This window comes from Humulus lupulus, chromosome 1, assembly GCF_963169125.1.
Source record: "Humulus lupulus chromosome 1, drHumLupu1.1, whole genome shotgun sequence".
Taxonomy (NCBI): domain Eukaryota; kingdom Viridiplantae; phylum Streptophyta; class Magnoliopsida; order Rosales; family Cannabaceae; genus Humulus; species Humulus lupulus.
The window spans coordinates 298,835,554-298,907,642 of record NC_084793.1 but is presented as its reverse complement, the minus strand read 5'-3'; the positions used below and the strand labels follow the sequence as shown (position 1 = coordinate 298,907,642).

The window sequence follows — 72,089 nt, the reverse complement described above, 5'->3', positions numbered from 1 at the left end:
TTTAATTCACAAAGATCACTATGGATTAAATCTAGTAAATTAGATGATCGTTCTACACTAGGAAATGGTTTCTTAATCATTTTCGCCTTAACACATGTTTCACATTTACCATAGTTTTTAATATTGCATGCAATCATACCACATTTTACTACTTTTTTCATGGTAGAAAAACCTATATGCGATAGTCTAAGATGCCACAAAAATAAAGAATCATACTCAACAATATAGGCGGAATTAGCATTTTTATTGATAACATTGAAAGTTACATCATTGGTGCACAATGTAACCATACCCTCACAAGAGTACCCCTTTCCCAAAAATACATTTGATTTGGTATGTATAAGTTTACCGGACTCAAAAACGGCTTTAATGCCAGGCTTGCAAAGCAAATCACCACTTACCAAGTTTCTACTCATTTCGGGAACATAAAGTACATTCACTAATGTAACTTTCTTGCCGGAGGTAAAGTTGACTTCAATAGTACCTTTGCCAAGTACCTTAGATTTGCCCTCATTGCCCATTTGAATCTCATGGTTGCCCTTTGACTCTTCAAAGGTCTTGAACAATGATTTGTCATAGGTGACATGGACGGTGGCACAAGTATCATACCACCACCCTTTCACCTTGCATTGGACCGCATTCGCCTCCCTAAGGGTAGCAACTATGTTTTTCTCTTGAGTTGCGTTCACCTTAGGTCCTTGTTGGTCTTTCTATGTCTACACTCTCTAGCAGAGTGACCTTTTTTCCCACACACAAAGCTAGGACCTTTCTCACCCTTAAACTTGTTTGGGTTGGTTTTTGGACCCAAAGGTTTCTTATTACCCTTTTTCCCTTTGTTTTTGGGATGTTTTGGTTGTGACACCACATTTGCTTTGGAAGTCTCTCCATTAGACCCCTCCACAAGTTTATCTCTACATATCGATTCCTCTTCGATTCGAATATGCTTTTGGATCTCCTCCAAAGAATAATCCTCATTTTTATGAAGGATTCTTTTCCTATAGTTTTTCCAAGTTGGTGGTAATTTAGCCACTATAGCACCAACTTGAAAGGCCTCGGGAAGCTCAATCTTTAACACTTTCAATTTATTAACAATAATTTGCAATTCATGAATTTGAGGAAGAATAAGTTTATCACCAAAAAATTTGAAATCGAAATATTGAGATATCAAAAACTTTTTGGTACCTTCCTCTTCCGCCTTAAACTTTTCTCAAGTGCATCCCATATCTCCTTGGCCGATTTGGTCTCGGTGTAGAGGTCATAGAGCCTATCGGATAGGGCGTTGAGGATATGACCCCTACAAAGAAGGTTGTCCTCCTCCCTCTTCCTTCTTTTCTCCACCTCCTCGGGAGTGTCTTTGTCGGATGGCTCGACTAGAGGTGCCAAGGAAGACTCAAGGATGTAGGCGATTTTGAGAGTGGTTAGAAGAAACCTCACCTTGTCTTGCCACCTAGTAAAGTTGGATCCATCAAACCTATCCAATCTTACTAGGTCTTGGTTCATGATCTTGATTGTCTCCCCTTCCATTGAAACAAAAAGGGATAAGTTTTTTAATGTTAGGAAAAAATGTTTTGCCTCAATGGAAATTGATAATAATATTACAACTCTATGCAAAATATTACAATAGACAAGGATTGATTAAATAAAGTGTTACAACTCTATAACTGAAAATACAAATAAAATAGAGAAAGAAGAAGAAGAGGATTGAAAATAGAAAATACAACTCTTGACAAAAAGATACAAATAAACTTGAGGTAGTAAAAGGAAAGATGTAGATGAGATTACTACTCTTAAGCAAAGATACAAGTAAATATAACAAGAATGATATGAAGAAAAAACAATAGAAGAAAATAAGAACAAGAACAAAATAATAAGATACTCTCACTCACACAACCAAAGTGAAGAGTGTTGGGGATCACCAACTTGAACAAGGTTTGAAACCTTTGTCCAAAATCTTATTTCCCCCTAACTCAAGCACTAAGGGATCTCTCTCAGATATTGGAAAAGCTTTCTGGAATTATCAAGCCTCAAGGTGTTTCTAGCCAAGTGCTCTAATGGATAGAAATGTTGTGTCTTACAAGTGAGCTATAGGCTCCTATTTATAGAGTTTAGAGACACCCTTTGAATTTCAAATTCCACCAACCCCCATGGCTGTTACCAATGTTTAATTGGATTAATATGGAATTAAAAAAGAGATTTGGGAGTTATTTGGGTTTTTTGAGTCGTTCAACAAAGATTGAAAAAACTGAAAATTTGGTCAGTTTTGGCCTGTGGCCGCGGCCAGAGACATTAGTGGTCGCGGCCACTGGTCTCTGACCCATAGGCTGCGGCCACTAAATGTTGGTGGCCACGGCCGCTGACCAAATTCAGCACAAAAAATGTGTTGTTTTTCCAAACGGTTCCAAACCCTCCCAAATGATTTTGTAACCCCCAAAACATATTATTGGGGTTAAAATCATATCTCTAACAGCCATATCACATATGGCTTTATGGAATTCATCTCTATATTGTGTAACAACAATTTACACAATAAAGGGTAATATTTGGAAGTTACAAATTTGTAACACCAAATATGTTACATTATTTGGATATATCTCATATATCTAAATATTGTAACTCTCTATTATATGTTACAATATGTGACACACTTTGTCACATTTATTTAATCTAAAACATTATATTATAATATAATATAATTTTACATTATATTATAAAATAATATAACAACCATAGGGTTACGCAAGGGCGTGTCGTACTTCCTTTCAATGGTTGCACTCCCAGGGTGGCCCGGCCATGGTGGCCTGCACTCCACGTGCATAATGCCAATCTCAGCTTATAAACTGAGCCTTTAAGTCCTTGACTTATAAGTCAAGCCTCACATGCCTCCGACTTGTAAGTCGAAGCCTAAGGGCCCTTGACTAATAAGTCAATCCCCATTTAACATCCTAATAACCCTCTGGTTTATAACCCGAGCTTCCCAGTCACAACAGACAGTCACATATCTCATATAGCACACATATCAACAATTACAATGCATAATAACACATTCAAACAACAGTCATAGGTGTATTCATAATTAAGTGCACCCCAGTGTACCTAATCAGATATTCTCAACATAATGATAATCATGTTCATTAACAGGGCCAAAGCCTTAATCATATCTATATTAAGCATTGACTAAGTTCTAACCACACATTCACGTTCTGGGTGCAGTTTTCTTATCTGTGACCCAAGTTATCCGCGCACCACGATCACGAGCACAATCCTTTAACCCGAGCCTTGGAGAAATCCTAGTCACAACGCATGAATAATAATCAACCACCACATTCTAATCCATTAAATAACTTCGAGATAAAATTCTAACCTCCGGGACCTTGGTTTATATTAAACCGGGTAGTAGAAACCTTCCTGAGCCTTAACGTTCAAGTTCCTGAGCTAAAAACCCATATTTTGCCAAAAATCCAGATTTGGGCCACGGCCCAGCCTCCCTTAAGCACCGCGGCACGCCCCAAAATAGAGGCAAACTTACCTCGCTTCTGCCAGCCTAGGGCCGCAGCGCCCAAACCTTGCCCTGCTGCGCCTGGGAAATTTCCTGACGCCCCACTAGCCTATAAACTCAAGCAGGCTGCGGCGCCTAAGAACAGGGCCGTGGCTCAACCCCGAAACCCAGAAATTCCATGCAACTTTTACAAGCTAACTTCCCTGAAAATCATTTCAAACACACCCCAACACCAGAATTGAGTCCCATAACCAGTCTAATATACTTTAAGCAACTCTAGAACCCCAGGAACTATTCCACAACTTCATCAAACTCAAAATCAAAACTTAAGCTTGAACCTAGAAGAAAACTCTTAAAACATGGCAAGAACTCATTAAAACTAGAGCAAAGAACCTTACCTCAAGAATGGTTTCGACCCTCAACTGTCTATAATCCTGCTCCTAGCTTTGATTCCCCAACTCTCAACCTTAACTTCAAAGCTTTCTCCTCAAAAATTCCCAAAACCTTCCAAGCCTCAAGAGAGTGTGAGAGAGAGAGAGTTTTTGTTTTTTTTTCCTTTCCAATCACTTAATTTCTAGTGACTTCCTTAGACCCCTCAGCCTACCTAAACCAAGTATATCCTCACCAAAAGACCCAATTGCCCCTTAAGCTTATCCTAACCTCTTGGGTACCCAAGGGCAATTTAGTCATTTTCCATACCCTGTTAAGTCCTCGAGTAGTCTTATAAATCCCCATTAATCCCGACTTGTCCAATTCCTTACCAAACTACTACCCGTTACTCCATAAATTCGAACTCATTTTACATTCCCGAAATACCCCTAGGCTCCTCCAGAGCCGAGTATCTGACCCTGTTGTGACTTTCTAGCTAATTGGCTCCCTAGGACCGTCTTGGATCACGCATCACAAATATATCACCAATATAATACAAATATCACATATATTGCATTTATACCCCGAACGGATCAAATTACTAAAATACCCCTCTTATAAGAAACGGGCCCGTATACACATATTAATATCTCTAACATGCAAGTATAATTATATTATAATATAATTCACATAATAACTCAATTATTGCCTCCCGACCCCCTAATCCAGGCACTAAGCCACATTAGGAAATTTGGGATGTTATAATTGTGACATTGATTAGATTCGATAACAACGATATTTATTTATCTATCAATAATCAATATCGGTCCTAGTCTAATGTACCCATATACATTTGATCTTATCTACTTGGTCAATGCATTGGATAAGACATCACACTCTGAATGTGTAAGTAGATCATATCGTAGATTACCATATTAGTAAAAATCCAATGCACTGACTTAATCTTAGGACTCATTCTTTTGAACATATAATTACAATCATAATCCACTGTGACCTAGTCACTATAATTGTAACTACTTATATGTTTGGGATTTTATAAATGTTTGTATTATTATAATAAGCATTTAATAAACAAGCAAGCAACACAGATGTCAAACTAAATGATTTCTACTACTTTTACTGACAATATAAAAGTGTGTTACATGTCCGACATTGTTTTATAAGGGCATAGAACCCAACAATTTAAACACTCATGACTCAATTGAACCATTTATTACTTTTCAACTAACAAATAATTAGCTAACATTGCAAGAAATTACTAATTCGTAGTTAGATTAACAACGTTACACACAAATCATAACACTTTAAGTACTAATTGTTAATAAGAAAAGTTATAAATATTAGAGAATATGTATCCAGAAACACTAGACGTACAATCAAACCGTTGATTAGTTCTAAACTAACACTTAATTATCAAAGGTTACTAAAAACTATGATCTCATCGTGAAATTGACACCAATCAAACCGATTTAACTACAAATAGTTAAGAAAACACTATTATTAAGTTTATATGTTAATCTTGGAACATTCCGGAAGAAATCAAACCGTTGATTACATTTTCGATACTCAAAACATAAAAAATGATGCAAGTGAACCAAAAATAATTACTACATGCTTTTTTTTTTAAAAAAATCATTATTTCAAACTAAAAATCTTTTTCCGTCGCAAAACATTACTTTTCCCAGCAAGGATCTGACATACTACAAGAAAAAATTCTTTTAGCTAATAAAAGATTGGTAGCCAATAACATATTTTTGGTAGCAAATAGACCTTTGGCTACCAAATTTTTTTGTAGCTAGTCCGTAACTATTACCACGTCACTAATAGCAAATAATTTTATTTGCTATTAAATATTTAGTAGCAAAATGATTAGTTTTTGTATCTACTAATTTATTTTTTCTACCATAATTTGGTAGTAGATTGTTTTGTTTTATAAATAGAATAATTAATAATGCTATTTTGTTTGTAAAACCTACTAAAATCATAGTTACTTCTTCTTCCTTTTTTAATGAAGTGTTCTTCCTATTTTTCCTCCAAATTTGATGTTTTTTTTTCATATTTAATATGAGTAACCCGTCACCCTCTTATGGTAACTGGTTACCCCTCTTATGACAGAAAGTTACTGGTCTTAGGATAACTGATTACCCCTCCTGGACCATGTTATTTAACCTAACTCTAAGATTTTTTTTTACATAACTGTCAAAGATCAATCAAGTAACTGGTTATCTTACCCAGTATTTGAAAAAAGAAACATAAAATCTAAAAAAAAAAAAATGAAAAAAATTGTTTATAATAAATAAAATTGTTTTTATACACAATTCATATTAAAAAAAATTGCAAAACAACCAACGAAAAATTTAATATAAAATTAGTAATATAAAAAAACAAATAAGCTAAAAAAAATAATCAAATTATAAACATACCCTTCCAAAATAATAAAACTTGATTAAGAGTAAAACTATGACATAAACCAACTTTTATACAAAAATATGGGAAACCTATAAAAGTGAAAATTCTTAAAAATAAAAAAAGCCATAGATTAACTTCTTTTTTTTTTTTTTTTAAAAACTATATTTTTACACTCTATTAAAAATCTCATATAAAATGTAATTTTCACTTTAAACTATAATCAAGACAATCTATAAAGAGCACTAATAAATATAAAGTTGTGAGGATTAATATTTTATACAGAAAAAAAGGGAGGGAAGAGGACATGATATGATTGGCAATTTGTTAGGTGTTGATTGGGTTGTTTTTCGAAAATAATTTTATCATTTAAAAAATATTGAACAAAACATAATTGATTGGTTAAGTATTTTTTTAAAAATTAATCAAAATTCATATATAAGGTTTAAATTTAAAATTTGAAAACAATATTTTTCACATTTTTTAGCACAGCTAGAATTTTTTTCAATTATGGCTAATTAATAGATATAGAATAGTGCTCATTAATGGAATATTAGGGGTATTAATTTAGAATTAATGATCCCCTTACGAGTGGGTTGAATATGTTAAATCATACTCATTAATAATATTAAATTCGTGATATTCTTTAATCAAATAGCATGCAATATATAGGAGGCCCAAATTAGGAATCTAATTAGAATACACGCTTGAATCTTAAATTAAATAAAACCTTAATTTACTAATATTTTTAAAAAAAAAGTTTCTTATAGGAGTTGGTTTTTTGTGATACTGATTCTTTATTAACTTTTCAGGTAGAAGCACTTGCACTTTTAGTAGGATTAAGATGGGCTCAAGATATTGGTCTATCAGTGAAAATATTCTTCTCTGATTCTGTCATTGGTCTCCGCTTTGGATAGCAATATAGTGTACCAAAATAAGTTAGGGGTTATTTTTTCTGACATAAAAGCTTTATTGTCTAGGCATCTATTGTCTTCCCTTTCCATTCATCTTCTTCTTTCTCTTCTCATAAGTGTAGCTACAACAAATTGAGAAATGCTTGCGAAAAACAGGGTTGTTTCAAAATCATCAATCATTGCATACTTAAGGATATCATGTTGTTGTTGAAGACCATAGTCTGATCTTTACTCAATTTTTTGTCGGAGATCAAAACCAGAAACACCAATGTCTTCACCAAAATTGATTGCATCTTCTTCCCCAACGAAAATTCTACTACAAAAATTAGTATTTATATCGAGAACACTTCTACCGAGAACAACGAAAATTGTTCTCAGTAAAAGTATTTTCAGAACTGCACCAAGACTTTGTGGATTTTTTTCGTTTAAGTTGCTATACTGAGAACATGGGGACTTCTACCAAAAGCATTTGTTCTCGGCAGAAGTCCTTTATATGAGTCGCCTTCACCAAACTGAGCTCATTTCCTCTGAAACGAAAAAACCCCAAACTCATATTTCTCTATGCCCCTTTTCTGTATTCCATGGATTTCCGCACCCCAAATATAGTTTTTTGAGAAATCTTCGCCTCCAAAGAAGATTTAGTCATCAATAGGGTCTATCAAGGTATGTATTTCTATATATTTTATTTTATTTTGTATTTAACCTTCTCTAAATGGTTTTTTTTTTTTTTTGCACTTTCTACTCCGATTGTGGAGTTTTTTTTTCCATAATTTGAAGGTATATTGTTGAATCACAAAAGCCCTCACAGGTAACAACGAATCTAAGTTTTTTTTTTGTATTTTTTAAAAATAATTTTGGGTTTTTTTTTGTTTGTAAAATTGGCATAAATACAGATTGTCTAATCCCTCAAACTCAACTCTCTTTCTCTCTCTAAGATATGAATTTAGGTTTTGATCTTTTGATTTATAATTTTTGTAATTTTTTTCGATTTTTTTGGTGAAAATGAAAAAAAAAAAACTTGTTGTTACATATTTTTAATATGTTGTTATCTGCTATTTTATATATATAATATTTGATTTTGTATTTATAATAGGTAATATTTATAATTAGAAATAAAAATTAGGTAAAAGTTTAGTTATATGCAATTTTTAGAATATATGCAATATATTAGGAATTTCCCCCGAACTATTACCAATTCAAATTGTTCCCCCCCAGATTTTTCAACCTGTTAAAAATTCCCCTTGAATTATTCACGTTACTAAAATGTGGGACTTCCGTCCAATTTTGCTGATGGAATGGTGATGTGGCAGTTTGGGCATCGATGTGGTATTGCCACGTCAATGCCTCGTTTATAATTTAAAGAATAATTAGGATTTTTGCCCCCGAACTATTACCATTACCAAATCGTGCCCCCCGAATTTTAAAATTTTGAAACTAAACAATCTTTTGAATATTAAAAAAAAGGAAAAAAAACCATTCAACTAAAATCAATTATGAAGCGCCTCGAAATTTTACTTAGTTAGATAGTATTAGCTTACGTTGTAGTATTTTTTTTTTTAATTTTCGTGGATATTAGTTCAAAGCTGGGAATTTTTTGGAAACTCGTAGAGATAGTTATGGATTTTATAAAGTTTAGCCTATAGTTTAGAAATATTAATTTTATCATAAGGTTTGATTAATGTAGATGGTTCTAGAAATATTATTTATTATAACCTAAGGTTTAGATAGAATAATTAAGAATGTGACATTTGTCACATGTATGTTTATTAAAGGATTTAAGGATTTTAGATGAATAAAATAATCAAGGATAAACCTAGGAAATCTAGAACCTTCCTTTAGATGCTAGTATCTCGTATTTCTCAGTCAAAGTGGTTTAAACAACTTTAAGTGTGCTTAAAATGTGCAAAAATGTAGTTTAGTACATCAGCGTAAGCCGATATATTGCAGCAATATGGGTCGATATATCGCCTATGCTTTTACGGAAAAACACGTTGAATTTGCATGAACGAAACCACGGACCCTCGGGAATATAGTACACGCGATATATCGGCTCCTGTGGTCATTTTTGAAACTCCATGGAATTCGAAGCTAGAAACAACCCTCAACAACTTGGACTTGTTCTTGAACGATTTTGACCTAGTTTTGGGCATTTTTATTATTAGAACATCCCCTTTTTATTCATTTATTTATTCAATTTAATTGAAGTTAGTTTCACTCCTTGAACTCCATAAATAGGACATTTCACTCAGCCATTTTCATCATCTTTCAAACACTTTTCAGAGCTTCCAAGCTGCTATTTTTGTTCTAGAGAGAAACACTAGGGTTTTGGGGTTAAAGCTTTCAAATCTAAGCTTTTATAAAAAATTGGGAAGTAAGCTATTGTGTGATTTTGGTGTTTGAGGTAAAGATCGAAACTCTTAATCTTTAGGTTTAGTCCATTTCCATTCTTCTTATTCCTTTCTTTTAGTTCAATCCTAACTCGTTATAATGACTTTCAGTTAGGTGCTTGATTTCTTTGAAACTTAAGGTTTTTGGTAAGTCTTTATTTTGATGGTTTAGATCTAATCTTCATCTTCTTTTCTTTAGAAAATTTATGGTTTTTAATGTTTGGTTTTAGGAGTTCCCGATCCCGCACTTGTCTCCAATATCCCGAATTTGGTAAGGAAAATTAGGTAGTTTAGTTTATGACCTAGCTTATGTTTTATATGACCTAACATTTCGGGTCAATAAAGGGGTAAGTGTGGCTGGACCTAAGGTGTCCAATGGTGTATGACGGACTTATGTCCGGTAGGCTCTGTTGCCAAAATTTTATGACAGACCTAAGTTGATGTTCAGTGTATGACGCGCTTATGTCCGCAACTTAATTGTCGCCCCTGTATAAGCACTTATGTTTTTATTATATATCTCTTGTTATTATGAACTATGATCTATTATTATGACTTATGACTTATGGCCTATGACCTATTAATAGGACCTATGAACTATGATTTTGTTACACCCAGATTTTGAGGATGGAAATCTTGATCTCGAAATTCAGGTTCGTAAGGTGTGAGCTCGTAATAAGCATAGTCATCATGTGATCCTCCAGTCAGACATTTTTGCTCTAAATGACGACCTCGTAAGCTAGAAAAGTATATAGCCTCGAAGATGCTCCTAGCTTATAAAATAGGCTTGCAACTCATGATATTAAGGGCTCAATACTTGTATAAACTTCTTGATGCATCTCTTGCTTTCAGACAAGATGCTTCGAGCTTGAGGGTTGTAAGCTCGAAGGTGATGGCTTTGTCAATAGTTACCTGGTGGGAACATAGGCAAAGCAAGATGACAAGTTCGTGATAAGCAAATAGTCTTGAAGGCATACAGGTCTGGTGTCTAAGCTCGTCGATTCTATGTGAATGTATTTATTGTTATAAATTTCCTATGTTTAAGGGATCTGAGGTAATTTGTTACTCAATCCCACATTTTATGGGATGTTACCGCGTACGTAGTAACTAATGCATTTATTGGCATTATATTATTTGATTAACATAATATCTTCTCGAAATATGTGAGAAGCAATTCTGAAACCCTCTCTATAAATAGAGATGGATAATTCATTGGTAGAGGACCGAATGATTGATATTTGGAGAGAAACCTCTGGGAAATTATTCTCTGAAAGTTTCCAGAAAACTTTAAAGAGTATAGACTCATGGACTAGGTAGATTTTAACTGCTGAACCACGTAAAAAGATCGTGTTGTCATTCTTTTTTTATTTACTTCCTCTGTTATATTTTTGTTTAATTTCTCTTATTTCTTAAGTTGACGAAAAACGGTGTCAACAGTTTGGTGCTTTCATTGAGAGCTATTAAATGGAGACGTGAGCCTGTTTAGTCAGAGAGCCTCATGGATCAGCAATGGTCGCGACAAGCAACCCCAATATACTTGAGGAAGAAATTCCTCATGATGAGGAGTACCCACGACGACCTGGAAAACAGCCTACGGTGGATCTCGATCCCGATGAAAGGAGTGACTCATCCAACTCTCAGGGACCACTTGACCCCAGGGCCGACGAGGACATGTATTATAATCCCGAAAGATATGTTCCAATTGTGGAACTTGAGAATCGCCAACTGCGCAAATAATTGGCAGAAGCTACAAAACGCAATGAAGAGCTAGCCAGACTAGCTGTTGAAACATAGGGGCCTCCTCAAGACGCTCATGCCTCACCTCATAGGCCTAGGGGATGCCCTCGTAAGAATACAGCCGCTAGGAGGGCGGAACAAGCACCACCACCAATGTCCCATCCTATTCAGTCGAGATCCCGGAGAGGAAATCGGGTTGAGGCTACTGCCAACCTGACTGCAGAAGCACAAATAGGAATGGGGAATAACCGAGCCCCCTTAATGACTCGGACCCTGAATCCTAGTGCTGCGCAGAGCATCCCGAAACTTGACCGGGCGAATTCGGGACCGTCTAGGCCCCACAATAGGAGGCAGCTACCATCTCCTATAAGACACCCACCATCACGAATAAGGCATCCCTCGCCAGTCCAGGGGGTTCCGCAACATGTCCACCAAGATAGGGTTTGACGGGCTGAGCGTGGACAAGGAAATGGAGGAGAAGCTGCCCGAGATCGCAGGGCTCCTCATCCTACAAGAAGCCAAATGTCACGATCACAAACTGCTGAGATAAGGAGGCCAGCAGGAAACCCTTCTCATTATAACTGAGCAACAAGATATGGAAGTGAAAGATCGGATTACACTAGGTCTGTGAGCATATACAGCACAAAACCAAGGAATGCCGGGAATCAAGGAGATCACCCTGATCTACGGGAACACTTAAACCATAATCGGGGATGTGATAATCCCCCAAACCCAGATCTGCGAGATCATCTAAATGGCTGCAAGCGACCAATTTACAATCCTGCACCAAGATAGGGATCTGGAGTTGTTATCAACGATAACCAATCCCCTCAGGTCCAGGTCAGCCCTCCCATAGATCCAGTCCAAGAAAGGATTGAACAGTTGGAGAGAGCATTCAGGCTCTTGCAGAGCGAGCGTAGCCGGGAGAGGGATGAAGAGTTCGATGAAGAACTCGAGCTATTTTCCCCACATATCTCCAACACTCCTTTTCCTCAAGGGTTTAGGATTCCCCATGTCCCGCCATTTGACAGAAATTCAGAACCCTATAGCCATCTAAGCACGTTCAACACGATTATGCGAGCCAACACTACAACATTTTTTACCAAATATTATGGCAAAATATTACATAATTTTAGAAGTGTTATTAATATATGCAAATAAAAATACACTGACACTGAAGATATAGCGCCAAATGAAAACTAATAGGCGCCAAATGAAATTTCACTTAACAAATAAAAAAAAGCAAAATAAAAAATGAAGAAGGGTTTTCTCTTTTCTCTCTATTCTCTCATTCTCACCATTTGAATCTCTAATCTCTCTCAATCTCTTCCCTCTCTCCCTTAGGTTGAGACCCTTCATCTTTGAGCTTCCAACCCATTCCCCTTCATCTTGTTCTATTCGAATAGCTGAGCCCAAACATCATTCATCTATGTTCTTGAAACCCAAAGCTTGTTCTGTGAGCTTGAACTCAGATGGCTCCATCTCTGTTCGTGAACCTTAACATCTCATCTCTGAGCTTGAATCCAAACACCTTCAAGCAGATTGGGCATGTAACAAAATCTGGAGAAATAACTGGACCTCGTGTTTTGGAGCATATTGTAGATGTTGTTCTATATTTGGAAGTTGGTACCTTTTTCCATATATTTTACTAGAAAATTGATAACATCTTTAAATAATCGGTAGCTTTTTTTTTCTTCTTCATTTACCACACCTCTGGATCATATGTTTTTTGCACACATTGTAATAAAGTTTGTAAGGTGAATAGATTCTAAATTGTATGTTTCCATTGCCGACCTTGATAAATGTTATATACCTTATTAGGGGGAGGAGTGTTCATCTCATCGTTTACTTCGATCTGTGAAGAATCGTTTTGGATCCATTGACGAGGTATGTATTTCTTATGATGTTCTATCAAATATTAACTATTCTACCGATACAATTTGGTGATACCTATGTAAAGCTTTTCCACTTGCAATATTTTATGTTATCATTTTTAATTACCTTCTCCATTTTCTGTTTGCACTTTGTAGCATTGTTAATTTTATCTTGATTTTTAGACTATCTTTTCTTATATTCTCTTTTCTATAACTTATTTATGTCTAATATTTTTTTTTTCATTAATCTACCTTGGGTGAGGTTAATGATGATTGGAAGTCATTACTATGAAGCAAACTTGTTTCTGAGACTTAAGACTTATGTGTTGTTATACATTTGCAATACCCTTCCTTTAAACAACTTTTTGTCTTTTTCATTTAGATTTTAAATAATAGAAACTGTTTTGTATTGCTACTTGTTGGACTTAGAAGTTATTTGTGAGTTTCAACTTTCAAGACTCGCACTCTTCAAAAATTCCATATTCTTTTCCATTTTTGTGAAGGTAGAAAATTATTGTTTGGACAACTTACATTAATTTAGTTTCTGTGCTGCCAGCTTGGAGTATTTGAAATGTCACAATTAGGATTGCAAGCAGTTTTAAATCCCAGTGAGATTTTTTTAAGTGAGGAGTATTCAGGCTCAGATGTTTTAGCGGGTTTGGCTGTTGCTGTTACTATGGATGGATCTCGAAGTTTTCTTGTAGAGATTCAGGTAGCATTTCTGTAGTTTGATGACATTATTTTTCCATGTTGGAGATTCTGATTTACATTTTGAAATGACAATGTCAATCTGGGAGCTTTTTTCATTTTCATTTATATTTTATATTCTCCCGCTTCCTTTGTAATCAGACAGTGATGAGGTTATTACACCTGAAAATTTTACCCTTTATTTATTTTCCTTGTTTAAATAAAGTAATACGACAATAATAATCTCCACTTGTGAAAGTGAATTTATGTCTTGTCTGTTAAGAGTGCTGCTGGGGAACTTCTTAAAGAGAAATAAGATACTTGTTCTTGATAGAAAAACAGAAGCAAGCACTCTCAGAGTGGTAACAGAAGTTAGCTGATAACTTAGGCTCCGTTTGGTTGGGGATAATGGAATGCAATCAAGAGAGGCCATTGTTCGACCACAACAGCCTGTGCAACTGGAGTCTTCCTCTCTTCTCCGGTGACTGGTTTCTTTCTTATTACTAGGCACAAAAAAATCTCAAAAACAACACCTCAGGCACACTACATATTCCCCAGGTATGGAGCTCATCCCTTTCTCATATATGTTCATATCTCACGCCAGACTTGGAGGTTTTGGGTGTTGTGTATATATGTGAAATGAGATTCTTCAAGTAAGAGTTTGGATAGTTACTCATCATTTAATATTAAGTTTTTTGTTTAGAATTCCAAAAATTGGCTTTGGTCTCTTTCTCATGTAATAAAATCATTGCTCAAGGAAGTTATATCAATAGTTTCTTAGAGAGAAAATTAGAATCAACAACAGTATATTACCTGTTTATATTACAGTCATATTTTTTCTCTTCAAAAACAAAAAATTGACGTTCTTTTGCAAACTTTTCAAACTAAATATTAATATATAGCTTAGCCTCTTAAGCTATATAGTTGTAGGCATTTCCACCATGCATAACAACCTAGTTGACAATACATAACTCAAGTTATTCCCACTTGGCAGATGTTGAATATTTCAGTGCCATTAATCACACTAGAAGGTTCTATACGATTACAATTTTTCATGGCCAAAAAAGCTTAACCATGGAATAATAATATGGGTTGACTTTTCACATCTTAAACTGAAACAAGTGGTCCTTTTGATCAACATTGTTTTAGCTTTGGTATGCTCTAGTAAACTTCATCCGAAAAAAGTGTTTGTTTGATGAGAAAATGAGATTTTGTCATTGTTATCTGACGAATATGTTGCTAGATTTTGAAGCATGTATTAATCTTGCCACAATAACCCATTAACCTTTTTGTTGTATGAGAGATTAGCTAGCTTCCTATTTTTTAGTGTATACATTATATATATAATAATACTTAGGTTATAATCGGTTTTATGATTTTTTTTCCTAATTCAAATTCTGTTTTTACTTGGTGTATATTCTGGGTTGTGTATAATTTTGATTGTATATTGATGGCAAAGGCCCCGATTCAGTATTTGGTCAGTCTCCATGGATATGGTGTCGTCGATGGCCTCTTAACTACGTTTATGTTTGGAGAGCTTGTATATTCTCTCCCTGGCTGAATTGACCACGGAGCTGGACAGGGAGCCTTCGGGCTGAGTGCGGTGTGTTCGGCTGGTAGGCGCTGGAGGAGTGGGATGCTGATCGACCGGTGCTGGAGGAGTGGAATACTGGTCGGCCGGAGGCATTGAGGCCGGTTGCTTGAGTGGGGATGGAGGTGGCATGTTTTCCTTCGAAGGAACAGTGGTTGAAGGATCCTTAGTTCAGGCCTTCTTTGAGGCGGTTTTACTGCTCTCTCCCCGAGTCATTTTGCTCTCTTTCTTCCTGCTTGAGGAAGCAGCAGCAGCCTTCTAATGTTCGAACACGTCTTCAGACGACATATCTGCACAAAAGGAAACAATACGAGTAGTGAGATAAGATATATAGATGGAACTAAAAAAGAAAGTAAGGAGATTGTAAGTAAAGTACCCGTGCTACAACTATTGGTCGCTACATTACTTACTGAACTATTTACTGCCTGGAAGAAATCTAAATTTAAGTTTGGAGTATACTTAAAGTTGTCGTCCCCGTCAAATAAGTGACAGGGAATTGGCAAACTATCTAAGAATGAGAAAACAGTATTGTTCTCATCCGAGGACTCGTCGATGGGAGCGGAAAGGTCGGTGGCTTTCTTTTTTCCCTTTCCCAGTGGGGCAGGGGGAGCGGAAGCTCGCGGGGTGCTGGAAGGTTCCCTGATTGTCACTCCAGTCGTCCTCCTCCTTTAAGGTTGTGACACGTCTGGGTGCTGCTTGGGAGTCTCATTGCTAGTGGCACTTCCCGCTGTTGACTCCCTCACATCCTAGTGAGGTGCCAAAAGCCCAACCAGCCTAAGGTTAGCCTCTGTGACCAGATGCTTAACGCTCTTCTCTACGTCAGTCATGCTGGCCAAGAGGGCTGATCGGACTTCCATGTCTGGTGTGGGAGTCGGTCGCAGCCATGGGCCTGAAAGGCACTAAAAATCTAAGGGAAATGTAGGAAGATTTTAAAAAAAATAAACGACCAGGGGAGTAAAAGTATTACCTCCTTGAGTGAAGGCAGGTTGTTGGCAACCATGTCTGTAGTCAGAAAGTACTCTAGGTGGTACTTCCCCACATTGGAAATAAAGGTTGTATCACTCAGGAAAGCACGGGACGTTTCCTGGTGACAGAAGTGGAAGAACCCCGTGTTTTCTTAGTTGGGGTTGGATTTTAGGTCGAATAGATAGTTGACCTCGTGTGGTGTGGGGATGGGCCATTTCTTATGCCTATAAAGGATATAGAGTGCAGAAAGCATTCTATATCCGTTAGGGATTATTTTAAAGGGAGCGACCCCGAAATAGTTGGCCACTCCTTGGAAGAAAGGATGGAGAGGCAGGATCGCTCCTGCCTCGATGTGATACCTCGACCAGGCACTGAAGGCGCCTCCAGGCAAATTCGCCTGTTGGTGTCTGATGGGTTGGACTAGGGTCACCCCAGGAAGTCCGTATTTTTTAATGTAATTTGCAATCATCCTAACCGTTACTCGGCTAGGAGGGGCAACGTACCATTCAACATTTGGTTGAACGACGTTTCGAAGTTGGGCTTGAATTTGGATGCCAGGGTCGGGGATATTTCTTTCTCAACCGCTGATCGAGGGAATTTCAGCCTGAGGAGCAGGCTGATTTGAAGGATTGGAAGGTTTCTTTTTCTGGGCTTTAGATTTTACCCGACCCATATTTTAGAGAAGGGTCGATGGAGCGTTTGAGGTGACGCGAGAAAAGGGAATTTCAGGTATTAACAGCAACGGTTGCTCCTCAATCTCAAGCAATTGGGCTAGCAAGTCGTCGTCGATAGGTTTCTCACCTCCCTATGGATCTTGCATGAAAATCTGCTAACAGAAAAGGGGAGATGAGAGCTTGGAACCTAAAAATCTTGTGTTGAAAGTAGGAATAACGTTGCTCGCGTATAGAAGTTAAGCTTTTATACGGTCAGCAGCATTCTAGCAAAAACACTAAGTTTCTTACGAGCAGTTTGAGAAACGGATTAAAAAGCGGAAGTAAAAAGTTTTTTAGAGAAAACTTTTTCGACTCCGAGAGGGCGGGAAAAACCCAGTTTTTCAACTAGCTTAAAAATTAAATTTTTACTTCGATTTTATGCCATAAATCTACAAACTCAACTACCAAACTGACTCCTAACTCCTATGAAACATTATTTCATTACCCTATCAAACATCTATCAAAATGCCCATTTACCCCAAGGCGGTTTCGACCAAGAACAGTCAAGAACTCAGATACGAAACAAATAAAAAACGATTTTGCATGGCAACTCAAACGACTAAAAGGTTCGGAAAGCTTACTTGGAAGAAAGGTGGAGCATGAACACGAACGTTTTGAGTGTCTGAACTGAGGTTCCTTAGATCAGTGGCGGGAGCTTCTGGGATTTTCTTGGCTCCGATGGTCGAAGTTCTTCAGAGATTTTGAAGAAGAGAAGGCGAGTGAAAAGTAAAAAGTAAAAATGTGATCTTGAGGTATTATTTATAGTGATTGTGACACCATAAAGGAGGTAATCATGAAATTACTTTTTTCAAAGTATGGGGAAGTGTAATAGCCGTCAGACAAGTTTTTGGGAAACCAAAAAGACTTGATTGGACATGATTGGTTACTTTTTTTGAGAAGGCATGGGTGGCTCTGACAGATTTGGTGGGGTAAGCGAAGGTTCAGTTTCCTAAGTTTACTTTATGCTGGTCGCAGTAAAATAAACTTGGGGGGCAAATGTTTACCCAAAAACAGCTGCTGATTACGTGGCAAGGATTTCTCACACGTGTTTGACACGTGGCAGAGTCGAAATAAGGCGGTGATGTTCGATTATCGACCAGCTACACATTGCTTCGTCAAGCCTGATGATTAAATACGACCAGGCTGGTCGTATGATTTGGTTTATTTCCTTAAAAGATTGTAATCTTGTAATAACTACGTTGATTATTTCCTCTTTATTGCCTTTATACGCACATATTAAGGATAGTTAAGGTCCATTGGCCCATGTAACCCCCCTTGAGCCTATAAATATGCATGAAATAGCTCAAGGAGGGGGACTTTTGGCTTTTGAATCTTTTTCCTGAATACTGAGAGAGAGAACATACAGTGTGATTATCCATCATCTTGTTGTAATTCTCCCAAGGTTTGTGAAACTCAAGAACCATAGTTTTTTGATCACGGCATTGAGATTCAATATTAATAATAGCACTAAGTGGACGTAGGTCATTACCATTTATTGGGCACTACAACAATTTAGAGTATATATTACAGTAAAAAATAGCACTTATTAAAAAACGTTATTAATACACGTTTAATTTTTTTTCACAGCCAATTTAGGCGCCAATTAAAAAAGAAAGAAGCGCCTAATGAAAATTTTGTCTAACCCATTTGCCTCCTCTGCCCCTCTCTTTCAGACTCCACTATCTTTCCTTCTCTCACTCTCTCTCACACTATGTCTCTAATCCATTCAGCCGCTGGATCACCACGATCTGTACGATTCTTGATGCTCCTTCTCCTTCACGCGATTTTTGCTGCTCAGTCTCCCCCTTCTCCCTCATGCAAGTCTTGCTGCTCCTTCTCCTTCACGGCATTTCTCCTGCTGGAAGCAAAAACCCAGGCAAGAGCACTCTAACCTCGTTTGTCTATGTGAGGTATTTTTTTAATTTAAGATTGCAATTTAATATCAGATAATCACTGATTCGAAAGCTCGCTTGTAATGACGCTATCGAAATCGGACCTCCCAGCGATATACTCGTTCTTGACCGATTCATTGAGTGGCGACGAAATCGTCCGCAAGCCAGCAGAGGAGGCTCTCTCTCAGTGCGAGGCTAGGCCCAACTTTTGCTCTTGTCTCATGGTGAGTACTCTCTCTCTTTTCTTTTTAATCCAAGAAGGGACTAAAACATCTTGCTTGGCCATCACTGAACAACCTCTTTCGTCCAGTGTGGTATTGCTGCCAACGGTCAAAAACCAAAAACCCTAACTCGGTGTTGGTGATTGCGTTTTGAGCCACGAACGAGGGGAGGTACTATACAGTGGATTGCAGAAACCCTATTATTTGAGGGAACCGAAGCTTTTCGAATTGAAGTTTTACGCAATGTAAGTTTCAAGCTTGATTCTTTCTATCGTTCATATTTTGGTTAAATTTTCTTCTGTAATTCAGTTACATTTATAAAGAGAGAATGCAATTTTTTTATTGGAATTCATAGTTTGATTATCATCTAGGAATAGAGATACGAATTTGACACTTTTCTTTTTGACTGAAAATTATGATTTTTAAATCGTATAAGCAAATGGCTGTTGATATCATGGGTTGTTTCTGATCTGTGGGATCAATTTGGATTTGTTTAGGGGAGCTGTTAAGTTGGAACTTCGTTGTCCCCAAACTGTTGAGGGAATTGCTGCCGACCCTGAACCTGATTGGAGCTTCAATGCTCTTTTAACAGAGCTTAATGCATTGGAAACAAAACTTAGTAGCTCTTCCAAAGTCCCTTTTAACAGAGCTTAATGCATTGGAAACAAAAACAGAGAATATGTCTCTTTTCTCACTGTGAAATTCTTGCAATGGGTCGTGTTATTTTTCATTTCATGTGTATCTATTGCTTATTATTGCATACTTTTCTTTTTGGTTGATTATGCTTAAATAGGGCTCCTATTGGCCAAGGATATGGCTTGATAGAAACTTTTGCTGGAGCTGCTTTTTCTGAGGCAGATGACACAGCAGTGGGCCGTGTAGGGCCACCCCTTCCTTGTTGCTACATTAAGGTATATTAAGAGTTGATCATTTATGCGTTAATTTCATCTAATATAAATATTCAATTGATTGCTTTTTGACATAGTGGTTATATAATATTTTGCATTGATTGCTTTTAGCCAGGTCTTAATGAGAAATTAAAATGCATGTAGCAATATGCTTTTAGATCAGTTCACTTAATATTATTGACTTCGATTTAAAAGGAATGATTACTTTTTTCTTATTATTTTTAAAATAGATTCTTATCAAAACATCCTTGTTTGAAACTCTGGCCTCAATTTCAGGCAGTGGCTGCATAACCATGTCATTATCAGACAAAGAATCTTCGACAGTACATAGCAGAGATTTCTTCATCAAAATGACTGGTTTATGGTTTTCGGTTTTCATTTCTTGTTGTTCCTCTAGTGTCTTTACTCGTTCTTTCAGATGTTTTACATAATTGATGGCATCTCCCAGAACAGAAGTCCTGTCCATTTGTTAAGAGTTTACCATCATTTACAAATTTGAGAAATATTAATGGCTTTACATATATACAATGTAGTATTGAGATCCCATAAAAAGAAACTTATAGGATTATATAGTCATATATAGTCAATTATTTTTTGAAAGGTCAAGTTTCTGCAGCCTTTGGCAGTCAACAATATTTGGAGTTATGCTTCCATTAAAATTGTTTTATGATAAATTAAGCATTGAGAGTTGTGTGAGGTTTCATAAGGATGAGGGGATTTCTCCTGATAATGCATTCCCATTCAACAGTAGCATTTGCAAGAGCCTTAGCTTCCCCAAAGAAGTCGGAATGACACCTTCGAGAAGATTATTTTCCATGGTTAAAGATTAATGTAACTGTTACAATCTTTAACTTGTTCTTGTGTAATTTCTGTTGATTTTTTTTTATACAATCAGGTCAAGTAGCACATCTTTAACATGTAAAACTTTACTTATCAAATCCTCTGTAACAATAAGATGTCCTTTAATTGTTGTGTATGGTATCTCTTTCTGTTGCAGTTCACTTGAAGATGGAGCTGCAAAATCTGAAACAGAGGAAAGCCAGTCACAAACAGTTCCTCACGATGCCGAGGCTATTCCAGTTGCTAAGCCAGTGAGCATAAGTGCAACTATTTCCACTGTCTTGGCAAGTGCTGGGAATACTTTGGAGGGGTCTGTGGCAGAACTTGTGTTGAGTCCTCTTCGACTTGCATTTGAGACAAAGAACTTGAAAATCTTAGAATCTGCTTTGGATTGTCTTCATGTATGTATTTGTCATGTTTTTTATTTTCATGCTCTGAATTTTATAGGTTAGCATTGTGTTTAAAATTTTCCATTTGGCTCTTGATATCAGTTCTCCTGTGTGAAAGATTGAGGAGATTGATAGATGGGAAGTGAATTGATAATTCATTTGAACAAAAAGAACACTTAATCTTACTTTACTGTGTGCCCGTGCAGCTGGCCTGGTGGTTATTTCTTACCTCTAAATCAGACCCGACCTTCCTGTTTTACACTTCTACAACAGATTGCTTTGTGGACACACTCTTGAGCTCTTTTGCTAGTATTTAACGTCTATCTTTTTTCTTTTTACCAGTATGAAGTGAACAGCAAAGTGGCTGATTCAATGCTTGTTAATACCATATTGATGCTGGTGTATGTTACTAAGTTTTTTTGGTGGGAAGCTGGATACTGGAGCACAATGGATATTGCACATGATCGAGGTTCTACATCCTTTTATTTTAACTTTCCATCCTTGTTATCCATTATTTTATTAAACATCATTTTGGCAATAATCTTCTGGATGGTTTGATATTTTGGAACATGTACAAATTTAGATGTCTTATTATTTTTTTGAATGCATACTAAGCATAACTTATATTTATGAATTAAGTGAGATAGAAATAAGATAACTCGTCTTCTATGAAGTCATCATCATTAAAGTCTCTTACTTTCGTTACCATTCGAAGATTATAGTTACTTCCCCTTTAACCTTTTCCATCTATTGCTGTATTTGATCCCAATTACTTGGATTGGCTACCATGACGTTGCAAATTCTTGGCCTTAATTTTAGCAGATAAATTGTTTCTACTACCTAATTTTTCACTGTGATTAGAAGAGACCAAATAATTATTAAACAAATGTTCTTGTAGTGCTGAATTTATCTATTGCTTCTTTCCCGTTCTTTTGGTTTGTTCATACTTTCTCTCATTTGGATCATTGTACCTATCATTTTGACAGCTGGTTTTTATATTTGCTGGGGATGCCTTGTATGGGTGCCTTCTATATATACTTCTCCTGACATGTACCTGGTCAATCATCCCGTACACCTTGGAACTCAGGTATAAAGTTTTCTATTCTAAGTTTATTTGGTCAATAAAATGTAATATTACTGCTTTCGTTCAGGAATAGTTCCAAAATGTTTTTCAACCTTTTCAAAATGTGAACACTTTTCTGCATTACTAGAGAGTAGGAAACTATAGCAATGGCTATGTAGATACCTTGGTGGGATTCAAACTTTAGACCTTATGGAAGCAAACCACATGTCTTCCCATTTGAGCTAACTCCCCTTGGTATGCACCAGTAATATTATTATTAGCTTGTAAAAGCTGTATATTGGCAATTTGATTCTAGATTTGAGTTAGAAGCTGCAAATCTATTCTACCAGCCAAATGCAAAAGTTGAATGCTTGTAACTTTGTTTGTAAGCTGCCAAGCCCATGAGATGAGCGTAGACTTGATTTTTTTTGCAACCAACCATACTTTCTTTTCTGTCCTATTTCCCCATTGTCCCTGTTAAATTAATTCTTAATTTTAGTTGTCTACTTTGCTTTGTCACAGTTGGCACTCTACATCCTAGTAGCAGGCATTCTTTACATATACATAAACTACGACTGTGATAGGCAAAGGCAAGAGTTTCGCAGAACAAATGGCAAAGCTTTGGTTTGGGGTAAAGCTCCATCAAAGGTATATGGTTCTCTGAAACTCATTATTTGGTTCTCATTATACATACAATTTTCTGTATATCTGCTGCTAAATCCTGCATAATTCTTCCCTTTCTGTTTCACAGATAACTGCCACTTACACTACCACAACTGGGGAAACAAAAAGCAGCATTCTTTTAACTTCGGGATGGTACGTTTTCAGGCTCTGCCATGTAAATCTGAACTAACTGGATTTTTTTTTCTTCTTGGTTATGAATGCGGGGGGTTCATAACCAAGAAGAAATATTAGCTGATCCAAGTAAGTAATTTTAGCTGATCCATGTAAATATAACTGCCACTTGTGCAATATTAGCTTTCATTCATAACCACTATGTCCCAGAAATATTAGCTGCATTTTTCTGGACTGTTCCAGCTCTTTTTAACCACGTAACTTACCTTAGGAGTGCTACTAGTTTATTTGCTTGTATGGGAGAGACAAACTCTAATCATGTTAGTGGTTTCTGGTCCAACAGGTGTAGACAATTTACAAACCGATGCCAGTGTAGAGAAAAATAAATAAGTAGACGAAATGAATAATGGTTTGCGCGTTTTCATACAGATAAAGGCATAAAATCTTGACATGTGATTGTTATTGTAGGTATGGAAAATACTGGAAATCGTACTGCGAGAAGGTTCGGTACAGGGTCATCCCCGGAATTTACTGAGAAAATGTTGCACAAGTGTTTGTTCTATGTTGAGAATGGCATGTATATTCAGCCTTTCCAAATTAAATGATGGCAGGCTGGTATCATGTTGTTGTTATTGTTGTTTTTGTAATGGTCAACTTTATGGATGTTGTATTTCTCTCATCTTCAATGACCAAAAACTTTTCTTGTTTAGGAAAATTACTATAAAGTTTTGTTTCTATTTTTCATTTTTGAAGTAAAAATTGTTCAAGATTATAAAACTTTATTATGTTATATTTTCAAACTTAAGTTAGAACTAAGATTTCATGAAGTAGACACATTTATGGTTTGAATTAGTTATTGTTTAATGTAATACTTATGGTTTATCAATCTATTGAGAATTATATTTTATGATTAATTTTGAATTTTTTTTTATCAAAATACAATAATGAAAATCTTTTAATTAAAAAAAAACCATATAAGTATACTTATCAAAATAAAATTTAAAATTTTATTACTATATGTTATGATTTAAAAGCATATTATAAGCGTAAAAAATCGTTATGGTTTATATAATATAACAAACTAAAAATGTTATTAAAATAATCAAATGTAACAGTTGAAAAGTGTTATGAAAAAAATACAAGATTAAATTTCAAATTTATAATCAAAAACTCTATCTAAATGTTATTATTTGAATATTATAGCATCTAAAAATGTGTTATTGAATAGTTTAAGATAACACCGAACATAACATTAAAAAAATGTTATAGAAAAGACTGGACTTTTAATAACATGGGCTACGTTAGCATTTTCAGAAGTGCTATCAATAGTCCCAGATAGCACTTTTTAAGTGTTATGAATACTGTTTTTTCTTGTAGTGGGGGCCGAACCACTATAAATCGTTTGTGTTTATTCTTTTCCATTAGATTGAACTCTTGGTTATTATCTCATTTCTTGTCGCATTCTTGACTCCGTGTCGTTGGCCAAATCGATAGTCAACAATATCATTTATGCTTTAATACGTACATATCACATGAAAAATGGGTGTGTGTTGAAATTCAGCACAAAAAGCTAATATGAATTGACTATTACGTTATAAATAAAAATAAAATAAATTATAAATATATCTTACAATATTCATTAGAAAAGTCAAAATAGCTTTATAAATAAAAGATTACTTATACATATAATCATAACAAGTAATATTTTATTCTACATTATAGAAGGTATTGTCAACAAACAATTTATTAATCATTTGAATTTGATCATTTTTTTTTACTAGAACCATAGATATATAAAATTGTTGTTCAATCTACGTTAATCAACTTTTTTACTTTATATATATATATTTAATCAATAGGCACGTAGCTATTGACTAGTATATCTTTATATATTATAGATCTGAGTTTAACAAAAATTGTTCTTCTCCGTTATATTTAACTTTTTTTATTGTTTTCTAACCCATTTGTTTTATTATCATCTGAATAAGGTAAATATTTTTTTTTAAAAAAAATTAATAAAATCATCTAAATAAAGTAAATAAATTAGAAAAAAAATCATTTAAATAAGGCTAACAAATTGAAAAAAAAAAAAAAATAAATAATAATTTTTCATCACATATATATTTATATTAGTGGGGATTTCTCATCATATATTTAAATTACTCTATCAATTATATTTTCAAAATTATAATTGAAAAATATTTATGTGCTTGAATTTAATATTTTTCATTCTTATGCTTAAATTTGGATAATTTAACCACAATTAACCCTTATAATTTATAGTCACTCACGTTTTGCCAAGTTATTGAAAATATTATGTATACGTGATAGATATAATAATATTTAACACACATATATTTTGACTTTCTAATAAACATTTAATGAATAAAACCAAACAAGATTTCCTATATTTATATCTTTAAATATTACAAATGTTAACGGTATTTTTTGGTTTCCGTTAGATTTAACATTTTTTTAATTATTTTCTAACAACATTAGTTTTAAAATTATCTAAAAAAAGGTAAATAATTTTTTATAAAAAAAAAGTAATAAAATTATCTAAATAAAGTAAATAAATTGAAAAAATAAATTGTTACACCTAAATTTCGAGAATAGAAATTATGGTCTCGAAAGACATGCTCGTAAAGTATAAGCTCGAAATAAGCAAATTAGTCATCTGATCAGCATTAATGAGAATTGAGTTTGACAGTATTGCTCAATATTAAAACGACGAAATCGGAATCAGTGAGCTCGGAACCACATGATCCCGAGGATGTTTCGAGGTTACGAGTTAAGCTCAAAGCTACTGTAGCGTTCCAAATTTGCCAATAAGGTTTAGGGCCTTGATTAGCGTGTCTGGAGGGCAATAGTTGATTAATTGTATTAATATGTGAATTTGATGAATATATGATTAGAAATGCATGTTTAGGTGAATAAAATATGCATGTGGACTCTATTTGGTTATTAGGGGCATGTTTGTAATTTTAGCCCGTTGAGGGCATAAATGCAATATTTGTGATTATTGTGATATATTTGTGTTGCACGATCCGAGACAGTCCTAGGGAGCTGTTTAGCAAGAAAGTCACAACTGGTTCGAATACCCAACTCAGGGCGAGTCGAGGGGTATTTCGGGCATTAGACGTATTATGGAGTTATTGGGTTATGAAAATAAATATTTGGAGATATATTTGAAGTTAGAATGTTTAGGAGGGAATATTGAGGAAATTTACCATTTTGCCCTCGCGGACGTTTTTGGTACCCCAAGCCTTTAAGGTAACCTTAGAGACTTAAGTTAAATAAAACAAAATTTAGGAAGCACTCAGAAACTAGGAAACCGACTCTCTTTCTCTATCATTCGGTTCTCTTTTCTCTCTTAGAATTTTGGAGGTTTTGGTGGAAAAACTAACCAGACACTAAGGAATCAAGCTAGAACTTTGGGGGCTAGGAGCTTGGAACTTAGGGGATTAACTCAGAGGTTTAATTAAGCACAAATGTAAGCTTTTAACTTGATGAATTATGTTGATTTTTTACTGGTATTTTAGAAGTTATGCATGTGAGCTAGGTGAGGAATCATTCTTGAGTTTTAGATGAGGTTTGTGGTTAATTCTTGTTAGGTTTTGCTGCTGAAACTATAGTAGAGCTTCTGTGGTAATTGAATTGGATTGTTAGGTTGATTTTGGGGTAAATTGGCTTGAATTTGGTGGAGAAAATGGAGAATATTTCTGGGTTCGAAGGGTCGGGCCGCAACATTGTTCTTGCTGAGCTGCGACCCTCAAGAACATTTTGGCGCCCAGGATGAAGGGCGGGCCGCGGCACACCCTAGCTTGGCCCGCAGCGCGCATGCCCTATTTTGGGGTTTGGGGTTTCTGGTTGAGGCGGGCCGCGGCATGGGTTCATGGGGCTGTGCCACTTAGTGTGTTTTTGGTCTTTAAGGAGGTTCTAGGCTCGGGAATCCAAAAGTTAAGGCTCGGGATGGATTTTATCACTCGGATTGATAGAATTCAAGGACCTGGAGACTAGAATTATGACCCAAAGTTATTTAATGGAATAGAACTTGATGAATGGATGTCGTTGATACGTTGTGACTAGGTTTTCAACGACGCTCAGACTAGGGGATTGTGCTCAGGACATCGGTTCTTGGAAAGCTTGGGACACAGGTAAGAAAACTGTTGTACCCATAGAGCAGGGCGAGGCCCTATAGTTTGTGTTGTAGGGCACGACCCTATATGATTATGTTGCAGGGGGTAGCCCCATTGATTATGTTTATACCTGGTTAAGTGTTTGTTTAATTATGCTATGTGTTCATATATGTAAATGAATGACAAGAGCCAGGAACGACGAAGGCCAAGAACGGCGAGGGCCGGGAATAGCAAAGGCCGAGTACGGCATAGGGCCGGGAGCAGCGTTAAGCACGTGGAGTGAGAGTTGCCAGGGTGAGACCCTATAGGATACCTGGGATATCCTTACGGTGTAGACAGCGTACCCAGGGCCTGGTAAAGCGCCTGGGACGACATGGTTGTATGTGTTTATCCTGTTCGCAATTTATTTATATGCTGGTTGATGAATATGCATATGTTATTTGCTTTTGTGGAGTTTTCTTGCTGGGCTTTGGCTCATGGGTGCTCTATGGTGCAGGTAAGGGCAAGGGGAAAGTCGACCAACCATGAGTACAGAGAGCGTGAAGCGACGTGTACATGTTTGGCCTGCCTAGTTGCCACGACTAGGGGTATTTTTGGGAGATGCTTGTATTAAACCTAATTTTGTCGTTTAGTCAACTTTAAACATATTTTTGAGTTGTAAATATTTATAAACAATATTTTGGGATCCCAAATGTATATCGCTTTATAATTTTCAATGTATGATTATATTTTCAAATTGGATGACTTTTTAAAACAGTTTAGCTACACATTTAACCTAAAACCTCTATTAGCGAGTTATTGGACGTTTTAAACTCACTTAGTAACGGATCTAAGGCAGTAGGGCGTTACAACTTGGTATCAGAGTGAGCTAATGTTTATGGTTCCTGGAGATTGACCGAACATGTACGCTCGCTGTCAGTGACAAGCTTGACTCAGGGTTGGTAAGTAATGAATGACTTATATGCTTGAATATGTGCTTAGCTGTCATGTTTGCCTGCTTATTTTATATAGAGCATGATGAATGAGTTAACATATGCATGATGCCAGGGCATGGCCCGTTGAGTGTTATATGCTATTTGTATGTTATGTGGATTGATGTTATGGTTGGTTGATGTGAATTGGGAGGTGGTTTTGGATGTTGTTATCATGCTCGATAAGCGGCATCGTTGATTGCAGGCATATTATTGAGATGCCTCGACAATCTTCGAGACTCCGTGGTAGTAGTGCCGAGGATGACAACCAGGGTCAGGACCCTCCACCTGCCCCAACAGATGTTTGCCAAAATGGAAGCGAGACTACAACGAACTAAGGAAGAACTTCGATAGTTGAGGCAGCAGGCCCCTCCTCAGGCCACTGGGTTGTTAGTTCAACAGGTTGTGGCGTCAGGGCCGGTTTAGCCTGTTATGGAGAACATGTGGGAACCTTTGTATGGGAGGTTCAGGAAGCAGCATCCTGTGGGCAGACTCACTGTGGGCAGAGCAGTGGATGAATATGATTTCCTCCATCTTGGATTTTATGATGGTGGTAAGGAACGAGAAGGTAGCTTGTGCTAGCTTCATGTTCAAAGAAGATGCCTGCATTGTAACGACCCAAATTTACTAATAATGCTTAAGGGCCTTGGTTAGTGTGCCAGGAGAGCATAACTGGAATATATGTGATTTAATGATTAAAAGTATATTATATGACTATTTGAATATCTGAGATGCATGACTATGTGTATTAGTATGCATGTAGGCTCTGATTAGGCTAGAAGGGCATAATCGTAATTTTGGGCCCGTTGAGGGCATAACTGTATATATAAGTGATAAATTGTTGAGACCACATTATTATGTGGATATATTTGTAATCTGTGACTCGAGACGATCCAAGTGAGCGAGTTAGCGAAAAAGTCACGGCAGGGATTTATACCCGGCTCGAGGCGAGCCTGGGGGTATTTCGGGGAATTTGGAGAGTATATTGGGGTCAATTTTGACATTGAGGAATATAAGTGGTGATTAGTTAGGTGTCGGGAAGTAAGCGATAAATATTAGAGTCACCCGAGGAATTAGCGGGAATTGGGTGAAATGACTAAAATACCCCTAGGTTGATTTAAAGGCTTAGCATAAAAGGGAGGGTATCTTGGTCATTTGAGTTAAAATTGGGATAAGAATAATTGTTGCTTTATGCCTTAGTGGGAAAAGTCTAGAGTCTGAAAGAAAAGAAAAAGAAAGAAAAAGAAGGAAAGAAAGGGAATTAGAAGACTGTTTTTCTCTCTATCGGTTTAGGCTCTTCTCCATCAATTCTTGAGGTATTTTGGAGCAGAAACTCAGGGAAAGCCAGAGTAAAAGCTCGAGGCTAGAGTCCTTAGTTTGGCTGGAGGAATTGGCAGGGATTTAGCAAGAACAAACCATTCAGTTGAGGTAAGACTTTGAGGTTTTCTTCAGTTTTTGGTTTCCATGTTGAACTAAGATGTCTAAGCTAAATTTGATGGGAATTCTAGGGAATTCAAGGTAAGGGTTTGAGGAGGAGTAAGCCAAGGAGGTGTAGAGGCTAACTTAAGGTCGAATCCCCATTGAAGGTATGAAATTCTAGCTCTAAATTCTGAGGTTTTGGTTGTTTTGTTGAAGTTTCAGAGTTTGAGGTTCAAACATGGTGAATTTTGAGATTAGGGGTGCATGTGTTTAAGTTTAGTATGGTTGGGATGCTTGGGATGAGTTAGACATGTTAGTAAGCTTGATTCTAAGTTTGGAGAAGTTTTGGTAAGGTTTGGCTTGGGGAAAATCGAAGGAGGGAAAAACAGCATTTGCTGTTCTGTGACTAGCGCTACAACGCTAGCCTTTGGGCCCTGTAGCGCTAGGCCATATACCCTGGGATGGTTTTGGGCTCTGTTTGTAGTGCTGTAGCGCCCTCCTTAGAGCGCTGTAGCGCAACCCTATTTCCAGAAAGGGGTTTTTGAGTTATATTCAAGGGTTTTAGCCCGGGGGTTCGGGGTTCGACTCCACCACCCCGTTTGGTGGAATTAGGGCTTCCCGACGGCTCTGGTCGGGACCCGAGGTTAGGTTTTGGACTTGAGGTTGGTGATGATTCTAGCCTATGGTTGTGGCTAGGTGTGCACTAGGGCTCAAGATGGATCGTGCTTGAGGATTAAATCGAACAAAGCTAGCAAATTCAAAGGTAAGAATAATGCACCCGGTTATGTGTTTGTGATGGTATTACGCCATGGGACATGTGATAAATGACGTAAGGGTGCAGTAAATTATATTTTCGCACAGGGCACGGCTCGGCCACTAGTAGCCGATGACAGCTTAATATTCACTGAGCTCGGTTTAAGCGGGCCAGAGTCAGTGGGATACATAGAGGGTGTGGCCTAAGGGCATTAACCCTAGTTATCATATGTGGAGTAATTATTGTTATGGATTGATATACTTGATATGATGAATACTTGATTATCATGAAAGCCTAAACTGATTGAGTACATGCTTATGCGGTATGAGATATTTGATTGTCTGTTGATTGATTATGCTTTGCTATTGTGTTTTCTTGCTGAGCCTTGGCTCACGGGTTCTATGTGGTGCAGGTAAAGGCAAGGGTAAGTTGGACTAATCGTGAGACGGAGAGCTGCGGGGCTGAATGTACATAGTCAGCTGTTCGGCTGCCATGGCCGAGGTGTGGATCAGGACAAGGAATGCCTAATAGTCTATTTTGCCTTAGAGTGGCAAATTATTGTATTTAAATCTTCAATCTTTGTAAATGGTTTAATCTTGTTATTTTTGGGATCCCGTGTAAACAGAAAATGTTTATTTATAAGAAATGCAGCTTTTGAGACCAAAATCTTTTAACCCTAGTTCTACTGTAGTTTTAGTGACACGTTTTTAATTAAATGACTTGATTAGCAAGTCTAACACCTTTATAAACACAAAGTGTAACAGTCTTGGCTATCCAGGGCATTATAACTTGGTATCAGAGCATCCTAGGTTTAAGGGTTCTTGAAGACTGGCTGGACATGTACATTCGCCGCGAAAGACAAGCTCAACTCAGGGTCTGGTAATTGTATATGCATGATTATGTGCTTAAATGATTTGAATGAGATATGAATGTTGATATCTGTTTGATTAATAAGGAGCATGAGATACTGATAGGGCCTGGCCCTTGATTATTGCATGATGATATTGAGGCATGCTTATCAGCATTGATATGCATGTGAATGAATATATGGATGAATATTTGGATAAATTGCTATGAAATTGATTGATTGTGAATGACTGGAGTTCCAGTGATGGATTATGAAAGGATTATTACCCTGTCATCATAGTCTGATTGCCGAGTCGTTGATTGCAGATTGACTTGGATATTATGCGTCCAATAAAATCTACACGACTAGCCGGCAGGTCTGGGACTAGAGATGATGACCAGGGCCATACCCCTCTGCCAGTCCCTGAGAACTAGCAGCAGCTGATGGTAGACATGTAGGCTCGGCTACAGAGCCAAGATGAACAGATCTGAGTTCTGCGGCAGCATGCTCCATTAGGGAGTGTTGCCCCTATTGTGCCACCTGCAGTGGTACCTGTTGTGTAGCCAGTTGAGGTTGGGAATAGATGGGTGCCGTTGTATGAGCAGTTCAGGAAACAGTAGCCCCCGATCTTTGAGGGAGGACCAGATCCACTGAAAGCCGAACAGTGGATGACCATGATTACTACCATTTTGGATTTTATGAGGGTAGAAGGGCATGACAGAGTGGCTTGTGCCACATATATGCTGAGAGAGGATGCCCGAATCTGGTGGGAGGTGGCATCGCAGACCAGGGATGTTACTGCTTTGACTTGGGAAGGGTTCAAGGACTTGTTCAGTCATAAGTATTATAATGTTTCCATCAGGGCAGCAGAGGTAAATGAGTTCGTGAGGCTAGTTCAGGGCAACTTGACAATTACAGAGTATGCCCTGAAGTTTGACAGACTTGCGAAGTTCGCACCAGAACTTGTGCCTACTGATGCAGCTAGGCAGGACAGGTTTAATAGAGGGCTTAATGCTATGATAGCCCGGGATGTGAGAATTACAATAGTACTTGGGGGGACAACTTATGCCCAGGCTGTAGAGAAGGCTCTCACCCCTGAAGAAGTGGAGAATAAGATATGGAGAGAGAGTGCAGTGAGTCGGGAGGGCCGCAGGGCGGTGCCTCCATATGCTGGTTCTGGTAGGGGTGGAGGCCCCAGTGATTTGAAGAGGAAGACCCCTGATGCATCGACCTTTCCTGGTCTTGATAGGAGAGGTCGGGGTACTCAGGGTGGCCGTCAGGGAGGCGGTGATACATGGAGGACTTATCCTGAGTGCACGAGGTGTAGAAGACGCCATCTGAGCGAATGTTGGGCTAATGCCTCTTATGTGTGCGGGGTGGTGGGACACCTCAAGAAAGATTGCCCGACAGTGAAGAAGGGAGATGCGGGGAAGATGGATAGCTTGACTCCATCTCGAGTGTTCACCCTGATGCAGGCAGAGGCCGAGGCTAGCCCCTCGGTAGTGGCAGGTCAGATTTCTAGCGCTGGCACTTCTTTTACTGTATTGATTGACTCCGGCGCTACACACTCGTTTGTTTCTAATATGGTGATTGATAAACTGTTTAAACCTAGTGAGTATTGTACTTCAGGGTTCGGGACTATCTTGCCTACAGGGGAACTGGTAGTGTCTAGGAGGTGGATTAGAGCACTGCCAGTGATAGTTGATGGTAGGGAGTTATCAGTAGACTTGATTGAGTTGAGTATGGAGGACTTTGATATGATTCTAGGTATGGATTGGCTGATTAGATATGGAGCTACCATTGACTGCAGGAAGAAGATGGTGACTTTTGAGCCAGAGGGCGAGGATCCCTTTGTTTTTGTGGGAGCGGTACATGGATCCCGCGTACCCAGGATATCAGCACTGAAAGCCAAAGACTTGTTACAAGGTGGATGCATAGGCTTTCTGGCTAGTGTGGTGGATACCACCAGGGTTTCATCAGTAAGACCGGAGGAGAACAAATTGGTTCACGAGTTCTTGGATGTGTTTCTTGAGGATTTGCCTGGATTTCCACCACGTAGAGAGATTCAGTTTGTCATTGAATTGGCGCAGGGGACAGAGCCAGTGTCGAGGGCACCATATAGGATGGCACTGGCAGAATTGAAGGAATTGAAGATACCGTTGCAGGAGCTTTTGGATTTGGGGTTTATCAGGCCTAGTTACTTGCCGTGGGGTGCTCTAGTTTTATTCGTGAAAAAGAAGGATGGGACCTTGAGAATGTGCATAGACTACAGAGAATTGAACAAGTTGACTATCAAGAATAAGTATCCCCTACCAAGGATTGATGACTTGTTCGATTAGCTGTAGGGTAAGACTGTGTTCTCAAAGATTGATCTTTGATCTAGTTATCACCAGCTGAGGATGTACCGAAGATAGCCTTCCGAACGCGGTATGGGCACTATGAGTTTCTGGTTGTGTCGTTTGGTTTGACCAATGCCCCAGCAGCCTTCATGGACTTGATGAATAGAGTGTTCAAGGATTTTCTGGATCAGTTCGTTATTGTCTTCATCGACGATATCTTAGTGTACTCAAGTTCAGAGGCAGAGCACGAGATTCATCTTCGATAGGTTCTTCAGAGGTTGAGGGAGCATCAATTGTATGCCAAGTTTAAGAAATGTGAGTTTTGGCTACCAGAAGTGACATTCCTTGGACATATTGTGGGTGCAGATGGGATTAAGGTGGATCCGTCTAAGGTGGAGGCAGTTAGGGATTGGCCGAGGCCAAGGAATGCCTCAGAGGTGCGAAGTTTTCTTGGTCTAGCAGGTTATTATAGACGGTTTGTGGAAGGCTTCTCGAAGATAGTGGCACCGATGACATAATTGACACGGAAGAATTTAAAGTTTATTTGGTTAGACAAGTGTGAAGACAGTTTCCAAGAGCTGAAGCGACGACTTATTTCTGCACCTGTGTTGAGTCTTCCTTCGGGGGAAGGGAAATTTGTGGTCTATTGCGATGCATCGAGATTAGGTTTAGACTGTGTGTTGATGCAGAATGAGAAGGTCATAGCTTATGCATCACGACAACTGAAGGAATATGAGCAGCGGTACCCCACTCATGATTTGGAGTTAGTAGCGGTGGTATTCGCACTGAAGATATGGCGACACTACTTGTATGGGGAGAAGTGCGAGGTATACACTGACCATAAGAGTCTGAAATATTTCTTTACACAGAAGGACTTGAACATGAGACAGAGGCGTTGGCTAAAGTTGGTGAAAGATTATGATTGTGATATTCTTTACCATCCGGGGAAAGCCAATGCAGTGGCAGATGCATTGAGCCGGAGAGGCCCATGTCAGTTGTACAGTTCCACCCAGATCTCAAGAGAGTTAGCTAATGAGATGGTCAGAGCAGGGATAGAGTTGGTGGTAGGCTGGTTGGCCAATATTACTCTTCAGTCGACCCTGCTAGAGCGGATCAGAGAGGGACAGTTGATAGACGCTCAGTTACAGGAGGTTAGAGATAATGTCTTAGCGGGAGTAGCTAAGGACTATTCTATTTCTGAGGTTGGTTTGTTTCGGTATCAGGGACGGATTTGTGTTCCAGCTGATGAGGGGATCAGACGAGAGATATTGGATGAGTCTCATACGACGCCGTACTCACTTCATCTGGGTACCATGAAGATGTACTAGGATCTACGGATGTTATATTGGTGGCCCGAGATGAAAAAGGATGTGGTGGAGTACGTAGCCAGATGCTTAACCTGTCAGCAGGTGAAGGCTGAGCATCAACGACCAGCATGGTTGCTTCAGCCTTTGGGTATTCCCGAGTGGAAATGGGAGGATATTACAATGGACTTTGTGGGAGGTTTACCCTGGACGATAGGGCTTCATGACTCGGTGTGGGTGATAGTGGAGAGATACACCAAGTCAGCTCATTTTCTTCCAGTGAGGTCGACATATACTGTGGATCAGTATGCTGAGTTGTATGTGAGGGAGATTGTATGTCTCCATGGGGTTCCTAAGTCTATAGTGTCATATCGGGATCCCATCTTCACTTCCAAGTTCTGGAGTGGTTTGTAGAAGGCTATGGGGACTCAATTGAAGTTCAGTACAGCCTTTCATCCTCATACTGATGTATAGTCCGAGAGGACGATTCAGGTGTTGAAAGATATGCTCAGAGCATGCGTGATCAACTTTGAAGGGTCATGGAGTAAGTATCTCCTGTTGATTGAATTTTCATATAAAAATAGCTACCAATCAACAATTGGAGTGGCTCCCTACGAGATGTTGTACGGGAGAAAGTGTAGATCAACCATTCAATGGGATGAGATGGGTGAGAGGAAGTATTTGGGGCCAAATATGGTTCAGAGGACAAGTGAAGCTATAGAAAAGATCCGAGCTAGGATGCTCGCCTCTAAGAGCAGATAGAAAAGCTACGCTGTCCCTAAGCATAGGGACGTGGAGTTTCAGGTTAGGGACCACGCGTTTCTTCGAGTTTCACCATTGCGAGGGGTGAGGAGGTTTGGAAAGAAGGGCAAGCTAAGCCCTAGGTTCATCGGACCTTTTGAGATCCTGGAAAGGATTGGTCAGGTAGCTTATAGATTAGCCTTGCCACCATCGTTGTCTGGAGTTCATGACGTATTCCACATTTCTATGCTCCGGAAGTACATCTCAGATGTAACTCATGTATTGAGGTATGCAGATTTGGACTTATAGACAGATTTGGCTTATGAAGAGCAACCAGTTCAGATCTTAGATCGGAAAGATAAAGTATTGCGGAATAAAACGATTCCTTTTGTTAAAGTGTTGTGGAGGAATAGTAGGGTCGAGGAAGCGACCTGGGAGTTTGAGACAGCAATGCGGGATCAGTATCCCGAGTTATTCAGGTAAATTTCATGGATGAAATTCTCATTAGGAGGGGATAGGTGTAACGACCCAAATTTACTAATAAGGCTTAAGGGCCTTGGTTAGTGTGCCGGAGGGCATAACTGGAATATATGTGATTTAATAATTAAAAGTATGTTATATGACTATTTGAATATCTGAGATGCATGACTATGTGTATTAGTATGCATGTAGGCCCTGATTGGGCTAGAAGGGCATAATCGTAATTTTGGGCCCGTTGAGGGCATAACTGTATATATATGTGATAAATTGTTGAGACCACATTATTATGTGGATATATTTTTAATCTGTGACTCGAGACGATCCTAGTGAGCGAGTTAGCGAAAAAGTCACGGCGGGGATTTATACCCGGCTAGGGGCGAGCCTGGGGGTATTTTCGGGGAATTTGGAGAGTATATTGGGGTCAGTTTTGACATTGAGGAATATAAGTGGTGATTAGTTAGGTGTCGGGAAGTAAGCGATAAATATTAGAGTCACCCGAGGAATTAGCGGGAATTGGGTGAAATGACTAAAATACCCCTAGGTTGATTTAAAGGCTTAGGATAAAAGGGAGGGTATCTTGGTCATTTGAGTTAAAACTGGGATAAGAATAACTGTTGCTTTATGCCTTAGTGGGAAAATTCTAGAGTCTGAAAGAAAAGAAAAAGAAAGAAAATGAAGGAAAGAAAGGGAATTAGAAGACTGTTTTTCTCTCTATCGGTTTAGGCTCTTCTCCATCAATTCTTGAGGTATTTTGGAGCAGAAACTCAGGGAAAGCCAGAGTAAAAGCTCGAGGCTAGAGTCCTTGGTCTGGCTGGAGGAATTGCCAGGGATTTAGCAAGAACAAACCATTCAGTTGAGGTAAGACTTTGAGGTTTTCTTCAGTTTTTGGTTTCCATGTTGAACTAAGATGTCTAAGCTAAATTTGATGGGAATTCTAGGGAATTCAAGGTAAGGGTTTGAGGAGGAGTAAGCCAAGGAGGTGTAGAGGCTAACTTAAGGTCGAATCCCCATTGAAGGTGTTATCCCCAAAAATTGGAGATCAATGACGTGGCAATAAATGTGACAAGTGGCAGTGCATGGTTAGTACAAGACACATTAATAGTCAATAAATACATTGACTCCTCAGAGTTGTGATAAAGTGACCTGGTAGACTGACGAAGAATTTGGACTGCTTGAAAGATGTCATAACCAAGCCAAGTGCATCCTAGGAGAGCTAAGGAGAGTGCATCCTAGGAGACCCCAAGGGTGTGGTCCTAGGAGAGCTAAGGAGAGTGCATCCTAGGAGACCCCAAGAGTGTGGTCCTAGGAGAGCTAAGGAGAGTGTATCCTAGGAGAGCTAAGGAGAGTGCATCCTAGGAGAGCTAAGGAGACTGCATCCTAGGAGATCCCAAGGATGTGGTCCGAGGAGAGCCCAAGGGACTTTGGTCCGAGGAGAACCCAAGAGAGTGGTCCTAGGAGACCCCAAGGATGTGGTCTGAGGAGAGTGCCATGTTAGAGGAGAGACATGGCATGCTAGAGGAGAGTGCCATATTAAAGGAGAGGATTACATGTCCTACCACCATGCACATGTCTGACCAGCACTTGCATGGGTGGTCAGTAGGAGGTGGATCAACTAGCTAGAGGAGGACTAAGTCAAGATTCCCAGAAACAACTTCAACAAGATACGTGGGAATCTCTCATTCTTCCCACAAATGGGGGGTGTTGTTACATTTTGAATGTTTTTTGTAATTTAAATGTAATAAATATAATAAAATATCCCGATTCTAGGGGATATCAGATGTATGACCCTAAGCCTATAAATAGAGGGCTTATGGGATTAGAAAGGGGCTTCTTCTGCTTCTTCTTTCTAGAGAGAGAAAATTTGGGTCTGAGTATTCTAGAGAGAGAAAGTGCTGGCATTTGAGAGAATTCTTGTATTTTTGCAATCTGTACTGAAGAAACTCAGTTGACTCAGTCCATCTGATCTTGAGTACAGATCTATAAATCACAACTCTAAGTGGATTAGGCTATTACCGCAATCGGGGCTGAACCACTATAAAAATCTTGTGTGTTATTTACGTTTCTTGATTAAACTGTCTGTGTTATTTAAATTCTCTTGAAGGTTTGTCGTATTTGACGTTCTCACGTTGTTGGCTAAAAACACAGTCAATAGAAGGTATGAAATTCTAGCTCTAAATTATGAGGTTTTGGTTGTTTTGCTGAAGTTTCTGAGTTTGAGGTTCAACCATGGTGAATTTTGAGATTAGGGGTGCATGTGTTTAAGTTTGGTATGGTTGAGATGCTTGGGTTGAGTTAGACATGTTAGTAAGCTTGATTCTAAGTTTGGAGAAGTTTTGGTAAGGTTTGGCTCGGGGAAAATCGAAGGAGGGAAAAACAGCATTTGCTGTTCTGTGACTAGCGCTACAACGCTAGCCTTTGGGCGCTGTAGCGCCCTCCTTAGAGCGCTGTAGCACTACCCTGTTTCCAGAAAGGGGCTTTTGAGTTATTTTCAAGGGTTTTAGCCTGGGGGTTCAGGGTTCGACTCCACCACCCCGTTTGGTGGAATTGGGGCTTCCCGATGGCTCGGGTCGGGACCCGAGGTTAGGTTTTGGACTTGAGGTTGGTGATGATTCTGGCCTATGGTTGTGACTAGGTGTGCGCTAGGGCTCAAGAGGGATCATGCTTGAGGATCAAATCGAAAAAAGCTAGCAAATTCAAAGGTAAGAAAACTGCACCCGGTTATGTGTTTGTGATGGGACTAAGTACTCTTGATATCTGTATAATGTCGTAGATGGTATTATGCCATGGGACATGTGACAAATGGCCTAAGGGTGCTGTAAATTATATTTGCGCACAGGGCGCAACTCGACCATTGGTAGCCGAGGACAGCTTAATATTCATTGAGCTCGGTTTAAGCGGGCCGGAGTTAGTGGGATAAATAGATGGTGTGGCCTAAGGGCATTAACCCTAGTTATCATATGTGGAGTAATTATTGTTATGGATTGATATACTTGATATGATGAATACTTGATTATCATGAAAGCTTAAACTGATCGAGTACATGCTTATGCGATATGAGATATCTGATTGTTTGTTGATTGATTGTGCTTTACTATTGTGTTTTCTTGCTGAGCCTTGGCTCACGGGTGCTACGTGGTGTAGGTAAAGGCAAAGGCCAGTTGGACCAATCCTGAGATGGAGAGCTGCGGGGCTGAATGTACATAGTCAGCTGTTCGGCCGCCATGGCCGAGGTGTGGATCAGGACAAGGAATGCCTAATAGTCTGTTTTGCCTTAGAGTGGCTAATTATTGTATTTAAATATTGAATATTTGTAAATGGTTTAATCTTGTTATTTTTGGGATCTCATGTAAAGGGAAAATGTTTATTTATATGAAATGCGGCTTTTGAGACCAAAATCTTTTAACCCTAGTTCTACTGTAGTTTTAGTAACATGTTTTTAATTAAATGACTTGATTAGCAAGTTTAACACCTTTATAAACACACAGTGTAACGGTCTTGGCTATCCAGGGCGTTACATGCATCTTGTGGGATGTAGTGACTCAGAGGAGAAATGTGGCAGTTATGACTTGGGAAGAGTTCAGAAACATCTTTAATGAGAAATACTACAATGTAGTAGTTCGAGCATCGAAGGTTGACAAGTTCATCCTCCTGACTCAAAATTGGTTGACAATTATAGAGTACACCTTGAGATTTGACTGGTTGGCGAAGTTTGCACCGGATCTAGTGCGGTTGGTGTGGCAAGAAAGGATAGATTTGTACGGGGGTTGAATGTTATGATCGCACGTGATGTGAAGATTACCTTGGATCCAAAGACTACTACCTATGCCCAGGTAGTGGATAAGGCCCTTACATCTGAGGGGGTCGAGGATCAGATATGGAGAGAGAGCGCTGTTAGGTGCGATGCTAGGAGGACGGTGCCTCCTTTTATTGGATCCAGTCGGGGTAGTGGCTCCCGTGAGCAAAAGAGAAAGGCCTTAGATTCTTTTGTTCCTCCTAGCTTGGATAGGAGGGCACAGGGTGCTTTTGGCAGCCGTCAGGGCGGAGGTGACAACTGGAGGAGTTTTCCAGTGTGTCCTTGGTGTAGACGACGACATCAGGAAGAGTGCAAGATTAGGGCCTGCTTTATCTATGGGAGTGCCAATCATCTGAAGAAAGACTGCCCACAAGCCAGGAAAGAGGACTGCTCAACTCTTTGAAACTGTTCTCACATCTGTCTGTCCAAACATACTTTGTCTTCTTCTTTGTCAATTTTGTCAATGGTGTAGCTATTCTGGAGAACTCCTCAACAAACCGCCGATAATACCCTGCCAATCCCAGAAAACTCCTCCCTTCAGGAACACTGCTAGGTCTAGGCCAGTCTCTCACTACCTCAATCTTACTTGGGTCAACCAGAATCCTCTCCTTACTGACGATATGGCCCAGAAATGTAACTTGAGGTAACCAGAATTCGCACTTGCTGAACTTAGCATATAACCTATGCTCCCTTAACCGCTGCAGCACCAGACGTAGATGTTGCTCATGCTCTGTCTCTGACTGTGAGTACACCAGAATGTCATCAATAAACACAATCACGAACTTGTCTAAATAGTCCTTGAAAACCCTATTCATCATGTCCATAAAAGTTGTTGGGGCATTGGTTAATCCAAAGGACATAACCAGGAATTCATAGTGTCCATACTTCGTGCGGAAAGCGGTCTTTGGTATGTCCTCCTCTTTGATCCTTAACTGATGGTAACCTTATCGGAGATCTATCTTAGAAAACATTGCCTTTCCCTGCAGCTGGTCAAACAAATCATCAATCCTAGGCAGTAGATACTTATTCTTAATGGTCAACTTGTTCAGCTCCCTGTAGTCAATACACATCCTATGAGATCCATCTGTCTTCTTGACAAACAACACTGGAGCACCCCATGGCAAGGAACTCGGTCTGATGAACCCCAAATCCAGTAACTCTTGCAACTGAATCTTCAACTCCGCCGGAGCCATTCTGTAAGGTGTCCTAGATACTGGCTCCGTTCGTGGTACCCGTTCTATAACAAAATCAACCTCCCACTGCGGTGGCAGCCCTGGCAGATCTGCTGGAAATAAATCTGGAAACTCGCATACCAGTCTGGTCTCCCCTGGTCCAACTGACACAACCTTAGAGATATCCACAACATTTGCTAGGAATCCTATGAAACCTTCCTGCATCAGGTCTCTAGCCTTCAATACTGAAATCATAGGTACCTGCGGTCCACTAGCTGTTCCCACAAATACAAAGGGTACCTCCCCTTCTCGATCAAAAGTCACCATCCTGCATTTGTAGTCGATTGTCGCCCCATACTTTGATAGCCAATCCATCCCTAGGATCACATCAAAGTCATCCATCTCAAGTTCAATCAGATCAGCAAACAATTCCCAACCATCTACCTCTACTGGTAAAGCTCTAATCCACCTCCTAGAGACTACCAGTTCCCCAGTCGGCAACAAAGTCTGAAAACCCTTAGCATACAAAATACTAGGTCTACACAATGGATCCATCACTCTAGCAGACACAAACGGATGAGAAGCTTCTGAATAAAAAAATGCAGTATAAAAAGAACTAGCACTAGAGATCTGACCTGTCACAACTGAGGGGCTAGCCTCCGCCTCAGTCTGAGTTAAAGTAAACACCCTTGCAGGAGCGAGACTGTTGCCCTGCTTTGCTCCTCCTTCCTGGCTTGTGGGTAGTCTTTCTTCAGATGATTATCACTCCCATAGACAAAGCAGGCCTTAATCCTACACTCACCTTGATGTTGTCGTCTGCACCGGGGACACACTGGAAAACTCCTCCAGTTGTCACTTCCGCCCTGACGGCCACTAAAACCACCCCGTGCCCTCCTATCTGAACTGAGAGGAACAAAGGAATATGGGGCCTTCCTCTTCTGCTCACTGGAGCCACTACCCCGACTAGATCCAATAAAAGGAGGCACTGTCCTCCTGGCATCACGCCTGACAGCGCTCTCTCTCCAAATCTGGTCCTCGGCCCCCTCAACTGTAAGGGCCTTGTCTACAACCTGAGCGTAGGTAGTAGTCTCTGGATCCAAGGTGATCTTCACATCACAAGCGATCATAACATTCAATCCCAGTATGAATCTGTCTCTTCTTGCTGAATCTGTCGGCGCTAAATCTGGCGCAAACTTTGCCAATCAGTCAAATTTCAAAGCATACTCTGTCACGGTCATCCGGTTCTGAGTCAGGTTGATAAACTCATCAACCTTCGCAGCTTGGACTGCAACACTATAATATTTCTTGTTAAAAATGTTCCTGAACTCTTCCCAAGTCATAACTGTCACATTTATCCTCTGAACTACTACATCCCACCAGATGCGGGCATCCTCTCTGAACATGTAGCTTGCACAAGCTACCCTTTCGTTCCCCTCAACCCTCATAAAATCGAGAATAGAGGAAATCATATTCATCCACTGCTCTGCCCGTAGTGGGTCTAGTCCACCCTCAAAGGTGGGAGGATGTTGTTTTCTGAACCCCTCATACAAAGGTTCCCACTTATTCTCCACAACAGTTTGGACTGGCACTAGCGCCATAACCTGCTGAATTGGCAACCCAGTGACCTATGGAGGGGCCTGTTGCCTCAACTATCGGAGCTCTTATTCTGTTCATTGCAGTCTCGCTTCCATTTTGGCAAACATCTGCTGCTAATTCTGTGGGGCAGGTGGAGGGTCATGACCCTAGTTATCATCCTCGGCCCGACTGCCGCAGAGTCTAGATGATTGTCGAGGCATCTCAACAAATATGCCTGCAATCAATGACACTGCTCATCAGGCATGATAACAGCACTCAAAACCACCTCCCAATCACATCAGTCAACCATAAGCAGTAATCCACATAACACACAGATAGCATATAACACACAACGGGCCATGCCCTGACATCATGCATACGTTAAATCATTCATCATGCTCTACATGGAATAAACAGGTAAACATGGAATTTAAGCACATAATCAGACATACAATTCAATTATTACCAACCAACCCTGAGTCGAGCTTGCCACTGATAGCGAGCGTACATGTTCGGTCATTCTCCAAAAACCATAAACCTTGGCTCGCTCTGATACCAAGTTGTAACGCCCTACTGCCTTAGATCTGTTACTAAGTGAGTTTATAATGTGCAATTAACTCGCTAATCGAGGTTTTAGGACAAAAGTGTAATAAAACCATAAACCTAGTCATAAATTTGAAAATAATCCTTTCATTTGGGATCCCAAAAACAATGTTTAGAAATATTTACAATTCAAAATATAACCAGAGTCGACTAAACGACAAAAATTTAAGTTTAGTACAATCATCCCCCAAAGGTACCCCTGGCCGTGGCAGCCAGGCAGACCAGACATGTACGCGCTGTTCATCACGCTCACCATACTCAAGGTTGATCGACTTTCCCCTTGCCTTTACCTGCACCATACAGCACCCATGAGCCGAAGCCCAGCAAGAAAACCCTCACAAGTCGATAATATGTGCATATCAAACACTTAACATAAAATCAAGCCATCACCAGGCTATACACGTATGGCCATGCCGTCCCAGGCGCTTTACCAGGCCCTTGGTTCGCGGTCTATACCATAAGGATATCCCAGGTATCCCTTGGGTCTTGCCCTGGCAAATCGCACTCCGCGTGCTAAACGCTGCTTCCGGCACCTTGCCGTTCTTGGCCTTCACTGTTCCCAGCCTTCGTCGTTCCCGGCCATCGTCGTTCATTCATTTATATGAACACATAATGTAACTAAACAGATACTTAAACACATACAAGTTCAATCAAAGGGCTGCATCGTGCAACACAGTCATATAGGGCCGATCCCTGCAACTTAAGCTCTATGGGAACAGTAGTTTTCTTACCTGCGTCCCGAGATTTCCAAGCACCGATGTCCCGAGCGTAGTTCCCTAGTCTAAGCCTCGCCGAAACCTTAGTCACAATGTATTAACAATATCCACCCATCAAGTTGTTATCCATTAAATAGCTTTGGGTCATAATTCTAATCTCCGAAACGTTGAATTCTATCAATCCAGGTGATAAATTCCATCCCGAGCCTTAACTATTGAATTCCCGAGCCTAAAACCTCTCTAGAACCCAAAAATGCACTAAGCGCCGCAACCCTAGGGACTCATGCCGTGGACCCCAGCTCAACCCATGGCCCTGCCTCAAATTAGCCTACACGAGCTGTGACCCTTCCTGAAGGGTGCCGCGGCGCGCCTTCAATTCCAGACGCCTTAAGTTCTAAAGGGTCACGACTCAGCAAGAACAGCGCCGCGGACCGACCCCTCAAGCCTAGAAAACTCACCATTCTCACCTCAAAAACCAATCCAATTAACCCCATAATCAAGCCAACAATCCAAACTAATCATCACAGAGGTTATACTATAGATTCAGCAACAAAACTCAACAAGAACTCAAGCCAAAAACGTTATCAAACTCAAAGTTAATTCTTCACCCAACACACATGCATACTCTAAGAAAAACCAGCAGTTACTCAATATAATTTACTGAAATTAAAGCTTACCTTAAGCTAGAGTGAATCCCTAAATCAATTCTCTAAGCTCTAAGCCTCTAGCTCCCAAAATCCCAGCTGAATTTCCTTAGTCTTTGAGTAATTCTCCAAGGTTTTCCCCAAGCTTCCAAAGGAGAGAAGACAAAAGAGAGATAGAGAAAGGGACAGGGTTGGTTTAGAGCTTTCTGTGGGTTTCCCATATTTGTTTTATTTAACTTAAGTCTATGAGGTTACCTCAAGGCTCAGGGTACCAAAAATGTCCCCAGGGCAAAATGGTAAATTTCCCCATATTCCTTTCTAAACATTCTAACCTCAAATATATCTCCAAATATTTATTTCCATAACATGATAACCCCATAAAACGTCTAATACCCAAAACTCCCCTCAACTCGCCCCTAGGCGGATTTTCAACCCCGTTGTGACTTTCTAGCTAACCGCTTCCTAGAACTGTCTCAGATCGTGCAACACAGATATATCACAAGTATATCACAATTATCATATTTATACCCTCAACGGGCTAAAATTACAATCATGCCCTTAATAACCAGGCGGGGCCCACATGCATATTTAATTCACCTAAACATGCATCACTAATCACATATTCACACATATTAAAATATTATAACAATAATTCACTTATTGCCCTCCAGGCACCCTAATCAAGGCCCTAAGCCTTATTAGCAAATTTGGGTCGTTACACAGAGCCTTCCTTCTCCTCTTCCATGATCATCATTGTAATGCCTTGGTTACCCCAAGACCGTTACGGTGAATGTTGAACTGTGAATTTAACTCGCTACCCGAGTTCTTTGGTTAAAAACGTGCTTCTAGGTTTTATTAACAAGTTAAGGTGGAAAAGCAATCAAAAGGAAATGATATATTTTATTTAAAACATAAAAATGTTCATGGGCCCTTAAAAACATTTACAAGTTATTTATAACTCAAAATGGTCATTACTGTATAAATTTACAACCCGCTGACCTAAGCGGCAAAAATAGGGTAAACCCCCTAGTTCCTCTGAGAACTCCTTGGCCGTGGTGGTCAAGCGGCCACATATGTACACAACACCACCTAAGCTCTCCACTCAGGGCTGGGTAAGCTTTTCTTTCCCTTTACCTGCACCACATAGCACCCATGAGCCAAAGCCCAGCAAGAAAACACAATATTGCATGAATATAATATCAACAATGATCATAATAATCATTCAGGACTTTCAGTCCAAAATAAAGGAGTGACAGTTGTAAAAGTCACTAAGGTGGGTTCCGTTCCCATTAGCCATGTGACGATAGGGTCACATGGGCTTTACAAATAAATGATCCTTTCACTTGCTTATCAAGATAGGTGTTTGATGAACTGGTCACCAACATAACCTGCTGCACGACCATAGAGTCACAACCATGGGATTCCGCTCCCTAGCCAAGTCACAAACAGTCACCTAGGCCTTTGGCCCTGGCTCTGAGTAACTAGTCTTAGACTAGTCAAGCGCTTGTAATTTTCATCGACCTTAGGGCTGGTCCAGCATTAATGCTCCTAGAGTCATTCAACGCTAATATCGATTAGATCTAATCTTTTATCGGCTCTATGTTGTTGACGCTTATGCCATTTCTGACTCTCAGGTCAGTAATACGCGGCCAGTGATGATTCTGAATAGTTAGTACCATATACAAGTAAGCAAGATTTGCTAAGCATTTAAAATGCATTCAATGTCCACATTTAACAACCAACATGCCTCTATAATAACCACGCATGTCACATATAGGGTGCAGTTTTCTTACCTCTGGTTCGAGTGAGAATGAATAAAAGAACGATCCTTGAGAATGATCTGACTTTTAGTCCTTTACCGGTCACCTAGTCATAACCAAATATGGGATTCCATCAACAAAATGAATAATAAAAGGTTCCTAGACCAAGACCTAGTCTCCGGGACATCGAATCCTACTAAACCGAGTAGTATGAACGATCCCGAGGCCTAAGGTTTGAGTTCCCATAATTAAAACACTATTTTGGCCAAAAATGCCCTTAAGCGCCGCGGCCCCACACCAGACTTGCACCGCGGCCCGCCCCCAAAACAAAGGCCAAACACACTTCTGCCTATGCTTAGCGCCGCGGCGCTCCTCCTTGCGTCGCGGCCCTAACTGCCCAGACAGCAAGCCACCTCCTTCATCAAGCCTAGGTCGCGGCGCTCAAGAACAGAGCCGCGGCCCGACCACGAACCCAGCCAAAAACCTCATTTTTCCTTTTTCAAATCCCTCCAAAAACCTACTCAAACATCTCCAAATCCAAAAATCAAAGTTCCCAAACATCCCCATAATCTAAAACTATCAAAACCCGAGGCTCAAACAAATCAAAAACTCATCGATACACAAAATCCAAATCAAAGCTTAGAAACTCTAGAGCTCAAAACTTAATGCTTAGATTACCTTTGATTGGGTTGTTTCTCGTTAAATCCTTCGGTCAAGAAGCTTCTAATATTTCCTAGGATCGTTATGCCTCGATCCTCGCTTGATTCCGACTCCTAGAACTCAAGATTTCTTCAAAATTTCCACGAACGGTAAAACGAACTAACGAGAAGAGAGAGAAAGTGTTTTAACGTACAGTTCTTTCTGACAGATTACTTCAGGCTTAAGTAACCTCAAATAAAACCTAATGCCCGGGGTCCCAAAAACATCCCTGGGGGCAAAATAGTTAAAACTCCCAGAATTTCCTCCTGATCTCAATAACTCTCAATATATCATCAAATGATCATTCTCATTATCAAATATCCCAATAATTGACCCTATTATGACAAAACCGCTAATTTGCAACATAGGATCGTCTCATGCCAAATAGCTCGAATATATCCCCATAATAATGGGATCTCATCCATAAATCACAATATGCACAAAAATACACAAATATGCCCTCAACGGGCAAAATTACCAAAATGCCCTAATAATGAAATGTGGACCCACATGCATGCATTTAACATCATATTATAATATAATTCACATAAACATGCATATAATTATTTAATGGCATAATAAAATAATTATGTCCTTCCTGGCCTACTAATCCAGCCACTAAACCACATTAGGGATTTTGGGGCATTACAACTATCCCCTCCTTACAGAAATTTTGTCCTTGAAATTTACCTGAACAGCTCGGGATACTGATTCTGCATATCTAACTCCAGCTCCCAGGTCGCTTCCTCGACCTTGCTGTTCCTCCACAATACCTTAACCAAAGGTATCGTCTTATTCCTGAGGACCTTGTCCTTTCTGTCAAGTATCTGGACTGGCTGCTCTTCAAAGGAAAGATCTGCCTCAAGCACCAGAACTTCATTGCTCAAAACATGAGTCACATCAGATACATACCTCCGAAGAGCTGAAACGTGAAACACGTTATGCACGGATGACAACACCGGTGGCAAGGCCAACCTGTAAGCCACTTGACCAATCCTCTCCAGGATCTCAAATGGACCTAAAAATATAGGGCTCATCTTGCCCTTCTTCCCAAACCTTCTCACCCCTTTCCATGGCGAGACTCTAAGGAAGACATAGTCTCCAACTTGGAACTCCACATTCCTGCGCTTGGGATCTGCATAGCTCTTCTGTCTATTCTGAGAAGCGAGCATCCGAGCTCTATTATTCTCAATGGCCTCACTGGTCCTCTGAACTGCCTCAGGACCCAAGTATCTCATTTCACCTGTCTCATCCCAATGAATGGGAGAACTGAACTTCCTACCATACAACATCTCATAAGGTGCAACTCCAATAATAGACTGATAAATGTTGCTGTAGGAAAACTCTATCAATGGTAGATACTTACTCCAAGATCCACCAAAGTCCAGCACACATGCTCGCAGCATGTCTTCTAATATCTGGGTCGTCCTCTCAGATTGCCCATCTGTCTGAGGATGATAAGCAGTACTGAACTTCAATTGAGTTCCCATGGCCTTCTGTAAACTCCCCCATAACTTGGAAGTAAAAGTGGGGTCCCAATTTGACACGATCGACCTCGGTGCTCCATGGAGACACACAATCTCTCTCACATAGAGATCTGCATACTGATCAACTGTATATGTAGTCCTCACTAGCAAGAAGTGAGCTGACTTGGTATAGCGATCCACTATCACCCAAATAGAATCATGCTGACCAACAGTCCTGGGTAACCCCACCACGAAATCCATCATGATGTCCTCCCACTTCCATTCTGGGATATCCAGAGGCTGCAATAACCCTGCTGGCCTCTGATTCTCAGCCTTGACTTGTTGACATGTCAAGCACTTAGCCACATACTCCACTACATCCCTCTTCATCCCCAGCCACCAATACAATGGCCTCACATCATGATACATCTTCGTGGTGCCTGGATGCAAAAAGTAAGGTGTAGTATGAGATTCATCCAGAATCTCTCGCCTCAAAGCAGTGTCTAATGAAACACATATCCGCCCCTTGTATCCTAGCAAGCGTAAATCAGACACTGTATAATATCTGGATGCTCCAGCCAGCCACATCCTCTCTGATCTTGATCAGTTGTGGATCACTCAACTGACCCTCCTTGATTCTCTCCAACAGTGTAGACTGTAGCGTAATATTGGCCAACTGGCCCACCAGCAACTCTATACCAGCTCTGGTCATATCATCAGCTAACTCTCTGGCTATCAGCCTCGTACCATAAATCTGTCCTGGACCTTTCTGGCTTAAAGCATCAACTACCAGGTTGGCCTTTCCTGGATGATTCAAAATCTCACAGTCATAATATTTTACTAACTCCAGCCAACACCTTTGTCTCATATTCAAAGCTTTCTGGGTGAAGAAGTATTTCAGGCTCTTGTGGTCTGTATAGATCTCACACTTCTCCCCATAAAGATAATGCCTCCATATCTTTAAAGCAAAGACCACAGCCGCCAACTCCAAATCATGAGTGGGATATCTCTTTTCATACTCCTTCAACTGACGTGAAGCATAAGCAATTACCTTTTCTAACTGCATCAGAACACAGCCCAAACCCTGATGAGAAGCATCGCAATAAATCACAAACTTCTCTTGATCTGTCGGAAGACTCAGAATCGGAGCTGTAATCAATCTCTGCTTTAGTTCCTGGAAGTTGTTCTCACATTTATCTGACCACACAAATTTTTGGCTCTTGCGTGTCAGCTTAGTCAACGAAGTAGCAATCTTTGAGAACCCTTCCACGAAACGCCTATAATAACCTACCAATCCAAGGAAACTTCTAACCTAAGAAGCATTCTTTGGCCTTGGCCAATCTCTGACTGCCTCGATCTTTGCTAGATCTACCTTAACCCCCTCCTTACTAACAATGTGCCCAAGAAAAGATACCTGAGATAAACAGAACTCACATTTCTTTAACTTTGCAAACAATCTGTGTTCCCTCAATCTCTGTAGAACCAACCTCAGACGTTGCTCATGCTCTGACTCAGACTGAGAATATACCAGGATATCATTGATGAAGACGATCACAAATTGGTCCAAATAATCCTTGAACACTCTGTTCATCAGATCCATAAAAGCAGCAAGGGCATTAGTCAATCTAAACGACATAACTAAGAACTCATAATGCCCATACCTGGTACGAAAAGTAGCCTTCGGTATATCTCCCTAACCCTCAACTGATGATAACCAGAACGAAGGTCGATCTTTGAGAAAACCTTCTTACCTTGCAATTGATCAAACATATCATCTATCCTTGGAAAAGGATACTTGTTCTTTATTGTTAACTTATTCAATTCTCTGTAATCAATGCACATCCTCAGTGAATCATCCTTCTTCTTTACAAATAGAACTGGCGCGCCCCAATGTGAGAAACTAGGTCTGATAAAACCCAAATCCAACAGCTCTTACAACTGTACTTTCAATTCTTTCAACTCAGCTGGGGCCATTCTGTAAGGTTCTCTAGACACTGGCTCCGTCCCTGGTGCCAGTTCTATCACGAACTCTATCTCTCTATGTGGTGGCAACCTTTGCAAATCTTCTGGAAACACATCAGGAATTCACAGACTAATCTGGTATCTTCTGGTCTCACTGGCATCACCTGAGTAGTGTCAACTACACTAGCTAAAAACCCAATGCAACCTCCTTGCATAAGATCTCTAGCCCTTAATACATAAATCATAGGTATGCGAGGTCCATGCATAGTACCAACAAAGACAAAAGGATCCTCACCTTCAGGGTCAAAGGTGACCATCTTCCTTCTGTAATCAATGGTTGCCCCATACTTCACCAACCAGTCCATACCCAATATCATGTCAAAGTCAATTATAACTAACTCTATCAAATCCACTGATAACTCTCTGCCATCCACTATCACTGGCAAAGATCTGACCCATATCCTGGATACCACTAACTCCCCAGTGGGTAACAAAGTTCCAAACCCCACAACATAAAAATCACAGGGTCTACACAGTCTATCAATAATTCTACAAGCAACAAAAGAATGTGTAGCACCAGAATCAATCAATACATTATAAGGGGTTCCAGCACTAAAAAGATGACCTGTAACTACTGAGGGAGAAGCCTCAGCTTCTGCTTGTGTCAATGCGAACACTCGAGCTGTGGCCGAGTTGTCCGCTTTCCTGGGTTATTCTTTTCTTGCCTTAGGGAAATCCTTCTTAAGATGACCCACTGTTCCACATGAGAAGCAGGCCCTTGCCCTACACTCTCCCAAATGACGCCTCTTTCATCTAGGGCATTCAGGATAAGACTTCCAGGCCTCATTACCACCTGGAGATCCCATTGAAATACCACAGGGCCGTCTATGAAGACCTGGAAATGGGAAGGTGTCAGGAACCTTCCTCTCCTGATCACTGGGGCCTCCACCCCTACCAGAACCCACAAATGGAGGACCTATCTTGTTGAACTCCTTTCTGGCTGCACTATCTCGCCAGATCTTGTTCTCTGCACTCTCAGCTGTGAGTGCCTTCTCAACCACCTATGCATAGGTAGTAACCCCAGCCACAGTGGTAATACGAACATCACGAGCTAGTCTAGGTTGTATCCCATGGAGAAATCTCTCCCTCCTGGTCCCATTAGTGGGCACCAGCTCCATGGTAATCTTTGCCAAACGATCAAACTTCAAGGCATACTCAGTCACTGACAAATTTATCTGTAGTAGCTTGGTAAATTCCTCAGCTTTTGCCGCCCTGATGGCATCATTATAATATTTCTCATTGAATAGAGTCTGAAACTCTTCCCAACTCGGGGCATTGACATTTCTGGAGGGAGTTACAACCTCCCACCAAACTCGGGCATCCTCTCGAAACATATATGTGGCACAAGCCACCCTTTCATTACCAGTCACCCTCATGAAGTCCAGGATGGTGGTAATCATGCTCATCCACTGCTCAGCTTTGGCAGGATCTGCACTGCCTTCAAAAACTTGAAGTTGCTGCTTTCTGAACCTTTCATAGAGAGGCTCCCATTTATTACCAACCTCTGGTAGCTGCTCAGCTGTTGGCATCGATACAGGAGGTGTCTCAGATACACTGGCCACTACAGGAGCTTTTTGTTGTCTCAGGAGGCAGAGTTCTTCTCCCTGTCTCAACATTGTAGCCTGCAGATCATTAAACAACTGCTGCCAGTTTGCAGGAGCTGAGCTGGCTGTGGAATCTATCCCTGGTCATTCTCTTGACCCTTATTATTATTATTCTGACCTTGATCACTCTAGCCAGCTAATGTATCTGTTTGTCATGGATTCATTCTTATCAACTTATACCTTGCTAAAAAAAATAGTCAATACGGCCAGTCAGGTATTGATAACTAAACCTCTTGCCGCCTTACGGTCCAAGAACAAGCAGATAATTATCATATTCCACAGTCATACAAATATAAAAATAGATACATGATTATAGCATTTAGCACTTAGCATGTATCACATAATAATTCTCAATCAACAATACTAATAAGTACCTTCCAGCAATTTCAGTACTATTTAGCACACAGTTGCTGAAGAAACAGTATTCAGGGCACATGTTTAACATGGTATCTCATGTATACAGGTAAAGCAATTATACTATATTTAAGTAGTTATACATATAGCTACATAAATAGTTACCAAACCATGAGTCGAGCTTGTCTTCAGTGGTGAGTGTACATGCCCAGCCAGTCTGCAGGAACCCTAAACTTGGCACGCTCTGATACCAAGTTGTAACGCCCTGGTTACCCCAAGACCGTTACGATGAACGTTGAACCGTGAATTTAACTTGCTACCCGAGTTCTTTGGTTAAAAACGTGCTTCTAGGTGTTATTAACATGTTAAGGTGGAAAAGCAATCAAAAGGAAATGATATATTTTATTTAAAACGTAAAACTATTCATGGGCCCTTAAAAACATTTACAAGTTATTTACAACTCAAAATGGTCATTACAATTTAAATTTACAACACGCCGACCTAAGCGGCAAAAATAGGGTAAACCCCCTAGTTCCTCTGAGAACTCCTTGGCTGTGGTGGTCAAGTGATCGCATATGTACACAGCACAACCTAACCAAATGACTCGATTAGCGAGTTAAGCACGGTTTAAAGTTCATAGTAACGATTTTTGAGTAACCAGGGCTTACACTCACGAAGTCGAAGGTACAGGAGTTTCTTTGTGTCTTCGGTTTAGAGAACATGCAAAGAAAAAAACAGGGGAGGAAAGAGGCTCTGGTTCGTTTTCTTCTCTCTGAAAGTCGAAATGCAAAAATGGGAGTGACGAAGATGAAGTGGATATATATATAAACCTCATGGGAGGTCAAAGGTCGAACAAATCAGAACCCTTGGTTTGATTTAAAGTATGATCTAATGGATGGGGTGCAAATATGATTATGGCGGCAAAAAAGAGATACGAAAAGACGTGGGCAGAGATAAAAGTACTCAAGTACTCTGATTGGCTAACCCTTGGCTGGCATGTGTCCATACTTGAGTGTGGTAGGTGGCGCGATTTTTGAAAGTAGCACTTCAAAAGTTTCCATCTCATAGGATTCGAACCAATACTTTTGCGAGGGAAAAATGTTACACCCAAATTTCGAGAATATAAATTATGGTCTCGAAAGACAAGCTCATAAAGTGTAAGCTCGAAATAAGAAAATTAGTCATGTGATCAGCATAATGAGAATTGAGTTTGACAGTATCGCTCAATATTAAAACGACAACGTCGAAATTGGCGAGCTCGGAACCACGTGATCCCAAGGATGTTTCGAGGTTACAAGTTAAGCTCGAAGCTACAATGACAAGGGTTCAACACTTGTATAATTTTCCTGGTCTATTTTTATTAGCATCAGTCGAGAAGGTTCGAGCATGAGCATTGTGAGCTCGGAGAAGACGATCTCGATAAAGTCACTTGTTAATACCGTGACAAGCCGAGGTATCGAGCTCATGATGATTTGTCGATCCTGAAGATAAGTAAGTCAAATGTTCGAGATTGATAATCTAGTGTGAATACGGTTACTGTTTGAAAATCCATTTTTCTAGGGATTTGTTGTAATATGTTAATAAATCCTTAATATCAGGGGATATTGTATATTTTTACGTTTTTAATTGCATTTATTTGAAATTTGAATCATAATTTCCCGAGATGTGAGGGGAGATATTCTGTAAATCAGTCTATAAATAGACTGGGGAAATTCATTTGTAAAGTTATTGAAATGGGTACTGGGAATACTCTGCTGAATTGCTTTTTAAAAGCTTTGAGAGAATTTAATTGTTGAATAATATCGACTCGTGGACTAGACAGATTTTAACTGCTAAACCACGTAAAAAATTGTGTGTTTCTTATTGATTTTTCTGATTTTGTGTTTAGTGCTCTTCATTTCTAAGTTGACGAAAAATGGCGTCAACATAAATAATAAATAAACCATAATAATTTCTCATCATATATTTTAAAATTTCATATTATAGTATTTAAATTACTCTATCAATTATGTTTTCAAAACTATAAGCTATTAATATTTATGTGCTTAAATTTATTATTTTCTTTCTTTTATTAATAATTTATTTTATCATTTAACATATTCTATTTATCCAAACATATATGTAATAGTAAAATTAGAGATATATATACATATTTTCTTATTTTTCCCTTAAGTTATTTTTCTTAGAAATTAATTACATTAATTATTCTAGCCATTAGTTAAATACTACATATTTATATATAAATTTTTGTTGTCTAAATTTTTTTAATTAAACAATTAAAATTTGATCAAATAAATTTTTAAATTCATAGTGTTAATTTATAATTTTTTTAATATTTTATTATAACAAAATTCAAAGGTATTTATTCTAAAAGAAAATTAGAAAAAAAATATTTAATTTTAAAACTAGAATGCACCATAATGTTATATATAAAAAGTGTATATCTAACATATTCTTGATTTAACATTTAAAATACTTTTTACAAAATTAAAAATGATCTTATTTTTTATTTAACAATGTTTGGATTTATTTATTTTTAATATGTTTATGTCATTTTTTATATAAATATTGTTATTCATTTAAAATTTATATGACAATCATAAAAATTTAATAAAAATAACTAATAATTTTTTAAAATAAAACTAATAAGAAAATGGGCATTGCACGTTGATTGCACATAGTATATATATATGGAACTACAACGCATCATTTTTTTTGCAATACCAGTGCATCATTTTTCTATTTTGGTACTTTGATAGATATAATCCCAATTTTTTTTATATGACGGTATACATTGTAGGTATTTAGAATATCCTGCAAATTTTCAAGAAATTCTTAATAGTTTACGAAGCCGAAAACAGAGTTCAAACTCTCAAATTTTACACGTGTACACAAAGGCCCGCGTGCAACAGACAGTTTAGACCATGTTTCGATACCATAATTTATTCAGAATTTCTTGAAAATTTGTAGGATGTTCTAGATAGCTATAATGTACATCATCATATAAAAAAATTTGGGATTATAACTATTCAGGTGCCGAAATATAAAAAGGATGCACCGATGTTGCAAAAAAAAGTGATGCTTTGTAGTCATTCCCTATATATATATATATATTTACACACATGTTATATACCAACAAAATAGGAAAAGCCAACTATGTACTATATCCCTGTAATTAGGTATTTACAATAAAGAAGATTTGATTATAATAGTTGGAATTAATGGATTAATAATCCTTTAATTATTTGTTGACAATTAAAAGAAAATTAATTTCATATTTTTGTTAAGGAAAATAAATCAATGAAAAGCATCCTTATAACAATAACAACGTAATGGGAAGACGAATCATATTACTGGCCGAACTGTTTAATTTGAATAATAACAATCATATCTAACTATTATTTTTTACTTTTTTTTTTTAAAATCTCTTGGACTATTTTATGCTCATTATTATATATATTCATGTAGTGAATCTGGTGCAACAAGCATATACTAGGTATCTATAAAAATATAAATGTATATTTAAATAAGAATAAATAATATTTTTGTCTTTAAACTATGACCACTATATGATCGTGCTCCTATCGAATGATTCACAATGTTAAAAATTCCCCTTGAACTATACACGATACTGAAATATATGAGACTTCTGTTAAATTTCGTTCTAGGTGCCTAACAGATTGATAATGTGACATTTTGTCTGTTGATGTGATATTGTCATGTGCAGAATAATTAATAATTTTGTCCCCCGAATTTTGACCACTACCTAAATTATTATTTTTTTTTAAGAAAATCTAATTTTTTTCTTAAAAATAATAACTAAATCCTTAAAATATATAAAAAAAAAAGTCATTTTAAATGATTAAGAAAATAAACAATACTAAAAGATTCAAATTAATTAAATAAATTTTTAAATATTCAAAATTTTAAAAAATTAAAAATCTAATTAGTAACAAATAATTTAATATTCAAAAATTAAAAATCTAATTAATAACAAATATTTTTTTTTTACATTTTCCTTTCTTTTACAATATAAAATAAATATATCTTAAAATAAAAAATTAAAAATAAGACCGTATCCCGAGCCTCGATCCTATAGAGACCCTATCTCGACCCTATAAAGACCATATCCCAAACCCTGACCTTATCCCTACACTATAAAGACTCTATCCCGACACTATAAAGACCATATCCCGACACTATAAAGACCCTATCCCAACCCTTAAAGGCCCTCGACACTATAAATGTTGGCATTACTCTTTGCAAATCAACAATGAATAATGATAATAATGCAATATTCCAACACCTAAATGTTAATCAAGATTCAAATTTAAAGTACGAGTTCAATTCTTGATAATCAAATAAACATGTTCATGACATGAATGTTAATCTTGAATATAAGAAACTCAATGATTAAATGATGATAAGATGAACTTAGATGAATTTAATAATCTATATCAACAATGAAAAACATAATAGAATAACCAAATACAAGATTAGGGTTAGAGAGATACAACCTTTGTATTGAGCAACTTGAATCTTCAAACTTGGAGAACTTCTAAGGCTTATACACAATATGAATATTGTTCCAAAATATCTATTCCAAACCTTTCCAATTGCTTGAAGCTTCAACTAAGTAGAATGAGATTTGGGATTGAACAAGCCTTAAAACTCATGCAAGTCAAGCAATGATTGATGAGTTTCTTGGAGAAAACCTTGATCTTAGAAAGCTAGAGAGAGAATGAGGTAAGAGTGAGTTGGAAAGTGTGATCAAGGTTTTTCAACTCTAATAACCCATATATATAGTGTAGGTATGGTTGGCAATTCGTGTTATCGTGCTATAATCGTGCATATATATACAATTCGTGTTATCGTGTCATAATCGTGTTGACACGATTATGACACGACACGATTATTATTCGTGTCAAAAATCCAAACTCGTACACGACACGATTATCTTAGCAGGTCACACGACACGACACGACACGATAACACGTTTAATAAATTTGTCGTTTGACACAAATCTGAAACTGACACGTTTAATACACAATTAAACGTGTAATGACACAACACGAAATTGACACGATTAACATAATAATGAAAATTATAAAACCTGTCACTCAAACACACAATAATACAACAAGTAGAATCTTAAACGTGTCTTAAGCGTGTCATTTTTGGGTTAAGCGTGTTGACCCGAAAATGACACGTTTAATAAACGTGTTAAACGTGTCGACATGATTATGACACGAAACTTAAATGTGTCACCCAAACCCATTTATTTCGTGTCGTTTTTGAGTCGTGTCATCGTGCCATATCAAAAATTGCCAATCCTAAGTGTAGGCATCATCATTAGTCTAATCAATCAAATTAAAGCCTGCTAGGGCTTTTGAAGCTCTTCGCATTTGGGCGATGGTACACCATTATGGGGGGATGCATCGCCACCCTCTCCGACTTTGGACCCTTCCAATAGTGCTAAAATTGCTTCAAATGCTACCGAACTTTTTGGGAATGTTTGGATACTTCATTGTATCACTTTAAACCCACAAAAGTCACTTTTAGATGCCTTCTACACAATCTCATGTTTTCACTTCTCTTTAAGTGAAAAATTGTTAAATGTTTTGCACCTCAATGTGTAAATATCTTAACCATTATATTTAACTAATCTCAACAATAAAGACCTTATCTCGACCCCCAACCCTATCACTACAAGAAAAAGACTCTACAACGACGACATCCATTGTGACAACTCCAAAGTTATTGCATGCAACGACTTTGGAGTCGTCGCAGTGGATGTAGTCGAAATCCACGAAAAATTCTTTTTTCTTAATCCATTATACATGTCATCGCTGTAGGGTCCTAAGAATTCGGAGGGAACAAGAGGCGGGAACTGAACCTGTCGTTGTTGTATGGTCTTCGTCGAAAAAAAGAGAGAAAAATGTTTTTCTATAGCGACAACATATCGTCGCTGTAGGATGGAGAGGGAACTCAACCGCCTAGAGTTGGTTTCCTATTTGCACCCCCTAGAGCGACGACTTGTCGTCGCTGTAGAGTCCGCATTGAAAAAAAGGAGGGAAATATGCTATTCTAGAGCGACAACATGTCGTCGATGTAGGATAGGGAGGGAACTTAACCGCCAAGAGTTGGTTGCCTATTTTTTCACTTCCTATAGTGACGACATGTCATCGCAATGGGGCCCAAAAAAACGTGGGAAAGTGAACTGCCAAAAATTTTAAATCAAATGTCACTGATTATAGCGATGACATGTAGTCACTATAGAGTAGACACGTAGCATGTGGCAAGATTCATGTACTATTCACTATCCTACAGCGACGTTGTTGCTGTAGGGTCTCACCGTTTGAGTAAAACAGTGCGTTTGATATCAGCGACGACTAGTCATTACCTATAGGACGACGTGTCGTCGCTATAGAGTCAGTCGATATAACCTCCCAGCCTGAGCCTTCTTCTTCAATTTCTGCAAAAAATTCTGGAAAAACCAGAGAAAAACTGAGAGTTCTCCACTGGTCCAAGCCTTGTGCTGCCATTTTTTCCTTGTTTTGGTAATCTAATCCTATTTTCTTTCTATTTTATAGTTTAAAATGTATTTTTTTTTTGTAAGTATATGTGTGTATGTTGTGTTTGATATAAATGAGTTTTTTAAATTTTGTGGGTTATTTTTTATTTTTTTGCAGATTACTTGTGCCTATCATGAGCCCTTGGGATTAGATTATTGACGAAAGATAACGCTATAGCCTAACTTTTGGGTATTATTTTTAAGTTTTTTATTATTGATTAAGTGTTAAATTAAGTTTTCAATTGTGTAATTGGTTATTTTATATTGTGTTGAATTTTATTTTTTAGGTTAGATTTGTATATTTGTTAATTTAATTATATTTGTATTTTTTTAGGGATAAATTGTAAATATATTTATTAATTTGATTAAATTAAATATTATGTTATAAAAAAATGCATATGATAGGTTTAGATATATTAGATGATATACTTTTTTTTATTAATATATGTATGTTTATTTTTTATGTGTATATGAATGTATATGTATATAAATATGAATATGAATATGTATATATATGTATATAAATGTGAATATGTTTATATGATTTAATGTTGATATGAATATTAGAATTTAATAAAAAAAATAGTTTATTAGGTTAGATAAATCTAATTAAATGTTTTTAATATAATTTATGTTGTTGATATGAGATTTAAATCTTTATATTCAATTATATGTATGTTCTAGAACTGGTTTTGTATATTTTATACAGATTTTAATTTTTGGGATAGGTTAGGTTATAGTTGTTATGCTACCAAAATTTTAGTAGATTTTAATGTAATTAATAAAAAATTTATAAAGTAATAAAAAGTAGAATAAAAATTTATAATAAAGTAATTAATATAGTCAACTTTACTCTTGAAATTTTATTAATATAAAAAGTAGAAAATAAATTAAATATTTGATGATTATTAAATAAATTAAAATAATAATCTTTAATGGTAAATTAATAAAATTATAATTAAATATTTGTTTATTTAATGAATTTGATAATATATTCATAAAATTTGATAATATATATTCATAAGATTTGATAAGATTTCACAATTTACTTGAAAAAATTAGTGTTTTAGTGATAAAAAAATTATTAGCAAATAAATGTAGTTTTTTATGATTATCACAATGTGATAATTTATTTTTCATTTGAATCAGTTATGACGATTGACAAGAGTTTGATAACTAATAGACAATGTAAATCTAATGAGTTTTGGAATGGTCTTCAAGCATTTATACAAATGGCCAAGAATCATGTGAATGCTTCGGGAGAAGTCAGATGCCCATGTGTTTAGTGTGTCAATATGCTGAATCAAAAATTGGATGTGGTGGAGGCTCATCACATACACAGATATGGGTTTCTGCAGCAATACATGAAGTGGACCTACTACGGTGAAGTTGATACGCCTGCAGTAGTGGACGACAGAGCTCCAGTGACTGATGAGATGATTGGCATCATCAATGATGTTATTGGTCAACAAGACACTAACGAAGAAGGCGTAAATGAATGAATTTCATATGGTGGTGGCAATAGTGCGAAGAATCAATTTGATGACTTTTTTCAAAAGGTCGAAGCTAAGTTATACCCTAGTTGTACTTGGTTGTCTTCCTTGAAATTCTTGGCGAAGATGATACACATGAAGGCTATGAATAAATGGAAAAATAGTTCATTTGATGAACTTTTCAAGTTTATGAAATTTGCATTCTCGAAGGATAATAAGATTCCAGCTTCATTCTATGAGTCTAAGAACAGAATGAGGAAGTTAGGGCTAGGTTATCAATCAATAAATGCTTGCAAGTATGATTGTGGTTTGTTCTGGAAGGAGAATTACCAAAAACAGAGTTGTCCTATATGTGGTGAGAGTCGATGGGTTGACAAAGACACAAAGGGGAAAAAATTCGCCCACAGAGTGTTGCGCTACTTTCATTTGACTCCTAGGCTGAAGTGTCTTTATGGTTCAAGGCATACAGCAAATGATATGACCTGGCATATACGGGACGGTCGAAAGAAGATGGTGTGATCCACCATCCTGTTGATGAGGGTGCTTGGAAACAATTTGATTCTAGATATCCTGATTTTTCCAAAGAACCCAGAAACGTTCGATTGGGTTTGGCTGGTGATGATTTTAATCCACTTGGTAACATGAGTCTATCTTACAGCATGTGGCCGCTAATATTCTACACGTACAATATGCCTCCTTGGTTGTGCATGAAAGAGTCATTATTCATGTTGACCTTATTAATTCCCGGTCCGAAATCACCTGGGAAGGACATGTATGTCTTTTTTAGGTATGTGGTAGATGAATTGAATGAGATGTGGGATAAAGGAGTTCAAAACAGAGATGCTGCAATGAACAGTGTATTCAGAATGCGTGCAGCACTATTATGGACTGTCATGATTTTCCGGCCCGTAGTAGTTTGTCTGGTTGGAGTGGCCAAGGATATATGGCATGTCCTTCACGCAACGAAGACACTCCTTCATGTCGGGTAATTGGGAAGACGGCTTATGTTGGTCATAGAAGATTCTTATCTTCTATGCATAAGTGGAGGAAGAGTCGCTTGTGTTGATGGGAATTATGAAAAAGGACGTCCTCCAAGAAAATTCAGTAGTCAAGAAATACTCGAAAAATTAGCGCATGTTCCAAATCGTTCGCCGGGTAAACATGTCGGTTTTGAGAGTGTGAAAAGAAAACGAGATCCAAAAGAGCATTATTGGAGTAATAAGAGTACTTTCTTTGAACTTGATTACTGGTCCGAACTTGAATTGAAGCATAATTTAGATGTGATGCATGTAGAGAAAAATGTTTGCGACAGTTTACTCAGTACTTTTCTTATGAATGAGAAATCTAAAGACACCACCAACGCACGAGTAGACTTGAATAATTAGGGTATCCGAGAAGAGTTGCTCCTCAAGGAAGACGATACGAAGTTGATCAAACCACATCCTATGTACTCTTTCACACCGGATGATAGACGATTTTTTTGTCAATTCGTCAAAGGAGTTAGACTTCCTAATGGCTTCAGTTCAAATTTCTCTAAGAAAGTAACTGACAATGATGGAAACATTGTTGGGTTGAAATCCCATGATTGTCACATTCTTATGTAACGTCTATTGTCGGTAAGAGTTCGAGGCTACTTGGATAAGTCGATTTCGAAGACAATCATTGAGCTTTGCAATTTCTTTAAGCAGATTTGTGCTCGTACATTGGTTGTTAAGGACTATGGACTTAGAATCTGATGCATATTACCTACACAGTGCATGTCTTTATATGTGTGTATATATGTATATTAATTTCTCGCTGTTTAAAGTATATATGCTAATGTGCTATGTATGATTGGTAATTTGGTTTATTAATGTCTATGTGATTTGATAAACAAACTAGCTAAGACTAACTACTTAAGCCATGCGAAAGTGTTGATATTCTTAGCACTAAATGCTTACAATTTAAGACTCAATTTTGAATAGCTTAACTCTGTCCGATCCTTTTTGTTTTTGTTTAGTGTTGCTAATTTATTTTATTTTTCAATAGAAATGTTGGTCTTTTATGTTTGAGGATATAAAGTTTGATAAGAAAAATACAACTTTTATATAAATCATTTTTGTGACTGAAAACCACAGACATCTTTTTTATTTCTTCTGCAACCTCAAGTTCTCTATTTATTTTAGTTTTGGTTTGACTTTAATGGTGTTTATTTTGTATTGTAGGCTAAAACTCTACTTGGATATTTAAGAGAACCAAGACAATTATATAAGAGAACTAAGGCAACAAGAAATTCTTCTTCAAATTGTTGGGTATTATTTTCTTTCTTGCTTGTAAGAATTATGTACAGTGAGGTTTTTTATTTATGTATATAGTTATGTTGTGTTCTAACATTGTATGTAATAGATAGATTAATTTCAATTGTAAAAGTTAGTTTTTTTTTAAAAAAAAAAGACAATTAAATTGTTAATATAATTAGCTCATTGTAAAAAAATTGTTATTATAATCTATAAATTTTTAGATTTGTATACAAAGGTATTATTTAATTCATAATTTTTAATTTAAAATAAATATAAATTAATTTTTTAAAAATTAAAAGTATAACTTTTAAGAGTATGCATTGCGCATCCTAAAAAAATTCGTCGGTATTGCCACCAATGGCGACACCTATTAACTGTCGGCGTTACCAGCAACGGCAACACTTAATAACTGTCAGTGTAGCCAATAACGACGACACCTAATAACTGTTGGCGTTGCCAGCAACGACAACACTTAATAACTGTCGGCTAGCCAGCAACAGCGACACCTAATAACTGTCAGCGTAGCCAGCAATGGAGACGCCTAATAACTGTCAGCGTAGCCAGCAACGACGACACTTAATAACTGTCGGCGTAGCTAGCAACGACGACACCTAATAACTGTTGGCATAGCCAGTAACAGCGACACCTAATAACTGTCGGCGTAGCCAGCAACAGCGACACCTAATAACTGTCGGCGTAGCCAGCAATGGCGACACCTAATAATCGTCGGCGTAACTACCCCTATGCCGACATAGGTGATAACTCTAGGATTTAGAGTTATTCTTATAATCTTTGAACTTGCTTTTCAAATTAAAAAGAGTAATGAGTCCTTGTTTATTGTTAATTTGTTAGTTTTAGTGTATTATTCTAGGTAGTGAGTCCATGTAAGAATTAGTTATATATTGTAATATTTTTCAGTGTTTTTATGTAAATTACTGTGTTGTGTTAATCAGGAAAGGAAGCTTAAGAAAATATATGAAAGGGAAAATGCTGGAAGCAAAGGGGAAAACAAATTCTGAAAGGGGCGTGTTGCTACTTCAATGCTGCAAGATCACCACACAGCAATTCAAAGGAAAAGGCAGATGACGGGGAGAGAAGCCAGCTGGACTTAATGAATTACATCAGCACCTATGTGGCAATTATTTTAATGGATTAAGTCAGCTGTGTGAGGTGGCACGTGGAGGACAAGGTGGGAATTGACTTTCCTATTAGGGTAAAGCAAAGTACCCTAAAAACGAGGGGGGCAGCCGCAACATAGTAGAGACCCATATTGTTTCTGAAAAAAGAAATATCACCATTTTTTGAGAGAAAACGGAAGTACAGAGAAAGAAGAGCAAGAAAGCAGAGAGAATACAGAGGAGGAAGAGGACCACGAGCTGACAACTAGGGGGATTGAGCACAACAATTCCTTCTAACTTTTTCTTCTCCCTTCTTCATTTTGTATTGTATTTTCTCTCTATTTAAGTTGTGAACAAACTTCATGGATACTTTAATTGCTGCTGGTTTTGTACCTCTAATTTCAGACATGAACTAATCTTCTAAGGATTTGGGTGGTTATGAACCCTACAATATGAATTAATGTTTTGATGCATGGTTAAAGTAATTGTATCCTTGTTCAATTAAGTGTGACTACTGCTATTGATTGTTATTTACTAGCCATAATTAATAATTACTGAGCTAGATCTAAGTTTGGAAAAACTTAAGCTAGCTGAACCCATTTAATTGATGCCAGAAACTTGCCTATTTGTAGGTAAATTTTAGTGGTGAAATAGGGATATTTTGCTGCCTTGTATAACACAAGATTTGATGCTTAATAGACTGTTTGCAATCTGGTTTAATACAGGAGTGTGTTGAGAGGGTTGTAAGCATTATACAGTGGGTTTTGGAAAAGACTTACTGAGCGTTTTTGAAATCTGTTAACTCTGGATGTAATTGCTGAGCCATTGCTGAACTTATGCTATAACAACTGGAAAGAAATTATAGGGGGATTAACCAACCAGATCACGTGTTCACATAGAATTTCCTCACAGACTTGATTTCTCTTGGTTCCATTATTTTAGTTTAATTAATTCTGCATATATACTTTTAATTCCATATTCATTTACCCATTATTCCCTTGAATTGGTTATTGTCTTTTTGAATTATTTTTAGTTGATTTTACAATAATTTAGTTTAAAATCCCTGTGGAGACGATCTCACTTTACATTATATTACTTGTGCGGCTACGTATACTTGCGTATTTTAATTGCTATAATTTTTGCAACAATAGGCAAATACGACAGTTAGTCGACTGTCGTCGTTGCTCAATAGCGACAGTTAAAAATTGTCGGGAAATCCCATTTTTGTAGTATTGAGTGATACAAAATTTGTGCAAGTTGGAGTTAATTTTTTCTCAAGACTTTTTTGACATAATGATTCATTCAATTCTTCATTTACCGCAAGAAGCTATCCTCGGAGGACCAGTTTACATGAGGTGGATGTATCCATTTGAGCGATATATGAAGAAGTTGAAAAATTATGTCAGGAATAACGCACGCCGATGAAGGTTATGTTGCCGATGAAGCTTTGAATTTTTTTTTCGCGATATCTTCAAGGCGTACATACTAAATTTAATCGTCTGGAAAGAAATGCGGATATTGTTATTCCTAAAAGACAGTTGTCAGTTTTTGAATCTCAATGTCGTCCAAGTAGAAAAAAGAAAATCTTATCCCTTGACTATCTTCATAGAAAAGAAGCGGAGTGGTTTGTACTCATCATTTTCCCTGAAATCCAACCATATATGGAGTAAGTAGCTTAACACATATATGAATTCATTAAATTTAATTCATAGAAAACTGTTATCTTACATTAATCATTGTGCTATACAGTAAATGCCTTCGAGAAAATTCAAACATAAATCTTCAAGAAGATTTCCCTAGCTAGTTTAAATTGAAGGTAAATTATCAAAATTGTAGAATTCTTACAAATTTCGTATCGATTAATACTCATCTCATTGTGTTTTTTTTTGTGTGTCATACTCTATAGATGGGTCATTTGTGACAAATATAGTCAACTGAGTGTACCGATGAATTATTTGCTTTAGCAAACGGATCCAATCTTAATGCATACTCCTACACAGCTTGCATAGTTAACAGTGTGAAGTTTTGGTACATTGTCGTGATGAAAGACGTACCACTCAAAATAGTAGAGTTTCGGTGCCAGGAACCGATAATTTCACTTTCTATGGCCAACTTGAGGAGATTGTAGAGTTATGCTAGTCTCATGGTTACTCGGTAGTATTGTTTCGTTGCAAATGGTTCAACACCAATGTAAGCAAGGGTCGAAATGTGACTGAGAATAACATAACTAGTATCATGATTAATTTTGAATGTTACAAGAACGAGCAGTTTATTCTCGCCACTCAAGCAAAACAAGTTTTCTACTTGGAAGATTCTTCAAGAAACAAGAATTGGAAGGTAGTAGAAGAAGTCAATCATCAAAAGATCTGGGATCATCCAAGTATCGATGAAGATAACGAGGTGATGTCGTGCATGATAGCACTTCATCAAATTTTGTACTCACTGTGGAATTAAGAGAGTTGGAGATTATGCATTTGGATCGACCTGGTCACACCAGCATAATTGAGGAAACGTCTCGATCTGTTAAAGATGTGGATGATGATTTCATCGATGACGATGATGATGACGAAATTAGTGAAGATAATTTAAAAAGTATGGATGATGATGTAGGAATCGAAATTAATGAGGAATAATATTTTCTTATGCATATTCATATTTGTATGTTTAATGTGGATGTTTTAATTTCAAGATCTTTCAATCAATATATGACTTTTCTCAACAATGTATGTTTTTCAATAGTTTCAAATGCATTACCGAAATTATTTAAGTTATGTAATTAACCTCCAACTATAACTGATTTTATGTTAATAATTATTTAAACTTCAAAGATATGTCTGCTAATGTTGCTCGTTCTCATGGCGGTGATGGAGCGGGTGTCCTCCTCCAGATCCCACGCGAGTTCCTACTTCCTGTGAGACAAGTAATATACTATAATTAGTATATCTTCTATCAATAAATAACAAATTGTTATTATTTTATAAATTAAATTTTATTGTTTAATTAACATATGCAACGGCTACCGCAAAAAGAAGAGGTCGGTCTCGATCAAAAAATTTGCAGCAGCTCGTCAATGACAATAAAGGTCTGTTGGCTCTACAATCTGATCTGAAGGAGGGAGCCTACAAAATAGTTGGTGATTTTGGGACATTGTTCACGAGACTTATTGGTAACCTTATTGGTCACCATGCCCATTATATTATGACTCGTGGTAGACTGTTTCGGATGAGCACAAGAAAGGATTGATGCAAAAACTTGAGGTAAATTTATCAACTTATTCACATGTAATGTTTTTTTTTTATATAATTTAAAAAATATCACCATTTTTTTTAAAGGAATTTTTCATTCTTCACTGAGCCCTCCTTGAGTGGTGACTGATAGAGACTGGGATTGAGCGAGAGTTTCAGGATCGCTACAAGGAAAGAAAATGTCACAAGAAAAGACACTTCGATGAACATGGACGGTATGATGATATTGAGACAGCCAGAAAGAATCCACCGGAGGACATGGACAATGAGAGTTGGCAGAAGTTGGTTGACATTTTCACCACTCCATAGTTCATGGCACACTCAAAGGCAAATGCTGCCAGCAGAGCAAAACAGAAGTATCCAAGTCTCCATGGATCGACTTCTTATGCTTTTGCTTGATTTAAGAATGTAAATAAAAATATATAGATAATTTGAAATATTTTAAGTTATCTTAATAATAATTTCAATATTTAACTAAGATTTTGTTAAAAAAAAATTTCCAAAGATTAATCTTCAGACTAAGGAACTGCCCAACATTATCGATACATTCCATGACATGCTCAATCATCCAACACGTGGATGGGTAAATACGAATGCTAAGGATGCATATGTAAGTAACTTTCTAAGTTTTGTATATATGTATATTATTCAGTTATATTATGTATTAATTGTCCTGTTTCTAAACTGAAGGATGCCTTGTAGCAAGAAGTCCAGACACAATCCCAATCTCAATCTCAATCTGAATCTTCAGCAGGAAGTGCCACTATCAATGAGACACAAGTCATCTCAAAGGTACTTTGTTAACGTTGTGGCCACAACTGAGGTATTTGACGCAAGTTGAAGGGCACTAGTACATTTGCCTCAAGTACCATCGAATCATCTTCACAATCAGAGGCATCACCGTTTCCGTCCACCACAGTCGACTCTCCAATGGTACCACCTGAGGCTTTCCAGTCCATGATTCAACACTTCAGTGAAGCCTTTATGACCCAGAACAACAACTTCCAGCAAATGCAACAATTTTTGCAAGCAACAAATCCGAACATCCAAGCTCCACAATTTCAGCCTGTCAACTTGGACATGAATATGATACAGTCCATGATGACAAACTTTCAACCACAACAACCACAGCAATCACAATAGCAACCACCACAGCCACAACAACTGCCCGACGATAATGACTTTGGAATTGAATTTGATGATATTTAGTTTTATTATATTATTATTTTGAACTTATTAATATTTTGTATTGTTTTTTTATTTATTTTGGAGACAATACTACTTATGTTTTGCTTTTTACATTTTGGAGACTATGGATATTGTTAAATTGGTTTTATTATTTAATTAATAAATTAGTTTTATTATTTAATTAAATAAATTGGTTTTATTTATTTAATTAATATTTAATGTTTTATTAAATAAAATTTAATCAATATAATTAATTAATTTTTTTAAAAAAATTGTATACCTACAATGACGACATGTCATCGTCGTAGGGTGCTCGCTGAACACGAAAATATGAGATTTCGTAACACTATGGCGACGAGATGTTGTCGCTGTAGATGGGGCGGTCGACGGACCTACAATGACCACATGTCGTCACTGTAGGATTTTTTGAAATTCATATTTTCAAATTTTGCAACCACCTACAGAGACAATATGTTGTCGCAATATCCTAGTCCAACCGAAAAAAAGTATTCCCTACTGCGACCGACATGTCGTCGCTGTACAACTACAACGACGACTTATTGATCTACAGTGACGACAAAATTCGTCGCTGTAGAGTTTTTTATCGTAGTGTATAAGGACCCTATCCCGACCCCCGACCCTATAAAAGACCTTATCCCAACCCCAGCCGTATCCTGACCCTATAAATCTACAAAAAATTAGGCAGCATCTCCCCTATACTAATGACTTAGTCATCTGTAAACAGATAAAAAAAAATAATTCAAACAACACACAATAAGTTTCTTCCTTATATCTCCACAACACACAAAAATTTCACAGAACATTCTTTACTAATACATACAAGTTCATAACTTTCCGATATTACCACAACACACAATATGTATTTCAAAACCTACTTCACAATTGATGAATATTTAGAGTATTCAAACTCCTCTAACAATAGTAAATAGTAAATAATAATAATAAAACAATATATAAGAGACACATACCAATTAATAAAATGATCCCCAAGAAAACGTTCCAAATAAAAAAGCTCAAAAATTTACTCCTTTTTATTTTCTTCAAAAAAGAAAAAAAATAGTTAATTAGTATAATAAAAAAATCATAACACATATAACATATACATATAACAAACACATATATGTTTATATACTTATATATACATAAACATATATATACACGCATATACACATATATATATATACACATAAACAAACATATATATATATATAAACTTACACAAAGATATAAATATAAATATACATAAGAATTTATATATAAACACATGGCCACACATATATATATTTATACACACATATAAATATATATATATATATATATATTTATACACACATATACACGACAATATTAAAGTATAAATAAAAAAATAAAATAAATAAAAACATATATATATAAACTGAAAAAAAAACATATATAATTTTAAAAAAACCATATATATAATTTATGTATACCACAAGCGAGGTGTGGTGGCGACGAGGTGGCTCCAGGGTGGCGCGATGATGGGGTAGGCTAGAGCTGTAAATGTGGGTGGCCCGGCCCGGCCTACATTTTTCGTGCCTCCGAATAATTCAGGTCGAGTCGGGCCAAGCCCGTATTTCAATTCGTGCCGGGCCGGGCCGACCCATATTTGAAAGATAAAGCCTAGCACGTCCCATGGGCCCGGCCCATGTCGTGCTCATGCTGTGTCGGGCCCAAGTCGGGTCGTCCCACTTTCCTTATTCAGGCTGGCCCACTTTCCTTATTTGGGCACAAATTAGGGCCCATTTTATTATTGCCAAAAAATGTGAGGATGGGGAATTGAACTCTCCACCTCTTCTTTAACAATCAATGGATTCACCACCAATCCAAATACATTTATTTTTTTTAAATTATAGTTTTAGATATTTTTATATACGTTTTAACAATATTTTGCACAAAATTATATCAAAGATAATTATTAGAATTTGAATACCTAATAATAAATACTAAAAATTTTAACTCACAAATCTTAAAATAATTATAAAAATATAAAATTGAGAAAAATAATAGACTTTTATTATCATTTTAATTTATGGATAATTGACAAATAAAAATCTATTATCATTATTAATGTCAAAATATTAGGCTTTTTATCGTGTTGTGCCGTGCCAATTTTCAATTCGTGTCGTACCTGGCCCAAGCCCATATTTTTTCGTGCCGTGTCATGCGCGTGCCTCCTGGGCTCGTGCCGTGCTAGAAAGCCTGGCCCGTATTTACAACTCTAGGGTAGGCAGCCTTGGGGAGAGAGAAAGATTGCAGGAGAGAGAGAGTGGTTGCAAGAGAGAGAGGGGGGGGGGGGGGGGAGACAGACGGGGCGGCTCCGGGGAGGTGGGTGGCTGGGGAGGCGTGGTTGGTGGGTGGAAGAGAATGGGGATTTTGAGAAATGAAGAAGAAGGGTTGGCTGAGAAAGGGTTATGGTGGGGACTATTAGCTGCGACACGTGTCGCTGCTAATAATCTATTGAAAATTTTTGGTGGGGAAATTCCCACGTTTTACAGTCGCCCCTAATATCAAAAATGTCGTCGTTAATAATATTATAAATTTTAAAAAAAATATCCAATGTGATATCAGCAGCGAACATGCTTTGTCGCCACTAATATTGACATTATTATTAGCGGCGATTTGTGGTCGCTGCTAAAAAGTATTTTTCTTGTAGTGAATCAAGAAAAACCGTTAAATACACAATTTTTATATAGAATAGATATGTATATCTTAGGAGTTCTCAGTGCTTTATGGATACAAAGTATTTTCAAAATAAATTAAAAATATTGTATTTTTGAAAATTCAATATATATTTTTTTAAATAAAAGCATAAGAAATTATTATTTAAAAAAACTCTATTTTAATTCTTTTCAACATAATCTAATAAAATAATTATTTTTTAAATACTTAATTGTATTATTTTTTTACTTGAAATTCTAACATCAATTTTAAATAAATCATTTTTATAATTTGATAGACAATACTGGAGTATGTTGTCTCACATGTAGCAAGTGTAAGAATACCAAGTCATTAATGAGAATATGGATAACTCCACTAATCACCAATTGATTTTTAGATTGAGCTCCATGATTCCTATCATGGTATCATGAGCCATATCCCTAACAAGCATTCAATCCACACTAATGCAAATAGTGAACCAAAATACAAAAAAAGTAAGCCACACAAGATCTGCATAATGCAACAAGCATAAGAATATTTTAATCATTAATAAGAAATAAATAATTCAACTAATCATTAATTAATTTTTAGACAGAGTCGCATAATTCTTGTCGGACAATATGTAACATCTTAGTCAAAATATGGTGGCCATGGGGATAGAATAAAATGAAATGAAAAGGTAAATAATGAAAATAAGACGAAAATAATAAATTAAACTCATTTTATAATTTTTAAGCCAAATTAAGTTAAGATTAGGGTATAATTTATTGGTGAACCTTGGTCAATGAGAAGATAATTTATTGGTATATATATTATTTGTTAAA

General features: G+C 37.7%; 2 long non-coding RNA genes across 5 annotated transcripts; both read left to right on the top strand.

The window, feature by feature from the left end:
• Nucleotides 1-20,063: 20,063 nt before the first annotated feature.
• Nucleotides 20,064-22,495, top strand: LOC133779689 (uncharacterized). Of its 3 annotated transcripts, XR_009869156.1 has the most exons (5): nt 20,079-20,182; nt 20,928-21,010; nt 21,177-21,420; nt 21,751-21,877; nt 22,395-22,495. It is a non-coding gene; the product is annotated as an uncharacterized LOC133779689 (long non-coding RNA). The 3 variants fall into 3 exon arrangements; XR_009869158.1 differs by lacking the exon at nt 20,928-21,010 and having other exon boundaries at nt 20,064-20,182; XR_009869157.1 differs by lacking the exon at nt 20,079-20,182 and having other exon boundaries at nt 20,872-21,010.
• Nucleotides 22,496-22,792: 297 nt separating this feature from the next.
• Nucleotides 22,793-23,981, top strand: LOC133779680 (uncharacterized). 2 transcript variants are annotated; one of them, XR_009869155.1, is made up of 3 exons: nt 22,793-23,119; nt 23,223-23,287; nt 23,450-23,518. It is a non-coding gene; the product is annotated as an uncharacterized LOC133779680 (long non-coding RNA). The 2 variants fall into 2 exon arrangements; XR_009869154.1 differs by lacking the exon at nt 23,450-23,518 and adding an exon at nt 23,735-23,981 and having other exon boundaries at nt 22,972-23,119.
• The last annotated feature ends 48,108 nt before the right edge of the window (nt 23,982-72,089 follow it).